The 72089-nt window shown below is 35.6% G+C and overlaps 1 pseudogene; it reads right to left on the minus strand.

Moving 5' to 3' along the window:
• Positions 1–6467: 6467 nt before the first annotated feature.
• LOC149170688 (glucan endo-1,3-beta-glucosidase 5 pseudogene) lies at positions 6468–32299 on the minus strand (annotated as a pseudogene).
• Between the last annotated feature and the right edge of the window lie 39790 nt (positions 32300–72089).

Consider the following 72089-nt stretch of genomic DNA (forward strand, 5'->3'; position numbering starts at 1 on the left):
AGAAGTAAAGAGCATCAAACCATACTAATGTGTAAGAAAGAAAACTAAACTAAATCTGTTTTCACTTTTTTGGTTTTTTTAGGTAAAATCAAGCATGCAATTTAATTGTTCTTGTGGATGTGACAGGTGGATGGAAGGTGGTTGAGGATGGCTAGAAGGTTTATGGAGTGGTTGGATGGTGTGGAAGGGTCCTAGGAGGCTTTTTGTGACTTCCTAGAGGTTCCCCATCAATTTGGCCTCAAAACAGGTCATTTCAGGAAAACCTACAGGATGTACTAGAAACCTACAGGATGATCCTATAGGAATTATAGGAAACCTATAGGATACAACCGAGAGCTAATTGTGAGGTGTTGGAGGTGTTGGGAAGCTTGGAAAAGGTGTGTGATGAGTGGGATGGGGTGTTAGAAGGTCTAGGAACACTCAGGAGTCAATATCCAAGAGAAGAGATGGCTAGATTCGCTCAATGTATCTAGGGGAATTTTAACGAAAAATGAAAAAAAAACTAGTGAGGGTGATCGTAGAACAAGATATGGCTAAGGTGGATGAGGTGGAAGGTGGTTGCTAGTGATGAAGTCTAGGTCTCCTCCTGAAGTACCTACTATGCTTAAAACATGTGTGTCTTCCAAGAACTATGCAACAAGATACATCTTCATAAACTAGAAAAGCATGAATTAATTGCCTATATTATGCATGAAGAAAGTGCTGAAGGAAATGAAAGAATGAGTGAGATATTATTGCAAAAATAGAGTAATGGAAAAATATGACAATGAAATGAACCAAATACTAAATCAAGACAACAAACTCCAAAGCTCATGCAAGAACTAGAAATATGTGTTTTTGGGGTTGCTAAAGGGTCTCTTCCTCAAGTCATGGTCCCAGAGGGAGGAAGTGAGGCCGAGACACCTGCTGACAACCTTATGGTGATCCTTTTTCTCCTTGCTAACTTGCTAATTGAAATAAGGCACAAATGGAAGCAAACTAACATACAACCAATCTAATCTACACTGTTGTAATGGAAATGCAGCTACTTAAGCAAATGAACAATTAAACTATGAATCTATGCTAGCATACATGTACAATAAAGAGGAGCCTTGGCTACTAGGGTTGGGCCCTAACCCAAGAGCTTCAGCCCTCTAATTTAACTCAGTGCTAGCTCAAAACAAAACTCATTCTTATTATCAAAACAATGGGTTACATCAAAAACTGTCACAAGTCTTGCAGCTCGAAAATAGAGTAGATTTTTACAATCAAAAATCTAAATCCTACTGAGGTCCTAGGCCTCTCTACTTATACATCTGAAGTCTCCAATGACTTCCTTAAAATTAGGGAGGCTCGGCTCCCAAACTTGAGATAAACTGGTGCTTTGTCTTTCACTTGCTCAACTGCCTTCTAGTCCTCATGATTTGGCTATTTGCACTCCGAGCTGATGGAGGAATATTTGAATGGAGGGGTAGTAAATGAGGAGTATTTACCTCCTATAATTCCTCTCCCTTGTCCCATTCAATTTTTGACAAAGGTATTTGCCAAAATTCCTTGCTTTTAACCTTTAATCTTGCATTAAATGCACATTAGACCACAAAGCAAAATATCCAACTCTAACTCATCTCATAAACAAAATATAATCAAAAGTATGCAATAAGTTGTGATAATAGTTCGTTTGACTAAGCTAGAAGGTGAATTAAGGCCCATATAATTACCCAATGATGAGTCTCATCAACGGATATTTTTTTGAAATGAGGTTATGTCTGCTTAGCTAGTTGTTTAAATTCTAATTATTTTTCAAAAACCTTATTGTTGTTACTCTTGTTCTGTATTTGAATGTACCAGTCATAGTAAATATATTTTTGGGTGGGGTGGAGAGTGAGGTTTGTATAGTTATCAAATATTATGGTCACAAGAGGGGCTTTCTATCAGTCCAAGAGATTCAATATCTTGAATGTGTGCAAAATTACAACTGCCAATTTCTGCTTGTTAAACTATGGGCTCCTGTTTACTTTTATGGCATAGTTTCAAGTCAAAGAATTGATTTTCCCCCATTCACTTGATTTTTATGAATTGATTCTTGAATTTTTGTTGTTCAAAACACAACCAATTCTTATCCAATTTTTATAAGTTTCCCTCCCAATAATGCCACTTCATAGAGAGATAATGGTGTCTAATGGTGTATTTTCTTTAAAGTAAACTACAAGCAGACTTCAAAATACTATAAGAATGTAAAGAGGGGAATCACAATGAACTGGAACAAGACCTAGATGACTTGCAACCAATCCCTTGTGCTCTGATTATCTTGTTCCAACTCTATTATAGTGCCTTTGCAGCTCTGCTTCACCTTTCTGACTACCCTCCACCAAATCTTCCTTACACAAACAGAGTAATACAAAAAAAGCTAGAAGAAATTTGAATGAATATTGTCTAGGAGTTGGTTTCACTCTCTGAAAGGGGCTTAACACATCCAATAAACCAAATTGGTTTAAGCAAGATGTTAATAAATCCTTAGTAGGGTAAAGAACCCTCTTTGAAATCAATACCCAAACCAAGGTTATTATCCTCAATCAAAACTCGACCTTTAGGCAACACAACTATCTATCCTTGTTATAATTTTTTAAGATAATGGTCAAACATTGATTTTGTAGCTTACTCCAAATACAAATGAATAGAGGTCAAATATATTATATTTTCCTACCTAGAAACTTAATTTATTTAAAAATAGGGCTTCCAAGACAATATTTTACCATTGTAAGTTCCAAACACTGAAACATCTCATTCCGCCCAATGATATCATTGCGAACAATATTGATAACCAATTGTAAGAAGTCATGATTCTCATTTAATAAGCATGAAGTCACAATGTATCCAACCTATAAAAATGCATATCCATTAAAGTCATGAATAGCTTGTAGAGTACGTGGATGTTAGTTAATCATATATAAATGAACATATTGGCAATATATGAAATTATAGAAGTTCAATAGTTGTAATGCTATCTTCAGTTGCATTTGAAGACATAGCCTACAAAATATCATTGTCACCGAGAAGACAAAAAATCTCATTATTGTGGGTATGCCACATTATCCTTTGTAATGTTGAAATGACTAAAGGAGAAAGAAATTATTAATATTTTTTACAATAGCTTGAAGTGAATAGCTTCTAGGTAGAGGGTACATGAATGGTGTGCCATGAATTAATCCCAAAAAAAATTATAGAAATCAATTATCAAGAATTATCAAGCTGGACACTTAGAAAGAAACTGCCAATAATCTCACAGATTACTTTGGTCTGTTCTGTTATACTGAACTATAAAGTAAGCAAGATACTATGAAGTTTAAATTAAATTTGACATAAATGCCAAGATGACAGATCACTTGTTTCTCAACTCCGTGGACATTTATGAGATGAGCATTAGATTCTTTTCAATGTCAGAATTCATTCTAGGTGACTAGACATGCATAGACCTTTGTCACCAGATATTAAAATGAAGATGCAGTATGCATTCTGCATATGTCCAATATGAAAAATGAATTTTGCACCTTTTGTGGACATTTTTTGGTCTATTGATTTGCCAAAGCCTTTCACATTAAGACTATAACTTCCTTTACACAAGGAAACCAAATTCAAACCACCAATTCTTTCTTCTCTGCTTTTGAGGTCTTTCCCTTTAATGAAAGCATATTTCTATGTTTGGTCTCAAATTAAGAAATATTTCTAGCAACTTTATAGCTTCCATATTTGTATTTCCTATCCACAAAAATCTATTATTTTCAAGCCTAGAATATTTGCATTTTGCATGCACTTCTCATTTCCAGTAATATGGATTTAAGTGCAAGCAGTGAAAAGAAAAAAGAAAAAAATCCAAAACACAACGATATCAGTATATAAAATAAGATAAGAGAAGTTGACTGAAACCAACTTGTAGGAGGCCACAGAGGACAAAAAATTCATTAAGAAAAGGGATAGCAATAAGTGTTTCTCTAGATATTTAGGAGCAAATATAAGTGAAACATTACCCATATGACCAAAGTCTACATCATAGCCAAGCATATAAATGTAAAGCATCTTCTAGACATATTTCTTCTTGTCATATGGCGTCAAACCCTACCAGAAAGCATACACATTAAGATTAATAACATGCATTTAATGACTATTGCAAATTTACAAACAAATTGAATTGTAACAAGATCTACTTTTCACCTTGTAATCCACATCAACAATATGTTTGTCACAGGATACCATCACTTCTTGAATGATCCATGCAATACCAATGCTTCATGTATGATCCATGCAATTTAGAATAACGAGTTAATTGCAAAAAACAACATGCCTTGACTTCATGTCTAATGTTGCAACTTGCCACCCAGTTGAGGAAAGAAGAACAAAAAAGGGCAACAAAAGTGTATAAAGTTGTACATAAGATTAAAAGGAAAAGTTAAAGGTTTTGTGAAACCACACCTTTTGCAATGTCCTTAGGAGAACAAAAATATGAAAGAAAAATTGGTTGGCATTTAGGAAAGTATAATGAGGTAAGAAACTACACAGGACCTTTGAAGAGGAGAAAGTCGTTTTTTTCTAGCATAGATCAAGTCTTCACTAGAGAGGAAATATATTGGAGACAAAAATCCAAGGTTTACTGACTAAAGCAACATCAAAACACCATTTTTTTCTCATAAGATAGCAGTTTAGGAAAAAAACATAGAATAATAAACTTATAGGGATAGACAAGAAACATGAAAATAAAGATGGGAAAAGAAAAGAGTAATTTGAAAATTTCCTAATGGAGCTAATTCCATAAACAAGGTTAGAATCAACTAGACATTGCACAAAAATTACCAAATTATTTCAGACAGTCATAACAAGAGACTGATGAGAGAAGTGACGATTTAGGCAGTTAGGCAGGTAGTATTGAATAGGGAAGAAAAAAAATTCTTCGGGGCTAAATTGATTTTCTACATCCTAATTAGAAGTTGCACAAGTGCAGCATCTAGTAGAAAAGCACAAGATAGTTAATGATGTGCCCCTTCTAGCAAGTTCAAATGCTTGAAATAAATTTTATAGTCAAAATGATGGGAAACCCCTCAGATCGAGTACTTGTGGAGCATCCAGTAGAAAATCACAAGTGCAACATCCAATAGAAAAGCAAAAACTGGTTAATGATGTGCCCCTTTTAGCAAGTTCAAATATATAGTGGTGATCATACCATTTTGGATTCACCCCTTCATACCTCGGAAGAGGAAGGACATTACTATTTACAAAAAAAAACAAGAAAACTAGTGAACAAAGAAACAAACAAACACAAATCACCATTCTCCACATACTAAATTCCACCAATATGTTCATCAGTACTTTTAAAATTCATAAAATTCACCTCAACAGTAACACCAACTACCTGCATTGGTTCACCATCCTTATCACTAAATTTTGGACCCTTTCCAAAGCACATGACTCCATTAGCAGATACAAATGTATTACCATCATCACCAGATAATGTTTCAACTATACTTGTATTATGTGTTTCTTTTTTTCCTTTCGTTTTAGCCCTTGCTGATGTTGACAAAATGGTTTTTGGTAACTTTGTAGTTGAGGTGGTTGTTGGAGGTGCCATTGGGCGAGGATACTTGAACAATGAAGATTTTTCATCAAATATAAATTCAAACTTTGGGGTCTTCAAGTCATAGTTAAGCCCAATAAAAGTAGTTGGTGCAAAAGACATGTTCAAAAAGTAGATGAGTCGATACCAATACCAAAACTATGTGAATAATGTCATTCCAATAACAACAACCACTATATCATGCTTATACATGGAAATCACTTTAATAGTTACATTCCTACCACCTGCATCTAAAATACCAGAAGCCAAAATTGCACCCATCTTACTCATGGTATCCTCATGCTTATCGAGAATTATTTTCTCTAGTTGACACCTGAAACAATATCAAGAAATCATTTTAGTTTGGTGAAAATTGAAATAAATGTATATACCAACATTTTGAAAACAATTTGGTAAGCGATGGAAATATTTTCTTTTAAAATTTGAACTTCCATGAAGTACTCCTAAGCCATTGTAAAGTCCAAGGGACAACATACCTAAAGTTACCTACACGTGATTCACGTGATTCATTTGTCTGAACAAGAACCATAGCCATTGCTATTAGAGCTCCTTGATAAACAAAATCAACTACATCTAATGTCAGAGGCTTTAATAGTGAAATGGCTTCACTCAATCCTGTACCAGCACAAGAAACACCCACTACTATAGTTGCTCCATACCTAACATTTGGATTGTAAGACTCAGAAAGCAAAGCTACAACCTGTGGTGTCTGTAACAATGTGTAATAGGGGTCATCTTCAACAAGGATGTTCTTTGATGGTTGCTTATCTTCCTTACAATAGTGATAGTGGAGGTGGAAGTCCCTTTTCTAAGGGTGGAGCCCCATATGCCTTGGGAATTGTACATGCAAATCATGGAGAAGGGATCAAGAAGTTTCTTTGTGAAAGCTTATGCAATGACTTGAAGTAAGTATTTCATTCCTTTGTAAGAAATGAAATAGGGTCAGGTCTGGAGCTTTTGAATTAAGGACACACCACCTTTCAGGTAGGTATTTCACACCACTTTCACCAATCAATGCTATATTCTATTGACCTAGACCTGAAATATCGAGTGGATATTTGGGTTGTCCATCATACTAGAAAATGCCCCAATGTCTTTCAAATTTACCGGGTTCTATGCTCTTAGCACCTTCATCAAGAAGGCTAAACAAATATACTTTGATAGCTCCACTCTGCATTAGAGCTCCTTTTCCACTCATCACTTGTTTTAGAAGGATCTGATTGAACCTCTGTGCATACATGAGATTCACATTTTTATCACCATCAATGGACCAACCCACTTCTCCCACAATAATGGGCATATTAGGGAAGCTTGCTTTCTTCAAGGCCCAAATCAAAGTATCAAGATTTGCATCAAACACATTGCAATATTGTGTTGTCCCATCAATTACTGGTTGGTTGGTACCATCAAAGAAGGAAAATTCTAAAGGGAAATATTGGTTATCATATAAACTCATCAATGACTAGATATTGACACTAAAAGGTGCTTCATTTCCATTTAAAAACTGAATAATATGTATCATGAGATCACGGACTTTTGTCCTAAAATCCCTAGTTGATGACACTGAGTTGGTTTCTAAGGATTTGTACACATCTGCATTGAGGGGCACAATCAATTTGATCTGGTATCCTAAACCTACCTTGTTGAGAGCTTGCAAAATATTTCGAAGCACGAGAAGAGTAAAATTTAGATGTGCCATTACATGTCTTTAGGAAAGGCTCATTTCCAACTGCAACATACCTGCAGAGTGCAAGAATTTTTGCAACCAATCTTAGTACTCTGGCAATATTAAAGCAAATAAATGTTATCTTCTAAACCAATTAGATTCTCCTACCCGGTAAGAGTACCTCTAAGGATCTTATTTTTCCAATTTCCCAAATCTACATTACAATATTATTGTAATCTTATGACAACGAAAGAAACATAATTGACCATTAAAGTAATTTCACAGGAAGCAATGTGCATCAATGAAGAGAGCAAATTGTATATTTTAAATACTCTTTAAAATTATTAAGTTGTTTGGTGCAGTTCTAAGATCCAAGATAGCATTTTTCATAGCTATGAGTCTTGTGTTGAGGATATATGTGAAAATATACAGCTCTGTTATAAGTTTAGATTTAGTGAAGGTACAAATACTCTCTTTGGAGTGTTTTTTGATAGAATATAATGAAGATTGTTTGTAATCCATGGATCTATGATAAAGCATATAGGAAGCATTGGATTTATGCCTTAGGGTTGTTTTGTTTTTATCTTTTGAAATGTTGAAACATGCATTTGTAGAATGTGCTCTTCACTTCTATATCTAGTAAAAGGTTACGACTTTTTCCCATAGAAAAGAGCTCCATGGATACAATACTTAGTGTTCCCTGTTACTGTGGAAAATTGAGAAACATGTGCAAAATATTCATAGATGTAACCTAAAATAACTAATTTGAAAAAACCCTAGTCATTAGGGTTTAGAGACAATTCATTCCACCTTATTAAGTAGGTTGTATTTCCTTAAGGTTGTAGATGTTCAACATACTCTTTATGTTTTTGACAAATACTGGCAATATCTTCTATGAGGGGGATATCCCAATGGTAAATGTTTAAACGTACAACAGGTAGATAATGGTGTAAATCTTGTTGGGAATTATTTATTTGGACTAGAAAAGAACCTCGCTAATTTAAGAGATACAAAATTTTGAGAGACAATGTGCACCTCTAGCCCGTATGTCATGAAACTCATGCATCCTCCAACAAACATATGCTATAAGGGTATCAACATGTAAACTGGTCACAAGGGATCATGTTTGTGGCAATGGAAAAAAGTTTTATTCACATTGGAAGAATAATACACACACAAGGATACATGTCAATAATATCCTGTTTGAAGGATCTTCCACTCCAATGAGGGCTCCTCCTAGCAAAATCTAAGATCTTCTAGCTGCAATCACTCTCTGGAAACCAAAGCTAGACACATTGATACCAAAGAGGAGGATTAAAAATTCTCCCCACTTATCAACCTGTAATTACAACATGGCTCCTAGTCCTACTAAAGGCCTATCAAGAAGTGTGTTTTGATACTAAGTTCATAGCTTAAAAATAAGAGATATCTTACAAGAGACAAAAGGATCCAGTCTCAGAAATGTGAGGCCTATTTATGCCTCTTCATCATTTTGACATAAAGAACTCCATTCAGAGGTCTTCAGCAATGGCTAAATATGTCTTATGCAGAAACACCATCTGCATTACCTCAAGGATTATAAGATATTCCTCACTTACCTAAACTCTACATATGGCCAGTTCCTAGATTGGCGTGATCTATTTTTTCTCATATAAAGTCTTGGTCAACCTTTTCACACCTCACAAAAGTTATTCATTAACGTCTTACCTAACCCTGCAATATTTTCCATCAGCTTCATCTTGCAATGGGATTGTGGAGAGTTTCATCCATGGGTTTTCCCCTTGACTAAAATAATATGTCTATGTCTTGTATGACCTCATTCTGACATGTATAAGCTAATTTTTTATCTACTCTAGCATGTGTTGTTTTGATCAACCTCCCAACTACCTTTGTCTAGTGTAACGTTCGACTCAGGTTTGACATTAAAGACAGATGCATAGGCCTCTTGAGGCACATTCATGAATGTTAACATAATTAATATTTTTGTAATCATATTTTATTCCCCTGCTTAAAATGTGAAACAGTCGTCTACTTCCACGTGCTGTAGTAATACACTATGTGTTGGGGTAACACATTATTGGACTACAACAGGTGTCTATGGAAACCACTTTAACATAGAAATTGGTATACCACCATTAACCTGCGTTCCAATAGAACTCTTTTTTTTACTACCAGCAAGTTTTTATGTGTAGTGAGGACATACATCAACTCTGGTACAAGAAACGCTAGAACAATTATACAAAAAATGACATAGAAATCAATTAAGTGGCTCACAAACCATGCCAAACCGATGATGCTCCAACTCTATGCCAAATCAGAAATGCTCTAACACAATGATAATTCTTTCACAGAACTAAGTTACGTCACCACAATGTCATAATTCACATGCATCATTAAACATATAATAGTTGCTCAAATGTATAGGATGTGAACCATTAATATTTCAGGAGCAGCGAGCACCATGTTATCCGATTTGAAGTAGGGAGATCATGTAAAGACTATACATGAAGCCTTTTGAGACATCAATTCAATTTCTTAATAATAAATACCTAGTGGCCCAAATTTATACATCTTGTTCCATGTCGATGTCAAGGAGGTCTAGTTTTTTCTACACTTATTTTCTTTCAATCAATAATAAACACTAAAGGAAATAAGAAACCAAAGTTGATTGTTCATAGAACTTACTTGAGATCTGTTTCAGAGTAGTTTGAATGGATTTTAAGTACATTACTCGAAAGGGGATTCTTTTCCAAAGTGCATCAAGCAGAGTAGACTGTAGCAACAACAAACATTGATGGGGGGGCTTTATCATCACGTATTGCATCAAGCTCAGTTTGATGAGGAAGTATACAAAATTTTCCATCTGACTATTAGACCAAACATGGAAGCATGCAAAAAAAAATTAATAATCTGAATTTAAAGACAAAAATAATGGTCAGAATCTAGATAAGGTCTTGCCTCTTCATCAGAGCTTGTAGTTTTGAGGATCCAGAAAAGAAATGCATGCTATCGCATTGTGCTACGAATCTGCATACTTATGATCTCTAAAGCAAGATTGGCATCCTATAAATCAATTAATTTTTATCAAACTTATAGAAATAGAAATTCATTTTCATTTTTGAAAGTCAATTTTAAAATCATTTAAGCCCACAGGTGTGAGGTCTACCCACAAATAGGAAGGTGAATAGGCTTGTATTAATACAAAGAACCATGTTCAAAACCCCCAAAGTGGGTGTAGATGTAGGCTAGATACTCCTGAGTGATTTGATGGCCTAAAAACACCCTGATAGCATAGTCACTTAGTCAAAGTGTAGTTGTAAGTTACTATAAGTAGCATTTATCAAAAGATATTCAATTCACTATACACACAGAGAATAGTTTGGTTTGATCCTATATAAATATATCATAGAGCTTAACAAGGAATTATGCATTCGAAATTTCTCCTCTGATAGCCTAGGAGAAAACCCAAAACTTCTCTCTTATATAATTCTCAAGGAATACTTCCATACCTTGACCAAGACAACTCACCAAGTGAGGGCCAGACACTCAATCAATACTCCTTTTTGTAACTCGCAATGCTTCTCTTCCCAGGGCTAAAAATTTGAACATAAGATAATATCCCTTTACATGTGTGATCTTGCTAGCACAAAGAAAAGATGCCAAAGATAAACCAAAAGGTTCTTCTTTACTTCCTTGCCGAGCTTACCACAATATCATACCTTTAGAGCTAGTACTATCATTTAGAGTTGTGTCTTCTCTTGAAATGTCAAATCAAAAGGGGCACTTAGTACCTCTCATGAAGTACGAGTCAGACTTGAATGTGCAGATATAGGACAAAAAATAAAGAAGCAGTAGATGAAACAGGAAGCAACCCCATCCTGAGTTAGTTCTTTATGTTTTTTAGGAAAGTAAGGATTTTAGGGATTTTTTGTAGAATTTACACCATTGAGTTCTTCCTTGAAATTTTGTATGTAAATTTTCTTGAATTGGACACTTTTTGGTAGGGTTCAAGCCCTATTTTATCTACAGCTATAGGCAATCAGACCTCCTTATGCAACTCTGCTGCGAGTAGTTGTTGCAACATTTTTTCTTAATATAAAGTTTAAATTTTAAACATATCTACCAGTTCTTGTTAGAGAAAAAAAATGCCAACTTAGATGTTGTCTTATGAGTTGTTCCCTTTGTAGGAAACAATGCTAGGGCATCTAGTGGAAGTATGAAGAATCCTCTAGCCAAAGGGGATATGTGACCACAATAACAACTCTTTTCTATACCAAATTTGGAATTGAAGCACATACACACTAATTCTTTAATGAGCTCATTGAAAAATAAAATGGTTGATGGCTGAATAATGAGAGGATATGGGAGAGAAAATATGGAGGACTAAACTCAATGGATTGGTGGGAAAACCATTGGGTTATGGAGTCAAGTTACTCATGATCATGGGTCTAGGAAGGAGTTGAAATAATCAATAGGGAAATGGAATTTTTTGAAGGAATCTACCGATTAAATCAGAGACAGTAAGTAGAGAGCATAAACACACAAAATCCCCTACACATCAAGCACCTTTCTCCCAAACTAAAAGACATGAAATATCAAGTATGAAGGTATAAAATATGTTGAAGAAGATACACTGACATAGAAAATTATGAGAGGGTGGAAGTCCCATTCACTTATAGGTTACAGAAATGAAAATTTTTTGGCATTGCAAGAATAGAATCCAACAATTTAATCATATTACACAGAGGAAAAACCACACATGAAACTGGGTAAGGAATAATATCTTCATTATATTGACAGTAGCATGAATTTATCAAAATCTTGTACACAATAAAATCCATTACTCTCCAACCTATATTTTTAAATAACACAAATATGAAATGGCAAGGGGGCAAAGCCATAAAATGCCAAGCATGTGCATGTGCATAAGGCATACTGTAATTATAGCTGACTAGAATCTAAAGAAGAAAAATAGTTTAGAAGATGAATAATAGGAGTACCAAAAGGACTAAGAAAAATAGACAAATAGCTTTAGTGGTGAATCTTCATCTCAAGTCTTATGTGAATGTTTCTCTGTATCTCTCCTCCTAAAGTATTTCCCTCTAGGAAACAGAAGCAGCATGCCATACGAGTCTTGAATACCCCCTGTAATCCAACATGTGTTTCCTCTATGACTATTGCATAAGTAGTTCTCTATTGGAGGCAATTCCCATTTGAATCTAGTATCTATCCCTTTCATTTGTTGGCCTCACTTCAATTCCAGCCAAAATTTCTTGTATTGATTGCTCAAAATTTTCTTCAACTACTCTTCCTTTCTCTGAAACAAATTTGGCCTCTAGATGGTCCCTCCAAACATTTTTAGAAATATGCCTCTACCTAGTTGTTGGTTCACTCAACCATGATTTCTAAAAGTGGGAGACTATTAGATTTTCTAGATGATGGTAAACAGACTCTACATTAAAATAATTCCTAAAAAAGACTAGATAGCTGAAAATTGAAAGCCACTCAAAATTGCATCTCTAATGATGCTATAATCTATAAACACATATTGTAGAAAATATATAACAAAAACTTAGTAGATGGACTATAAAAACCTATTATTGCTTTCTCATTAATTATGAACTCAAATATGCTACAGAAAGAAGTGACAAACTAATTCACTGCTCACTGTTGAATTGAATGAATTATAAAATCAATATGCATGCCTCCTTATATAACAGAAAGGTGGTCTTGCTAGGGTTTACAAGGCTATATCTAAATCCTAGATCTGCTACAGTCTTGAGATTTGTACTCTTGTCTCTGCATGAGTGATAGTATTTAATTAGTGTGTTCTAGCAAGAGAAAGATATCCTCGGTATTTGTGCCCTATCACTGGACTGCATATGCCTTACCTAACTAAACTTAGACTTAAGTAAAAAATAGAAAACTGCTAGAATAAAATTGAACTAAGATATGAAAATTATCTAGCACATGCAAGTTGTTGAGGATAGATTGTTGGAAATAAAACAATAGTTACTTCTACATATTCTAATGTACCATACTATTGAATCTAGAAGAGAAGAACTCCTCTCTCAATGTACAGTTTGAATTTTTGTAACTGAAGTGTCTTGATGTGTTCACAAGTGTGCCTAAGAATGCTACACATGTGCCTACGCTATAGAATACTATTCAAGATACACTCTAACACTATCTCTTTCCAAGGAAAGTGTTCTTCACCAATTGAAGTCTCTCCCTAAATGATTTGAACTTTCCCTTTGCCAAGGGTCTAGTTAAGAAATTTGCAACTTGTTGATCTGTCCAAATATACTCTAGAGAAATTTCTCCCTTCTGAACCCAGTCATTGAGAAAATGGTATCTGATGTCAATATGCTTGGAGCAGTCATGGAATACTAGATTCTTAGAGTTTGATGCTACTCTAGTTGACATAGTAGACCACAATAGGCTCCAACATCTTGCATGTTAATTATGCAATCAACTTGCAAAGTTAGATGGCTTCACAACTAGTAGTGCTAGCTGCGATGAATGTGTGTTGTACACAATGCCACTAAATCATACTTCCTGCTAAACTAGGAAATCACTCTTAAACCCAAAATGAAGCAACACCTTGAAGAACTCTTCTTGTCACATGCATCTCTTGCCCTATCATAATTAATGAATCCATGCAGCATTAACTCACTATCTCTTACATATCTTAGACTACAATGTATTGTGCCTTTCAAATATTGGAGCACATGTTTTGTAGCTATTTGGTAAATCTATCTCGGCCCAACCATTAACTATCTCAAGGTATTCACTACAAAACATATATAAAGTCTGGTCTTGACTAGATACGTCAAGGATCCAATGAATTGTCTATACACTAAAAACTCTGCAAAATTTGAATCCAAGTCAACATGAAACTTCAAATTCAGTATGATAGTAGTGGTCATGGGTTTACAATCTATCATTTGGAAACTTTTAAGGGTCTCAACTGTGTATTTTCCCAACCCAAGGAAAACCTCACCAATACTCTACCACACATCTAGACTTGAGAAATGTTACATCAACTCAATATCCATTTCAAATTCTTGTGTCACCTTAGCTTTGCACCTTGCAATTATCTTCTCTAAATAACTTATAAGTATTGGGTCATCTACATAAACAACCAAAATAAGTAGATCAAATCTACCAAATAAACCATTTTGCATGAGGACGTGTCTTTATAATGTCCCCTATGGATTAATTTCCCAAGGGACAAAGTAGCCTATCAATCCCCGTAGACTATAGTATTTGATAAAGGGGAAAACCTCAATTACCCAATGTTTGGGAAGCATGGGGTAAAGTATTGGAGCAGCTGAGAAGGAAGCCCAAAATTGGGGTTGACATGAACCCCTCTCAAATAATTAAGGAGGAGAAAACCCCCACAAGGAAATTTATAAATACAAAAGAGTAAAATCATTTTTATCATTGATTTGGATTATTTTGGCTCTTTTTTTCTTTGAGCCTGAGCTCTAAGGGTTTTAAGACCCCTTTCTCTTCTTTGACTAGTTTTGGTGGAGGTGATCCCACCCCACCTAGTCACCATTTCTCTTATTCTGGCACAAATCATTCGAGTAGTCTAGTTTGGCTTAAGAATTAAAGATCTTACTTTATTCTGGCACAACAACTCTTGGAGAATACTGATTTATTTGGCTCATTGAGATGCTTCCTATTCAACTAAGGGAATCTGACCTAGATCTTGTTGAAGGACATCCTTAGGCAATTTAGTGGAAATCCTAAGCAATCTCACTCGAATTTCTGAGGAAAATTCAGAGGAATTCCTGAGCAAAATTCAATGGTCTCTAAGACAATGATTTGGATTTGGCATTATTAGGAGATTCAGCCTCCTAGGACTACAACTTATCTCAAAAGAACATCGTTCCAGGCAGCTAAGGAAAAAAGTGAAAATCAGACTGTTACAAGAATGGGAACACTAGCTATAGATAGAGGGAATGCATTCTAAGGCTATGGAATGGAGGGTCGTTGAGTTGTAGAAGCCATAGGGTTTAGGGTCTCACGGTTAAGGGTCACAAGGCTATAGGGCCTTAGGGCTGAAATTATACTCTAGATAGTGAGTTGACTATCCTCTTTTCCCAACAAGTTAATAGATATAGTCCAAGTTTTGTAGGAAAGTAGGGTAAATTAATTGTTACAACACTTAGTTAAATTGCACAAGTAGTCAGATCTGGTTTGATTGAGCGATAATATTATTGGACTATGTATAATTTGGTTATTGGATAGTCAGTCCAACTAATGTGGATTTGTGGAAGCTCCTACTATTGATTGCTATCTTAATGGTACCTTTCTACTATGGTTAATTTATATGAAGAAAATAATTGTTAATGTATGAAGGAATAAATTTTGTGGTATTTCTATTAGAAACCATAGTCTAAAAAGGAAACCCTGCGATGGAAAAATTACCCTAGGTCACTACAGTGGTATTAGAGTTGGTTCTCCTACCATCCTGGAGGGTGTTTAAAGATGGAACAACTGGAAGTAGTTTTTGGCAAGAACAAATTATTTGCATAAGTTGGAAGAGCAGCAAGCGAGAACTATTAAAATATTGCAAGAATGGAATAGAAGTGATCTTACAGAATTAGATTTGGATAGAAGAGTTGCAACATCTAAGGAAAATGAAGAGGCTTAAAAACACAACCAATCTGAGAAAAGTATAGGCAGTGTTCCAAGGGGAAATAGAAACAAACAAGGTAATCATAATCTAACAACACAATATTCACCAGAGTTTTGTAAAGTGGTGTCTGATGCTAAAGAGGAATTGTATACTCAAAAGGATCAAACATTTATTGGTAAGGGTAAAGATATTGAAAATCGAATGCAAGGGATAAAAGAATTACAAAAATTTTCCAAAGTTGGCACAGATAGAACAACTAGTAATGATTGAACTATGAAATATCTTCTGTAGATAATTTTGTAAAGAAACAAGGAGGGTCACTAAGAGAGAATCATGATCTCCCAAGGAGAATGCCTAAGCCTTATATGTTTCACAATAGAAAGCATAATGTTATTTGTACGTAGACAACAAAAGTTAAGTAGGATATTGAGGAAAAAAGAGTTGTCAAAAAGTCGACCGATGATAAGAACCTTTTTTGAAGTGATGAAGATGAGGGTGTTATCATCTCTCTAGGGCAAGACAAGAAGGCTTTCAGACTTCCAGTTAAAACTTCTGATATAGATATAAATAAGAGTAAAGTGGAGGTTCAAGATAAGATTCCTAGTGAAGGGGGTGTCCAGCAACTAAGGAAACTATTGAAAGCAAATGATCCATTTGAAGCATCAAAGTCTTTAGGTGATTGGTGAGATGGAAACTATAAGAATCTCTACCAACCAGAATGTAACCTTAGAAAATGAAGGTGTTGAACATAGATATGTCCACAATAAATACACTAGTGCAAACTACTTGAGTGCCTCACAAAAACCTTAAAGATGAAATCCAGACATCCATGGTATCCATGAACATTGAGACTAGTCAAAGTTCCATATGCAGGGAGATCATGTATTGGTTGGGGTGATTAGTGCTTTCCCACCACAACCCCGTAGAGAAACACATATCAGCATAATTACAACTAATGTTAGGAATCCTGAATCTTCTAACAGAATTGGGTGTCGACACTGAAATCCCCTACTTGTACCTTGAATGAACTTCTCTGCTACGGGGCTTTCGTTAGATCCCATTATTATTATTTTCACACAATACATGTTGGGGAACCCTTAGGTTTTCCTCTAAATCATTATGCTCTTATAGTTCAATTAATTAGGGAACTTGTTTTTGTTGCACCATGATATCACTCTTATTGGACATTGGCTTAGCCTAGAAACATCACAAAATTTGCAAACCTTCCAGGTTTATAATAAATAAATGTTTCTTCAAAAAAGAATTTTTTTTTATAAAATCATTTACAGTTGCTGGTGTATAAAATAGAGACTACAAAGGCGAAGCCAATTGCATCACATTTTGTCCAATTTCTGATCTAGATCTGCCAGATGCAAATAAAGATCCAGCATCGCCTTTCAATGAGAATGAAGCTTTCAACAAACCTTCTACAAACTCAGCCAAAAAATTCCCTTGTAGTGTAGGCCTCTTCCATCAATTAACGCAAACCCTTGCCTTCCCCGCATTACACTATTTTTAAAAAGTTATGAAAAGGATGTGTGATATCTTTGATTTTCTTTTCTAGATAAACGAGGAAAAAACTTTGTATATAGAAGAAAATAAAATCCCAAAAAAACACCTAGTCCTGCCATTGTGAAGAACTTGGCTTAAAATCCTTGTAAACATGAATCGCAGGAAAACAAAAATAAAGCTTTATAGACATGACTTTCTGACCAAGATAGAAAGTTCAAAGTTGCAAGGTGTTTATGGATGAACAAGAGAATGAGTTTCAAATTTACAAGGTGTTTATGGATAATATATATATATATATATATATATATATATATATATATATATATATATATATATATATATATATATATATATATATATATATATATATATATATATGTACATATATATTTTTTATTTATACATATATACACATATATGTCCTCCACATTTCATTGAATTTGGGTAATTAAGATAAGTGAAGAGTATTGGATTTGAATTTGTTCTACTATTTGGTATTTTGATCTTGTGATAAAGTATTTTAATATTATTTATGGCTACTTCTTCATTTAAGGTTAGATTTGTTGATCTATTTGTTGTTAAAGGTGAGTGAAATCTCAATGTATGGTTATAGTTTTTATAATTCTTTAGAATTTTCTCATTACTAAAGTAAATGTGTCCTCTACTAATTAACCAACACTTCTCCTTCTAGTTATTTTTCATAATGTATTTTACCCAGCTATAAGCTCACTCCCATTTTGGATAATCTATCAGCCTTTAAATATAATTCCCTGTGAATGCGATAAAAGGATATAACTCTGAAGATTATAATAAACTCCATAAATCTAATTATCCACTAATCCAATAAAGAAGTGTTTAAGCAAGTATAACCTTTCAGCCAATCTATAATAACCTTTGAATCCCCTATCATTTGTAAGTTTAGATTGTTGAAGTGACATAATTAAAATGACTAACATAAATGATTGATTTATATTATTGTAGTTCTTATTAGGTAGTCATATTTTTTTCCTAGACTAAATTAGTCATTCACATTAGTCATTTTTAGTTGTATTACTTATTATCTAGTCATATATTTTAACCTGGGACTAAATTAGTCATTTATGTTAGTCGTTTTTAGTTGGGTCACTTAAGATTTCTCATTTTTGGTAGTATTTCACTTGGAAAAGCTATAGTGACTTACGTTTTTAGTCACCTAGTCATTAATTTCATCATTTTTTACTACTAGTGGTTGAAGATCAATTTGATGAGCCAGATGAAATTGAATACGAAGCTTTGGCAGAAGAAGACAAATATGAAAAGCACTCAAATTATGATTTTGTAAATCTCACTAATGTTTATGAGTGTGTAGGTAATGGTAGCATCTAGGAAGAAGCAACATAAAAAGAAGAATATATCTCAATTGTAATGTCTATCTACAATCAAGACTTGGACTCTGTTGAAAACAACATGAATGAGTTAATTGAACAATACTAAAATTCTCTCAGTGATGGAAGTGAACATGTTGAAAAGGAGTTGAAATGAATTGGCATCATCCTAATTTTAATAAGGAGAAGTATCTGATGTTCATGATCTAGAGTAAGAAGAAGAAGAAATAAGTTTGGAGAAACAAGTTCAAGAAAATGTTTCATCAATATATTGTAGCAAACAAAGTCAAATTGCAATATTTGAGTCATGTTTGTAAGCCTAGCTGAGACATAGACCAACAAGCAAGTTAACATGTAGGTGGTGATTAAGGGGAGGTGTTAGAAATAATCATGACAATGCAAGCACATTATAGATTGTTGGTGATAGTAGGTAGAAAGTCAATAGGAGTTGGTGAATGTAGGTAAGAAATAAATGGCAGTCGACAGAGGTCACTATAGAATATACGACTACCTTGTGTTTAAATTACAATCATTAGAATGCAATCTACAATATTTCTACGTAAGCTTTTAACTCTGATAGGTCATATGATGTGTTGCAAAGATCTTGTCCAATGAACACAGGTGTCATGGGGTAACATCTAGGTTGAAGTGTTATTCTAGGAAATCGGAGGATTAAGCATTTTCCTATAACCTACCTGTCCATAGTACTCTTCTATTTTGGGATGGTTAATAACAGGGTTCAAAAATATTCTATGCTCATTACGGATGGGCATTTCCTGTGAGTTTTGCACCAATACCATAGAATCACAATGTAACCCAATCAATTTTACATAGAGAGGAAGCATTTTGGGGATGGGATTCTTCAAAACATGAAGGCTTAAATCCCAATAGCTCAAATAGAATATATTTATGCTTGGAACTCAAAGCCCTCAATTTCCTAAAGTCGAAAATGAAGGTTTCCCGACACTTTGTAATCCATAATTCTCTACATACACAAAACCTGGTATCATAATGTAGTTTGCGATATCAACTGGAACATTTTGGAAGTTCAAAAGATTCCCCAAAAGAATCCAATTTACATGAATGAAAACAACACCCCAAAATCCAATTTACTCGAATGAGAATAGCCGTAAATGACCAGCGATGGCTTGCAAGGTCAATGAATACAGGAAAGTAATATGACAATGGTGGAGGTGAGTAGCTAATAAAGTACCACCACATTTTAGTCGACCAAATGGCATTCTATTACTTATGATGTGTGCCAGTCTAAGCAATATTGATTGGGGTCATGGGAAAATCTTGGACAACATTAACATCATAGATATTTATGTTCCCACTAGCGACTAATTAGTAAAAGACATTCAAATTAAATAGTAATAATGGTTATAGGTAATGTTAAACCCCGACGTGTTAGCTTTATCTTGATAAAAGAAAACCATTTCAGAAAAAACTAACATAATTTCTTGAATTAGGGGAGAATGTCAATCGAAGCTAGAAACCTAAAGAGAATGTCAATTTCCCCAGCTCCGTTAAACCATAAAACAATGTCAATTAAAGCATCCTTCAACATGAGAATGAAGATAATGAGAAAAATCCTAAATGTCAATCCCAAGACCTTCATAGTAGCAGGGAGAGACATAATCCCTACTCCCACCACTGTAGTCGACAAATTGAACATGACGCCAGAGAAGGAGGCACCTTTGAATATTTCATGCACACCATGTTTTCCATCCCAGTGCTTCTTGGGCAGCAAGATACTGGTTTCACTCACCAAAGGCTTCTTCTTTCAGGATCTCCTCTCTGGTGAGGCGATAATCGTCATTGTTAAGACAAACTAGGGCCCAAAAAATTATAGTTTCAAGGACTCGAGCTGAGCATTAAATTGTTCCATAAATGAGAATAAATTGCACCAGACATTGTTAGTCCAAAAAATATGTCGTTCATCACGCCACAAATAGTTTCAGAAATGATAAAACACCATGAACAGTCCAAACAAAATCACAATGGACTCATTATATATCTAAAAACAACAAAATTAGAAAATTATTTCATTAATAATTTAATTTCTAGAATTAATGTCAAGTGTAGGAATTTGATGAAGATTCAAAATATTTCCCAATTTGGAGAGCACTTTGGAGACCCTGTCGCGACACTGTAAGAAGCATGTATTAGCATTCAGAATAATCGCCTGAAAATGTGATGTAATGTATTGTTTATTATAACATTAACATGATCAGAGTTCTGCATGAGAATGACACAAAGGAAATCAACAATATGCAATAAATATATTAATGAAAGAAATGGGCTTACTCCAAGCATTGTTAAGGATTCCACAGAGCGAAGGAGATGAATATTTGGAACCATTTGTGAGCATTAATGACAAAATATCAAGAACATTGAGCAACTGCAAAGATGAGGTTGTGAGGAATAAGTGGGTACAATCCGCTTTTAATTGTTTCATAAATGAGAATAAATCACACCAACTACCAATGTAGAGCTTAGTGGGAATGTGTGGGCGAAAATTCTGTATCGGCTGAACTAATACTAATGCATAGATCATATATGTCACTACTATGCAGTGACATAACAATGAAAAAGTTTTAGATGGAAAATTCACAAATGTGAAATTATGTATTCAATGTATTCACACATTCTACAATTTTTAAATGTAAATGGAATTTGAGGTTGTCAACCAACATAATAAAGAGTTTTTGAAGGCTATTTTGAGAATATTGTTTAAGGGAACTTTAATGGACACCAAACTCCCCTAAGACACTAAATTAAAAATTTCATTGCTAGGAACCTTGTATGTTCACAAGTTTACAAATATGAAGCTCACTCATTTATAAGCTTGCACACTTTATTATTATGTCACTGTCATGCAAGTGACATATATATAGTGATCATGATGGAGCAATATTTTCAATGTACAACAAAATTCAGAAGAAAAATAAATGAATAAATAAATAAAATAAAATAATATGAAAAAATGTTCACTTTATGTTTAAATGCGTTCATACCAAATTTTTTGGCTAACATATTTTCATCGCCACTATCAGGGCTACATAGCTCGAGGCAATGTGCCAACTATCCTTGTGTGCCTATTTTTCCCTTAGTGATTGGTGTTACTCAAGGTTGCCATGTCATGTTTCATCCTGTAAATTCTAGTGCCTTGCAGTTCCACATGTCTAATCAATCCATCTGAGCTAGTCATATCATAACAAATTTTATTGTTGCATTATATTGTCACTTTTTCACATATTGGGTGTCAATGTTGATATCTTTCCATATCTCCGTGGATAAGGAAATACGAAATAACCACTCACAAATTTGGATACCTTGCAATTAGTAATCATATACACAAGTAAGAAAATTATGAACCTGTACTTATACATTTAAAAATTTAATTGGAAGCATTTATCTTGTTATACCTATCAAAAGTAGAGTATATTCTAATCAGTTTGGGTCAAAATGCTTTGACTCTTCATTAATTTGCAAATTTTTAGAAACTATTTCCAAAGTTTATTAAAGTTTCGGTAAAATTAAATATTAAACCTTTTTTCTTTTTTCTTTTTTCTTCTTTTTTTCTCTTCTTTTGTTTCTTCTTCTTCTTCTTCTTCTTTTTTTTTTTTTCTCAGAAATTGAAAATTATTTTTTTAATTTTTAAAATTTGAATTTCTAATTTTTTATTGGTGGATAACTAATTTTATGTGGTTTAAAATCAATTTTCATAATTAAAAATTGTTTAAAAAAAACCTCTAATGACCAAGTGTCCTCATAAATTAATTATCTAAAAAAAATTCAAATATATGGAATTTTCCATAATTAATATTTTCTTTTGCAAAAAGTTTTTTTTTGTAAGCTTGGTAGGACTACATCTTCATCATGTCCAATATATCACCCTGATCGGAAAGTAATTAAACTTGTGACTTCACATCAAAAAGTGTCTTTACAGAGCACCCGACACCGTGTATCCAAGACCCTGTCGACTTTCCAAAAAGAAAAATTAAATATATGGATTTTTCCATAATTAATATTTTCTTTCTATTCATTATCATACTTTTTTTTAACAATAAATATGTATTAACCAATAATCATTCCTTGCTTGCTTTCTATTAATTGTTTATTCTTTCTAATAATAATACTTTTTTTCACTTTTTCTATTAACATATTTTATTAATCATAATATTATTTTATTGTTAATTCTTTCCAACCCTTTTTTCATAAAACTATATTATCATGTACCAATATATTTTTAACAAGTTGATTCTCCATCACCAAAGTTGTGGTGCTTAAATCATGCATTTAATATAACTAAGTTATATGATTACATTCACCCCATAAAAGTTCTCTACCTTTTGCATAAAAGACAGACACTAAAGGGCTGCTAAGAAGAAACACTTCATATTACACTTGTTTATATAAAACACATGCAAATCCGGATAAGTATCGTTGTCTTTGACCTAACATTTGTTTGATTTATTGACATCAAAAATTGTGTTGTAGTGATTCCTCATTCATCTTGTGAATGTCATATTGCTTTTATGATTGGAAAAAACAAATTCATGAATTCTTTACAAAATAAAGATAAAAGTCCTCCCAAATTGCATTTTTCAAAAAAATATTTATGTAAATCTGCAAAATCAAGTATGATTTAGAAATAAAGAGAAGTGCCTCACACTAACACAAACGAACAAGTTTAGAGAGCTCTTAATAATTAATAATAAGCAATTTTACAAATAAAAAGTTATACATTTTATTCAAACATGCTTTAAGCTTTAAAAATAAAGATTAGTGCCTTAACAAGCATAAGGTTTAATAAAACAGGCAAGGACTAATAATTTTACTAAGAAATTGAGCAACATCATTACTCTTCGGACCTAACACTATTATCGGCTTTCCACCTGAAACCAATTTGACAATATTGTACCAACATCTTACGTGGAGAAGTTATTATGTCTAATCCATATTAGACAACGAGATTAATAAATCCCTAGGTAGAGTGCATATGTTAATAGTTGAATCGAATCAACATTACATGTCACTGATAGTGACATATAAGAACCATGTTGGGGAATTAATTTCATCGTACAAAAAAAGTTTAGAAAAAATTTATGCAGTTTATAATGTTTTACTTTAGTTTTAAATGGTTCGTACCAAAAATTTGGGCTGATATATTGTTGCCGCCACCACTATCGCTACATAGCCCAATGCAATACATCAACCTTTGTCATTGTAAGTCTAGTGTTCGGTGCACATATTAAAATTAATATTGCAAAAGTTCGAATGTCAACGGTTATTTAGCTGGAGTGGTAGAGATGGCAGTTTGCCCTCTCATTTTTTATATTATTTTAATTAAAAATAGTGTAGTCATATAAAATAAATAATTAGTAAATGTTGATAGGTATCAATTTATGATAAACATTGAAAAACTTATTTTATTATACATTTCATGTTGCTAAAATTTAAAAAAAAAAATTAATTTATAATTTTATTTTAAATTATGAGATGATTTTGGGGAGATTGTTTTCACTATACTTGTGTTTCTGGTGGGTCATCAATTGTTCTTCTTATGGTGAATGCTAGTAGAGAGAGCATATCTCCTTCCTATAATATGATTGTAGAAGGATTCAAAAGTTTGGGGAAAGCTTTGCTACCAACCTCAATTTGGTCAAAACTCTAATGGGGATAAGCATAATCCCCAATATCTCATCACCTAATATCGGAAACAAAGGTTAGGAAGTTGTCTTCTTAAAGCTACAATAGACCCTAAAATTGAAGTTCAATACAAATGCATTGGGAAATGTATCCAATATATGCAGGATCACAAACTAATCATGAAAATTCTCAACATATGGCCTTAAAAAAAAAACCTCTCTCACTAGATTCAGCTGAAATGGAAACCCAAGGAAAAAAATAAGCTAGAATTGGGGGCCAAAGTTTTCTTTAGCATAGTATTTTCCAACATTGAAGGCAAAACTTGATTATTTGAAAATGGTTCATATTTTTTTAACTCAACGGGATTGTATCTCCTCTTTTGGATAGAGAGCTTTGTGCTTGATAAGGAATATTTTACTGCAACATTAGTCTGGATCAGGATGTATACACTACTACGAGAATTATAGGATGAGGAAACTCTAGTTGGCATCAATAATTTCGTTTGCGATTTCACCAAAGCTACAGAAGAAACAAAGCAAGATAAGTACATTTCTTATGCCCATATTTATGTATACATGAATATTTCCATGTCGCTTCTAGAATGCATTGATATTTATTATTAGTATGAGATATAGAAGCAAACCCTGGATTATGAGCACATCCCTTTCTAATGCCAATGATACCATGAATATGGTCATCTCTACCATAATTTCCCTATGTTGGTTATAAATTACAACCCTGAGTGTTCTCCTAATGATAAGGGTTTCCAAAAATTGGAAAAAAAAATGTAAAAACTGTGAAAAATGATAATATACCCTTAATATATATATATATATATATATATATATATATATATATATATATATATATAGTCAGTCACTTCGTACCCCCCACTTAGTGATTATAGCGGTTAATTTCATGTCTTGGTTTCACCCATGCACACATTATGTCTTCAAAATTTTTCTATAATAGGTTTTTCCTTTCTCTTTTTGTTATAGGTTGTATATCTTCTCTTATTAGGACAAGGTGATTCTTCAGTTCAACCCGTGATGTTTAACCAACTCTCTATAATATATGTATGTGAGACATTGCAGATTTGATAATTGATTCATACTATATGACTTTATCCATCACATATAATTTATTTGATATAATTCATGTAGATATATTCCCGTTACCATCGACTAAATATAAATAATTGTAATGTTCGTCCACCCATCTATCATAAGACTTGGGCTCTTACACACCCAATATAACAAAGGCTATGGTTAACAACCTCATGTCATTGATTAAGTCACATTTTATGTATATATTATATTACTCTTGTTTGGTTTATTTATGTCGATGTCCACGAATTTGTTACATTTTATAAGTGTCTTTCTTCCATTGTCTTCATTCCACATTACACTCTCACCTAGCACCACATGCCCCCATCACATGTTTGTCAGGTGTAACTGATAGGATTGTTTTATGAGATCCAACATAGGTGTGCATTCGAGGGTTTTTTACTATGCTTTCTTTGTCTTTTTTCCTCCCATTTGTTATAATTTCTTCCTTCCACTAAGCTTTGCTTATGTGGAAAGTGAGCGGATTCAATCCTATTCTCATTGAGTTTCAATGAACATATAATTGTTTCCTTTGTGTTCTTACACACCAGGGATCTCTTTCATCAGGGGATTTAGTTTTCTTGTGGCTGGTTTTGGTGAGTATAGGTTTTCATATCATTTATTCTTTCTATATCATTTTCATTTCCATTTATGGATTCCAATACTTTGGTTGGTTAACTAGTTACTATGGATTTGTTTGTTTATAGGCTACAAGTATGGTTAAGATTAGCATTATAGAGCTGAGACCCCTTTTGCATCTTTGCTTCCTTATCATTTTCTAAAATTTATGACAAAGTTACATTGGTTTGATTTTGGGCTTTCACAAAGTTATATGTGTACTTATGTAACATAAAAACTTTTTTTCCTTACACCCCCTTTTATTCCTATATTTGATATTAATAATTGAGATGTAATCTAAATATATCCTCTGCATTTAGGTTCTCTGCAAGAGCAATAAAGGGATTAAAGGAAATATTAGTTATGCATAGGGATTAAAGGAAATATTAGTTATGCATATTGGTTGTTACAAGTAATTCATAGTCTCTATTCACACCCTTACTAAAGGCTCCATTTTAGCCATTATGGCATTGGTTTATGGATCTAGATTGTGCCTTCAATTTTGTACCACGTTCCCATTCAGTTTTATTGTGGATTACACTATCAATCTGGTTAAGGGTTTATTAATTTATGGCTTCAACCTATGTGTCTAGCCAAGAGTGAAATTTGTTTTGATGACCATAATGACAGGGTGTAACATTTATCATAGTTTTCAAGGCATTACCCTAATCATATTTTTTATTTATGGTTTAATCATTTTTGTCACAGTTCCATATATTGTGGTGTCTCATATGTTACATTTCAATTTAACTTCTAAATGAAATGATGTTTTTCCCTACTCCTTAGGGAATCCAATTGAATTCTGTGGCACCCCTTTTTCAGGTGACCACCTTATTGTACTTTTGTTTCTACTAATATCTATTATTTAGGTATTAAATGCAATCATTCATATGTAAATCAAACCTCGTGATGTTGACTGTGTTGCAGGTGTAGAGTGACCAATGTCATCCACAGACCCCTAAAAGGTATTTACTTTTCCTTTTCTATATTTTAATATGTAATCAATGTATTAACACCTTACTTATATCCAATAAGGTTTATTTTATTCATTTTTTATAGGTCCTATACGAGATCTCTTAGACTCCTCATGTGACCTACCTTTCAAATTTTTCCAGCATGAAATCATGGCTACATCCTAGATTTTCTTCTTGTTATAGGCGATATATCCCATAAATGTTTGTGGTTTGATAGATGGCCTAAATGTTCATCCTAGGTATCTTTGAATTTATGGGTAAACTGAGGAATGTGTTGGAATTATGGCACAAGTGTGGCATTATGGTACAGGTGTTGTCCTTGATGGCAACTCACTTTGGTGACAGATCTCAGTTCAGGCTCTCAGGATGAAGGAAATCTTGTATACGCAGGTTCACCTTGCCGAAGACGCATATACACGCGGGTTAGACATTCAAAAGTCACGTATGCGTATACATGCACTTTCACTCACATAAAAGCGCGTACATGTATTTTTTGGTCCGTGGTTGTTAGTCCTTGGAATTTGAATCTATGGTTTTGGACCATGGTATCTCGTCAGAAGTGTTGACCCCAGGTATTGGGCCCTTGGTATTGTTTATTATGGTTTTGGACCGTGGTATTGTGGAAGGCCTAAAACTATAAAAGAGGAAGGAGATCATGTGGCAACAAACCATCTGATTTATTGAATATCTGATATTGTTCTAGATCTGGAATACTGTTGATTAGGTTATGGTGCAGATCTAGATCTGAATGAAGGAGGAACCTGAGCACAAGAAGGATAAGGACTATTGATGGATCAAAATCTCAAGGCTTGAACATTGGTATCTCTGTACGATTTTGATATGTTATATGTGGCACTCTCTTGATCTATAAATCTGATAATCTGGGTTAAATAATGACTGAATGTTTTAAAAGAATGAATTATCCTTTATAGATCTGTACGCAGGTTCAATTAAGTGCAGGTGCGTATACACGCTTTTTTTGTGAATGAAAGAAGAATATACGCAGGTTGGTTGTGGTACAAAAGCGTATACACACAGATTGATGAATAGTGAAGTAGCGTACATATCTTGATTTATATTCTTGCTGCTTCTGTTTATTGCTGCAGTGTTCTGGGTTCAGATTTGGTGTGTGGTACTATAACTGTGATCTGGGTACAGTAGTCAGAGAAGTGTTTATGTTGATTCATTTTTTATTGATGAAAAGGTGATTGGTTGATGCAGAAATTCTTGATTGATGTTATTTGTGGATCCAGTCTGAAAATTTATGAAACGTGGTCCCTGAAAGATAGAGAAGGTTGTAGCCTTCTGTAGGCCAAAACCTACGTACTAGTATCTTGGCTAGTGCAAGAGCTAAGGGGGTGGTAGCTCCCTTCCAGGAGAAGCTGGAAAAAGAGAGAGGGTTGTAGCTCTATGTAGGTTGCAGCTTGCGTACTGGTAAAGGACTGCACCAGTACAATTGTAAAAAGAATATAGAGACGAATTGCAGCAGGTGGTTTTCACCCACATTGGGTTTCCACCTTACATCTTGTGTTCTTGTGTGCGATTGTCTTTTTTCTCTATTTTATTGGTTCTAGTTACTGGTTATTTGCTTCTGAATCACATATTAACAATCAACATCAAAAAGATAAAGTAAATTAAAAAGTTTGCATTATATACGTGGGTTTTCTTCTGCATAGTTGCGTATATACGTGGGTTCAATTAACTGAAGTAGCATATATCATTTTGAAAAAGGAACATTTGTCTTAATAATACTGATTCACCCCCCCCTCTCAGTATTATTTCCAACAAATACCCATTTGTAATTATATTTTTAAACAATTATATACTTTTGACTTAGTTGAGAAATATCTCACCATAGTCTCTATTTTTGTTATAACAACATTTACACACACACATATATAAATTTCTTGTAAGTATTGTTTTCTATCCCTAAATTGTTAAGCGTATTTTTCAAAGATTCTCTTGATTAATGAATTGAATACAACCCTTTAAGTTGTTGTCCTGCCACTTGTTTGCCTAGTACTTTTCTTCCTCAAGTATGATGATAAAGAATATAGATATACTGGAACTTTTGTGAATGATGTACATGCTACCTGTTACTTCCATCCGCTCAGTACAACTATGTTCATATGTATAAAAATGATTTATATTCTGTTATATAATCATATTTATCTTGATATGATTGTATGCACATCTCCTCCTTTAGGAGTATTATATTTTATTTTACATATTAGCTAAAATGAGTCCTTTGAACCGACATCACTAATCCTTCCACTTAACAAAAGGTAATATTAAGGTTTTACCCTATAATATTTATTATAAATTTTCGTCCCTTGTATGGCTTTGTTGAGCAAGTTCAAACCTTGAACAAGATTTATATTTTTCCTATAGGATTTCATTTACATTGAGACGGGTCACTACCAAATCCATGGAGATTATCCTTTGACCTGGTTTTTTTTTGGCATACAAATTTCCCTATAATTGGTTCTTATATATATGGATCATTCTCTTTATGGCTTTATAGCTTTGGTATAACCAGTTCCCACCTATAGAACCTATTACTCCTTAGTTTTCTTTCATCTTCAAACTATATCTATACTTGGTCTAATGCACCAAGTCCTTTGTGACCTTAAACTGTCTGGTAAAACATAACCATTTACACTTCAATTAAAATATTCTAGCACTCATATGCTTCCTACTTTTGGATTCGTAAAGTGTTTGTTTCGATAATCGAAGTGAGTTACAGGAAACAAGGATTAGAACACTTATCCCAAATTTCAATTACTATAATTCCAACCATAATTATTAGGATTTCATTATAATGTTTCCTGATATAACTCTAGCTTAAACTCTTTATAATTTTGAATAGATTCCTATTCTATTTAGTTGTTGATCATGGTATACTAGTTCCTTCCATGGGTATTCTATTTATCTAACTATTCTATTATTACAGTTTACAATCTGGCCAATCATAGTAGAAAGGTTGTATCCTCATCCATTCCCATTATCCCACTAAATAGTATATGCACATTAAGAGACGAACAAAAAACACTACTTAGTTATATTTGTTGTGCATAACAAGGAAACATACATGGTAATGAAATTCAACAAAATGCATTAGCACTCCTAAACTATCAACATGAATCAACATTTATTAGTTTATCCATACATTCCTCAATTCATATATTACCATGCATTAGATTTTAGTAATCTCCTATCTAACTCATTTATGCATACTTTTCCATCCATGTTGCAACCATTCAGTTGTTAGTACGGGAAATTAATCTTGCTAAATTATATTAAATATATATAGAGAACAATCATCCATACTTCAATAGATTTGATATTATTCTTAAGGACTTTTGGAAATATTATAAAACAACTCACTAGTAAGCACATGCATACTTTCGTAAATATTAAAATATTTGCAGAAGTCAAATAATCCTCTACTAAATAAAAGATTCAACAATTATCAACTTATTTGACCAATAACTATTCCATTGGGAATGATATGGGGAAAGGCACGTTCCTCCCAATCAATGAGTTGCGCTACCGGCAACTCCCCCTAAGCTTAGGCTCCCTGCTTCCCTCTTGGTTTCTCCACAACCAAAGTTGTCTCAAGTGTTTTCACTTAGTCTTTTTTATTAATTCTCTTTCCAACATATTTTTAACAGCATCTTGCTTTTAATTTTTTCTCTCCTTTTTCCCTAGGTTTTTCTTTTTGCAAGATAGGAAAAATATTTTTCTTTTTTTCAATTTAGAATTTCTCTCCAACTAAACATATCTTAATATTTTTCTTTCATAAGAACACATTTCTCTCCCTTTGTGCTTATGCTTATATTTTACCCAACTTAGCATTTCTCTCCAGCTAAGATTATCTTTCTACACAACAAAATCTCTCTCTCCCATTATGATGTTTCGCCTATGGCCATCTTTGTTTAGGAATTTTGGGAGAATTTGAGAAGTTCTACCACTTGGAATTAAAAAATTAACAAAATCTTGGGAAAACAAGGAAGATCACATCACTCACATGTCATTTACCATAATATTCCCAAAAGGGATAAACTATTTATTCATCACAAAATTATTTACATAAATCAGTCCACTCAATTCATGGCACCATGACCAAACAGTGAAACAATATATAAAATAATCATGTTTGTAAAAGTAATTGCACCAAGAGTATCACAAGACCCATACCCTACATCCCAATCCCTCAAGGGAGAAACCCTCTACCAAAAATGATTTTGACCTACTCTCTTGTCCTTGACCTCTTTGTAATAGTCTCTTCGACCCCTTTGTACTAACACAAGATATGGGAGGTTTTACTATATAATTTAACCTGACATAAAAACATCTATTATGAATATGGAGTTACAAAAATCCTCTTCTTCTAACTTCATTGAAAGTAAAAATAATTTTTACCATCGCATTCAACTCATAAATAGATTGTTGGTGACATAAATGTTGTCGGAATCCTGGAATGAATGGTATGCCCCTTTGAAGTTTAACCAATTAAATAATTTCACATCAATAGGGAATTCCCATGTGGAATCCACATGGATTTTCCACATCATTCAAGGCATATCCATGCCATCTTAGCTCCCTGTATGGTATCCATGTGAGCACTACTAGGTCCTCATGACACTTGTCATGTTAATATTGGTACACATGTTCCAACAATCAAAGGTGGTTTCATGAGGGAAAGGGGGTACATACCTGGTTTTCAAACTAGATAACTGACCTTTATGATATATCTCCATTATCCACATACTTTGGCATCCTTGCTCAGGTGAAGGCTCGGGGCGATGGTGCAGGACGAGTTCAGTGCAGGTGGGTATGCAGGGTACTGGAACCTGCAAGCACGCTAGCCGTGGGATTCAAGAGAGAATTGGAATAGTTGTCGTGATGAGAATTACAGTCCTGGGGTTGGAGAGTGTGGGTGGTGGGATTTTTCTTTCCCTACCTCACTCTGGCCTACTTCAGGAACGAGACTGATCCTTTGGAGAGGCAATGTGGTGGAGAATTTGGGTCATGGATTTTCCCCTAGAGCGGCTTGTCCACTTTAGAGACTGGTAGCTCACCCCCCAACTCACCGACAGACAATGGGGAGGGTTACGGGAATTGCACTAGGCATATAGTGAACCATGACGCCAAGGAGTTAAGTAGTGTATTTTTGTGTTTGGTCCATATTAGGCTTGTGTGGTGGGTTGCAAATGGCAGCTAGGTTCGTCCTCGCAGTGGCGCAACTGGCAGAGGAGGAGTCGGATGTATACTGAGACAGAGAGGTCATGCTTGCAAAGGGGGAGCTGATCACCATAGTGCCCAGTTCAGGCTCGGAGTCAACCGAGAGTCGCCACTCTAATGCTATGGCAACCATGTCCCTAGGTCGCTCCTCGAGCTGCATAGAGGCCTCAACCACCTTGCACTCCATTGCGACACAATTAAACAATCTCCATCTAAGCATGGAGACTTTGAGGGAACAACGTTATGATGACCAGAATGAACTAGTGGCCTACATCAATGACCTCCAACACATACATAATGAACTCCTGGATTCCATAGATGGCCTTCGACGACAACTCCGATGATCAAATGACCACCTTCGTGCATTGGAGATGCAAGTGGATCATATTAATTACCACACACATGATCAGGTAGTGTTCTTTGCAGCCTTGCCACCATTTTCCCCCAACCCATCCCCATAATGTGTAATTTTGGAAAATTATCTTCTTGTTCTACTTTTGGTTAAGAAATAACTCATGTCACGAGTTGTCTTGGCTTCTTCACAGGCTCAATATTGTCCAGAGTGGAACTCTTGTTAGCTCTCAAGCCTGTTATTTTTCCTAATGTGGCAGCAATGATGTACTCATATTATCTGTTGATGTATTTTGTTTTTGAAATTATGATAATATAATGCATCCTTTTTTACCGACAGAAAATGTTATATTTATTTTAATTAGTTAAAATGATCAATGTAAAGCAGTTCCATAGTAGTCATTGTTAGTAGAAAAATCCATTAATGGTGGAATTGAACGCTATGCAACGGTTATTTTCCATTTTGCCAGAAATTGGGCAACACACTTTCATATTGGATATAGTGTCAGATATCTAATGCTAAAATAACTCCAGTCAGATATTCGATGACAGGAGGGGTTATAGGAAACCTTCAGATAATCAACGAGATAAGATGATCTGTCGAATATTCAATCATTATATAACTCCCATCAAATATTCGATAGATGTCAGGATTTTAGAAAATAAAAATAAAAAATTCATTTAACTTCCGACACTTTTTTCTAATTTTATTCATTCCGTTGGACTCTGCCATCAGAATTTCCACCCAAATGTATTAGTGATTTGACCCAACATATCACCCTAGGGAGCCCTAATATTATTTGTAAAAAGGAAGGATGTAACATTGTAGTTGTGCATTGATTACTAGTAGTTGAATAAATCTATAGTGAATAACAAGTACCTACTATCTAGAATCGATGAGTTTTTTAATTAGATGAGATGATTTGTGGTGCTCTCTAAACTAGGTTTAAGATTTGGTTAGCATCAGGTCTAAATTAAGGATGAAGACATTGACAAGAAAATATTCTGAATGAGAGATGGACACTATGAGTCCGTGGTGGTGCCATTTGGGCTCACAAATACACCAACCACATTTATGTGCTTGATGGGAAATGTCCTCAACCTGTATTTGGAAACATTTGTATTAGTTTTTGTGGATGGAATCCTAGTTTACTCGAAAACCATATAAGATCATGAAGAGCATCTAAAATTAGTGTTGCAATTACTGAGGGAGAATACGTTGTATGCCAAACTCATCAAATTTGAATTCTTCAAAACATAAGTTTGATACATGAGGAACTTAATTTGAAAAGAAGGAATGGTTATAGATCTCAAAAAGATAAAGGCCATATAGAGTGGCCCACTCCCTGAAATGTCAGAGAGTTAAGATCCTTCATGGGATTGGTTGGATATTATCAGTGATTCATTTAGAATTTTTCAAAGAGCGAGAATCCAATCAAAGCCTTACAAAGGAAAGGATTCAAATTTTAATGGACATCAGAATGTGCAACTAGTTTTTAATTGCTTAAGAAATTACTCACATGTACAACTATTTTGAGAATAATAGATCTAAAAAAGGATTTTCTGATTTGTACAAATGCTTACAAGGAAGTACTAGGTGGAGTCCTAACGCAATAAGGACGTGTGATTTTTTATGAGTCAAGGAAATTTAATGAACATGAGAATAACTACATCACTCGTGACTTGGAGCTTGTAGCAATAGTGAATGCATTAAAAATGTGAAGGAACTTAGGATAAATTTTATGCTGATGTTATACCATGGAGGGTTGAGATACTTGTTTTTCCAATCCAAGCAAAATTCTAGACAAGATAGATGGTTGGATTTAATCAGGAAGTTCAACTTTGAGATAAAGTACTTTAAAGGCAAGGAAAACAAGTTAGTAGATGGACTTAGTCGAAGTTTTCAAGTGGCCCACTTGGAGGCCATGAGAACTCGTGAGATTGATGTGAAGGAAAGGATCAAAGAGGCAATGCTACATGATGATCATTACCAACATGTGAAGGAATGTTTGTAAAAGGAGCCAAAGGGGTAAATGAGAAAGAGCTACCAACTCACATATGATAGTATGTTGTTGTTCAAATACAAATGGTATGTACCTTGTGAAGTTGACTTAAGGAAACTAATCATGGATGAGTTTCTTAAAATGTCTTACTCAAGTCATTTTGGCTATGAGGAAAGCACACTAATCATAAAGAAATTGTATTATTAGCTAGGCTTGAAAAACGAAGTTGAATACATTGCTAGGTGGCTATAATGCCAAAAATTTAAAGTAGAATGTAGGCACCCAACAGAATTGGTATATCCAATCGCAATTCCTAAGTGGAAGTGGGAATTCATTACGAGATGACCAAAAAAAACCAAACAACATGATGGCATTATAGTGGTAGTGGAAAAGTTGAGTAAGAAACCTCACTTCATAGCTGTTCAATCCACCCATAACACAAAACAATTGATGTAACTCAGATATTCATTAAGAAATATTCATATTACATGGTGTACCTAAGAAAATAATCTCATATCAGGATGCAAAGTTCACTTTGAAATTTTGGAAGGAATTTTTTGTTGCTTTTGGAACCCATCTAGTTTTTAGTATCACATATCATCTTCAGACATATGGTAAACTAGAAAGAGTGAACATAATTTTATATAACATGTTGAGAATGTATGTCATGCATCAACCAAAGAAGTGCGAATAATTCCTACCATTAGTGGAGTTTGCATACAATAATGGGTATTATGAGTCATTGAAGATGAGTCCTTTTAAGGCATTTTATGGATGAAAATCTAACACTCCTACTAGCTGGGATGACCCAATGAACAAAGTGATTCCCAAACTTGACATGATAAAATAAATTGAGAAAAAAGTAATCAATATCAGGTAGAAACTAAAAGTAGTGGAGGACAGAAAAAAGAATTATGAAATCATCAAATAATGCACAAATAATTCCAAGTGAGAGAGCATGTATATATTTGTCTTAGACCAAGGAAGAGCTCATTGAATGTGGGGTCATGTGCTAAGTTGGCACCCAAATTTTGCAGACCATTTCATATTCGGGAAATATTAGGGCTAGAGGTTTATAGATTGGCCCTACCACCCACAATGAATGAACATGACCCTTTTCACATTTATTTTCTCAAGAATTATGTATATGACATTAATGATATTTTTGATTGGTTTTTGATATAGGCGGAACCTGAGGGAGAGTTCCAACCATAATTAGTGTGTATCCTGAACTTAACGTAGACAACACTCTGGAATCAAGTAATAGAGAAACTCAAGGTGCAATGGAAGCACTTTGGACTTGATGAAGCAACCTAGGAGATGAAAAAATAAATAAGGGTAATATACCCATTTTTGTTTAATGATAAAGAGAATGTGAGAGATATGATTATAAAGCTCAGTTTTGTTCTTTTTTATTTACTATTACAGAAACACCAAGGATATTGTTCCTTTATAAGGGTGGGTTTGTAACAATCCCACCTTTATACCCCCTTATCTATGTAGATGTGATCATAATTGTAAAGGTCAACATGGAAACCATGACTATATGATACATCCTATAAAGAATTCAAGTATTAAACTATTTTCTTGAAAATAAGAAAATCATGAAATGTTTTCCTGAAGAGAGGGACACAAAGATCCAAGTCGTAGGGATAGAAGAGAAGTGGGAGAGTAGTATGTGGTGGCATACCAAATCGAACCACCACCTAAAAGATGGAAAATAAGTGCTTATACATGGGAAAAGTTCCCAGGTTTCTTGAATTTGCAACATGAGGGAAGGAAAAGTTATACAATATCATAGGATATGAAAGAACTTAAGGAAAATAAAGAGGTGAGAAGGAAAAAGATAGAAAGGAAAAAAAGAGAGGAGGAAACAACATAGAAATAATGGTGGACATTGGACATGAGTGCAAGATAAATGTTGGAGTTGCAACTGAAGCCTATAATATCAAATTGGGGTGTTTTTCCCTTGTATTTATGTGTTGAGACTGTTGGACTCTATGCGTACAACTCTAAATGGCTAGTGGGAGGCTTAGAGGAGGATTGAACCGTGAGTGCTTTCTGAGTAAGATGATAAACCACCAAGTGATTGATGAAAATGTTGATAAACCACTTAGTTCTTGTTGAATGGATTGACACACCACTTGGGTGATATTTGTAAAGATGATAAACCATTCAACAAGGTAAATTGGGAAACTATGGTGCTTTCTATGAGGATGATAAACCACCTATATAGTGGGCTACAGGTTCCTATTGTGCTTGGTTTGAAAATATATTTGAGTGGATTCAAATTCCTGGAACTAAGCAATACCTCAATTAGGCCTTGAGTGAATTCCCTGAGCAAGCATTCCCTCATATTGGATCTAGCTTGGGGGTTGTTAGTTACAAGAAATATTGTAGTGTAGTTGTCGTATGGTTGGTTGGAGTGTTGAAGTGATACCTCCTTTAGTTTCCATCCATTTCAATTCATTCTCATAAGGTTGTGATAGCCTTACTTTGATGATGAATGCTATTATATTCATGCACATTCATGTGTGGATGTTTGAATGATGTTGATTACCCTTATTGTCTGTTATTTTTTATATTATGTTTTCAATGACTCGTACCACCTTGGAGTTGCTACTTTGCTTATGAGTTATCACTTATTTGTATTCTTGTAGGTGAATGCCTAAATGGCTATAATGGTAGGTTCATATCTTCTAAAAATGGCTGAAAACTATAAATTTCTACAATATTACCTTGTTACTAAAGCCTGGATGATAAATTTAAATTATTTATTCACAATTCACCATCTTGAGAAAATGCATGATAAAATCCTAAGGCTTGAGTTGCATGCTTGATTCACCTATTCAAGGCCAATTTTAGGCCTTGGGCATCTCTTTTAGGAGATTTGGAGTTCTAGGTAGATTCCTTGGAGTTAAGAAATTTTCATAAAATTTCTTGATTCTCCCTCTCTTCCCTCGCCTTAGTGTTCTATAGAAAATCTAGTGACTCTAGGAATTTGGGAAGAGAAAGAAAAGTTCATTTGTGTATGGGCCATATTTCGTCACTATTAGATTTCGTGAGTAAGTGTAATTCATGATTGGTGATCTGAGATGATTTGATACACCATCCCATTAAGCATCAATATTAATCTCAATATTGAGACATGTGCCATGGTGAGTGAGGCCACTCACACACCATGAAGGGGAAAACTAGGGCTTGTGAGTGAACATAGGTTGATTGATTATTTGAGCACTAAGAAGAGGGAAACTGTGACACAAATGAATAAATATATAAGTAATATAATTGATGATTTATAGATTTTGTGTACATTAATAGACATTTTTTCACAATCATCTTCTATTGCACATATTTCCATCGATAAATAAATTGTTAATCTCAATTTTCATGTCTTATATAGGAATTTGTGTCAAATTGATACATCAAAATCCTTTTTGCAATGAGGTCACTGTCATAAGGATAAGTTCATTTCATTATCATCATGTAGAGACATAGGTGTGCCAAGTCACTAATGTACATATGCATTACTGAATTAAAGACCACAATGCATGCATAAGATTGATTGTTTATGTCACTGCCATGATGACAGTGCATAGACTACTTACTCACTCTCTTGATGATCACTATAATATGTCAAGAACATCATCAACTTCCAACCCTAAGATTAGGGATATAGGTTTTCTCAGGGTCACTGTTCATATGTCCTTTAGAGCTTCCATCATTTCATATGAGTCATAGAAGAGACTTTTCAAGAGATCTATGTCATTTCAATGTTTGAATTAATATTCCAAGCCTCCTTAGGGTTTCAATTTAGGGTTGATGGTAACAAGATCTAAACAAACGTGTATATATATATATATATATATATATATATATATATATATATATATATATATATATATATATATATATATATAAATAATTTGATATTAAGGAAATACAAGGTTTCGATGTCATCAACCAAATCATAAATTAAATACTTCCATACTGTAAGTCGATGCCATGTAAAAAAAAAATCATATTGAGGTCATATGTATTTGGTATACCCTAAGATTAGGGATATAGGTTTTCTCAAGGTCACTGTTCATATGTCCTTTAGAGCTTCTATCATTTCATATGAGTCATAGAAGAGACTTTTCAAGGAGATCTATGTCATTTCAATGTTTGAATTAATATTCCAAGCCTCCTTAGGGTTTCAATTTAGGGTTGATGGTAACAAGATCTAAACAAACGTATATATATATATATATATATATATATATATATAGAAAGAAAGTGTGATATTGAGAAAATACAAGGTTTCGATGTCATCAACCAGATCGTAAATTAAAGACTTCCATACTGTAAGTCGATGGCATGTAAAAAAAAAAATATATTGAGGTCATATGTATTTGGTATATAAGCCATATTTATCAAAGAATACATACCATATTAACTATGTAAATAATCGATGCCAATAATGTATGAAAAAATCCATAACAAAGTTAAAACGAACTTTATATTGAGGTCATATGTATTTGGTATAGAAGCCATAATTCTCAAAAAAGACATACCATACAAACTATATAAATAATTGATGCCAAGTTTATGTACAAACTTCCATCACAAAGCCAAAACAAACTTTATATGAAAGAATAACTTCGGCAAAAATCACATGTAGTCAGACATTTGTCGACGCGTTTCAAACCAACTCTAGTGTGGTTCATCGTCAGAACAAGTTGAAGAAACAGATCGAGCTTAGCATGATAAATAGTCTGAGCAGAGTCTCCAACGGCTAAATTGACTAACGGCTAGTTTTGACCTTAGGACCCAGGTCAACTTATTATTTATTAATTTAATATTATTATTATTTTTTTATGGAAATAAGTTAAATTAGGTAAAAATGGTTGGTTTTTAAAAAAGGAATTTATTTATTTATTTAAATTAAGATTTATATATATATATATATATATATATATATATATATATATATATAATATAATTATAATATTAGGTTATTAAGATAAAAATTAGGATTAATAATTTCAATGGTTAGTTTGAAAAGATAATCTATTTATTTATTCAAATTATTTAATAATTATTATTGATATATTTTAATTGAAATCATAATATTAGGTTGCTAAGTGACGAGTATTTTATTCAATAATAATTTAATGGTTAGTTTATTTTTATTATTATTATTTATGGAAAAAGAGGACAATGGTTGCCTCCCTTTCCTGGATATTCTTATATCTCGGAATAAGGATGGCTTTCTCTCCCACTCTGTGTTCCGTAAGAAAACGCATACTGAGCAGTATCTTCATGTCGATTCCCATCATTTCCCTGCTCAAAAGTTGGGTGTTCTTAACACCCTCGCTACTCGTGCCCTTAGGATCTCCGATTGTGAGAACTTTGATAAGGAGAGATCCCATCTCCTTAATGTCTTTGTGGAGAATGGTTATAGTAGACGCCTGGGTCAGAAGGCTTTCCAGAAAGCCTCAAAAAACGCGTTAATTAAGAAAGAGCCAAAAGAGCCTCGTCCAGGGGTCCATCTTCCCTATGTTCAAGGAACCACGGACAAGATTGCTCGGATCCTTAAAAGGCATGATATTCCCTCAACCTTTAGGCCCCTCAACACCATTCGCAATTCCCTCCGATCAGTGAAAGATCCTGTTAACCCTAAGGACATGAAGGGTGTCTAATTGATCCCTTGTTCTTGTGGGACCCCCTATATTGGGGAAACATGACGCTCCATCCATCAAAGGATCTGCGAACATGCGGCTGACCTAAGACATGGGAGATCCAAGTCTTCAGCATTAGCTGAGCATATGGAAAAGACCAAGCATCAGGTGTGCATTGAGGAGGCCAAGGTTGTTGCCAAAGTTTCTCAGTTCCACCATCATAAATTGAGGGAAGCTATTGAGATTGAGAAGAGGCTGAGCAATCTCAATAGAGATGATGGTTGGAAAATCAGTAGGTGTTGGATTCCAACACTCTCTTCTTAGTCGGTTTTTCTGCCCCCTCCTTGTTTTTTGTGCTCTTTTTATATATATAGAATTTTTATTATTATTATTATTCTCTTTTTTTTTTTTTACATCCTAATATTATAATATATATAATATTAACAATATTTAATAAATAATTTAATTAAATAAATAAATTACCTTTTTAAACTAACCATAGATTAATTTATTTATTTTGTCCTAACCTTAATATATATATATATGATTATTAATAAATAAATTATGAAATTACTTTTTTAAAACTAACCATTAACAATTATTATTCTCAACCTAATATTATAATATATATATATATATATATATATATATATATATTAATAATAATTTAAAAATAATTTAAATAAATAAATAAATGATCTTTTTAATCTAACCATTATACTTATTAATCCTAACTTTTATCTTAATAACCTAATATTATAACTTTAATTTTATATATATATATATATATATATATATATATATATATATATATATATATATATATATATATATATATATATATATAATTTAAATAAATAAATAAATTACTTCTTTAACCTACCACTAAAATTATTTTATTTTTTCCATAAATAATAATAATAAAAATAAACTAACCATTAAATTATTATTGAATAAAATACTCGTCACTTAACAACCTAATATTATGATTTTAATTAAAATATATTAATAATAATTATTAAATAATTTGAATAAATAAATAGATTATCTTTTCAAATTAACCATTGAAATTATTAATCCTAACTTTTATCTTAATAACCTAATATTATAATTATATATCTAGATATATATATATATATATTAATTTTAATTTAAATAAATAAATAAATTCCTTTTTTGAAAACCAACCATTTTTACCTAATTTAACTTATTTCCATAAAAAAAAAATAATAATAAAATTAATAATAATAATAATAATATTAATTAATAAATAATAAGTTGACCTGGGTCCTAAGGTCAAAACTAGCCGTTAGTCAATTTGGCCGTTGGAGACTCTGCTCAGACTATTTATCATGCTAAGCTAGATCTGTTTCTTCAACTTGTCTTGATGATGAACCACACTAGTTGGTTCGAAACACGTCGACAAATGTCTGTCTACATGTGATTTTCGCCGAAGTTATTCTTTCAAATATTATGGATCACAAAAGCCTCAATTCAACAAACTTTATATTGAGGTCATATGTATTTGGTATAGAAGCCATAATTCCCAGAGAAGACATATCATACAAACTATAGAAATAATCGATCCCAACTCTGTATGCAAACTTCCATAACAGATCCAAAAAAAACTTTATATTGAGATCATATGTATTTGGTATTGAAGCCATAATTCTCATAGAATAAATAACATACGAACTGTATAAATAATCGATGCCAAGGCTATATGCAAACTTCCATCGCAAAGTCAAAGCAAACTTTATATTGAGGTCATATGTATTAGGTATAGAAGCCATAATTCTCATAGAAAACATACGATTCAAGCTGTATAAATAATCGATGCCAAGATTGTATGTAGTCCTCCTATTCCCACGGTACTGGGGGGTGATCCTCTCGTTACAATAATGCAAGGGGGTAGTTCTCCCATTCCCATGGCACCCCCTCCAAGTAGTGTGGTCACTTCCTTTGATTAGAATTGACTAGCAGGATATCGTCTTCCTTCTTACGTGCCCTTTCAGATCATAGTATAGGCTTATAATATACCCCTACCTAGCACAATCATAGATGAAGGTGTGTCAGTTAGTATTTTGTCCTCAACTACTTGGAAATATTTAGGTTCTCCATAGGTTGGGCTTGTTACCTAGAATATCTTGGGTTTTAAGAGAGGAACTAGTCAACTATTAGGGATCCTTCCTAAGTTTCCTATTACTTTGGGAGGGAATATCATCTATATCGATGTGATGGTTGTCCAAGGAACTTTGGATTTTAATATTTTCCTCAGTGGTGACTATGTTTATGTCATGGGAGCTCTCGTTTCTTCTCCCTTTCATTCCATATGTTTCCTACATGAAGGAATAATTGTGGCCATTGATCAGCTTTCGTTCATTGGTCCTAATTTGATTCCCAATCAACCATCTTCCATAAATGGTCCTTGTATGCAAGTGGTATCACCCCCACCACAAGTCAATTATGTGGCCACCTGTTCCATGCCTGCGTCTACTGATGATCCAATTAGTGATATAGTGCATCATGTACTAGGGGTATTGGAGCCTAATCTTTCCATTAGATCCCCTGACATGTATACCTTCTAGAGCATTGTTCTCCCATCTGATGAGAACCTCTTGGAATCCATGGCCTCTTATGGTCCATAATCAAGTTTCTTGGAGCACAATTCCTTTCCTTAGGTCAAGCTCCTTAAAAATGAATCAAGGTTCTTGGAGCATAGTTCCTTTTCTTGTGTCAAGCTCCTTTAAAAATGAATCAAGGTTCTTGGAGCACAATTCCTTTTCTTGTGTCAAGATCATTAAAAAATGAATCAATGTTATTGGAGCATAGTTCCTTTTCTTGTGTCAAGCTCCTTAAAAAATTAATCAAGTTTCTTGGAGCGCAGTTCCTTTTTTTGTGTCAAGATCCTTAAAAAATGAATCAAGGTTCTCGGAGCAAAGTTCCTTCTCTGGTGTCAAGGTCCTTAAAAAATGAAACAAGGTGTCGAAGTAGAGTTCCTTGTCTTGTGTCAACCTCCTTAAAAAATGAAGCAAGGTGTCATGATCATAGTTCTTTTCCTGTGTCAAGCTTGTTAAAAAATGAAACAAATCCCCTTGCAATTAGAGTATTTGATTAGATCTCGTAAAATCCCAATCGAGTCTTTCACTTGATCTCATAAATGAACCTTCATTCTATCCACCTATTAGTAACCAGTAGTCTACTTAGGTGAATGAAATGAATCTTGGGGGGTATGTAACTCGAATTGAGTCATTATGTTGGGGGCATGCAAACTTATTTCAAGCATAGTTTTTCTTTGTTTCAAGCTTGTGTAAAAATGAAACCAATCTCAAGCATATATTTTCTTTGTTTCAAGCTTGTGTAAAAATGAAACCAATCTCAAGCATAGTTTTTCATTGTTCAAGCTTGTGTAAAAATGAAACCAATCCAAACATAGTTTTGTCTCTGTTTCAAGCTTGTGTAAAAATGAAACCAATGCGAAGCATAGTTTTTTATCATGTTTCAAGTTTGTGAAAAAATGAAACCACCTTCAAGTATCCTCGAGCATAGTTTCCCATGTTTCAATCTTGAGTAAAAATGAAACCATTCCCACTTTACCTCTCGTGATTGCCATTTTTTTCAACCTATTTTGCCAAATGAGGCTTGGCTTTTTCATTCCATCATCACCATCTCTTTGGCCGATCATACGCTTTCACTTCATTGTTTTACCCTTGCCTAAAGAAAATATGTGATGGGTGGTCTTATTAGCCAGCCTCTTAACCTTTACATGTTTTGAGGAGTTCCATCATCCCCGGAACTAGTTTGTATCTCTTTATACCACTCGTTCCTGTAGGTGGAGTCCTCTTTCAACTCTTTTCAAACTCCTAAAACATGAAAAGATTGTCAAGCACTTGTCTTTTAAAACTCGAAAAACTAAATGAAAATACGTCTACTCAGTATAAGTTTAACCCTTTTCTAGAATGAGATAGACTAGCTAAGAAAAAGGAATACCTTAGTCAAATATGGCTAAGAGGTTATCTTAAGTATTGTTTTCTACCTTTTCAGATTCAAGAGACTATTTACAAAAAGGGACATCTGGATTTTTCTTTTCCACCTCTTTTTCAAACTCTCTAAACATGAAAAATATATCGAATTACCCCTCCATCAAACTCGTAATACTAAAACAACGAAGTGACTTGTCACCATGACAATACCAAGCTACTCTTTCCTAGGGCTCATTAAAAAAACTATGATGGATTCATCCGAAGGATGAACTTAGATGACAAGCATATGGTATCCTATTCAACCTTGAGATTAAAACTAATGAGGTACTTGGTAGAAATAGTGGGGGGGAATGGAAGTAAACATATATCCTATATTTTGTATAAAGGTAGCATGTCGCTCTTGAATATGACACTTGTCTATATCTTGTGTCAGGTTTGGGTTATCCTCACTTCGTCACTTGCCTTATTGGGTTTTGGGAATCGATTTGCCTCCTATCTGATTATATCCTATTGTCATCATGAACTATAATCCTATGTTGAGTCAAATGTTGTCAAATTTCAGAGTCATGTCACTGATATGTTCAAGAAAAGTCCCATCTACAATTAAAACTACTTATACCCTATTTGAATTTTCTGCAACAATCCTGAATCACTCTTGACAACTCTGCAAAATCTTATGTTTTGTGGCGATGATGTGAGAAACATTATGGCCCTCCTTCGATGGATCACTTCCTATTGACTATAACTCATTATCCAAGAAAATTTTCTAAAAACTCCCTTTCAGTACCTTGGATCTTGCATGCCTCAATGGCATTTTCTTCACATTCGACAGTAGGTTCACATCATTAGCCTTTGATCAAATGATTCTGCGAGTGTTCGACTTCAGCATCATTTTTCACACTCATGGATTGTGTTGTTGTACCTTCAAAACCATCATCATTATTGGTGGTTTCTCTCATGCCTGTTAATGGTTCACATCATTGACTGTTAATCAGGTGTTTTCTACCATGTTCGAATTTGACACATCTATTCACATGATGGGATTCGTACTTTGGTTGGATTGAGACAGAGATGAAGAGCCTGGGTTTCATCTGATAAATCTAGGTTGTGTGGAGTTATTAGATTTTCATGATTATACACATGATCCCTTCTATTCGGATGGTTACATCCATTCCGTGGATCCATACACATGATCCTTTCCATTTGGATGGTTGTCTCCATGTCGTGGATCCATATACATGATCCTTTCTATTCGGATGGTTGCATCCATGTCGTGGATTCATATATTGTTAGATTCCTACTTAGATATGTATTATTAGGCATACTTGCATCAGATATGTCAAATATCTTGTATCGTGTTTGATTTGCAGGTCTCCTTAAGGTGTTTATTCGGGTCCTTTCCTTGACTTGTAAAGCATTTCAACAGTCACTTCTTGTTTTGGCTTCATGATTTAGGGGGCATATGTTATATATTATTTTGTCAAACTCCCTGTATCGTATCCTAAAGTGTCAAAATGATAAATTGTCATTGTATTCACCATGAAACACGTTCAGAAGTATCCATGAAAAAAAAAAAAAACTTGCCTTGAAATAATTCTAAAGAAACTTGTCAAAAAACCTTGTTTTCAGGATCAATGCTTTTTTCATCACTAGTGACCCGTGTTGGCATGTTGTTTCACTATACTGTCATAGCACTTGCAGCATGGATTTTATCAGGAAAACCTATGATAAACCTCTTAAGGAAGTTTTTCCTAAAGTGGAGAAGAAGCTTCTCTTACTAGAATTCTCAAGAACGATGAGCTGGTTACAGGTGAATAAGGATTGGAATGAGATCTCCCATTCTTGGTCCTTGATCATACTTTCATGGATATTTTCCTTAAGATGTGGAACCTCTCCTTCTTGTTATGGATCCTTAACTCCCTCTCCTTCCCTATAAATGATATCCCTACTATCCACAATTGGTTGGCTATTGCTTGGTTGCCTTCCTAGTGTTGAACTATGCCCAAATGTTGCCCATTTTGCTAAGGAGAAAGGAGTGCTTGAAGGTTAAGGCTAGGACTTGGAAACTCACCTAAAGGAGGCTTCCAACATCAAGGATTAAGTGGTTGTAATGCTCCCTTTATCATCTATTAATAATACATTATGTGTTTTCTTTCCATAAATGTGTTAATCATTGTTCATTTAGTATAATACTCCTTGATCTTTTATATGGTTTATATCGGAATGGTTTTTTCTACATATGCATTTGTTGTATCCACGTGATTTTCCTTGCAAGTATTCATCATATTGACGAAGAGGAAATTGATCTTGGAAGTGGAAGAATCAAGGACGACATCAAGGGATGTTAGCATCAAAGTGAGGTAGATCATCTATCCTCCTCTGTGTTTTCTGGTACAAACTAAGAAAGTTTGAACATATTTATATTTGTTTGCTACTAGATCCTACCATAGGACTAGAGGGATCATTTCTTTCCAAAGAAAGCATTTCCTGCACAACAAGGCCATGAGGGAATTTAAGCTAAGGGCATGAGGGCATTCAAGTAGGGTAGCATTCTTCAATATGGTGGTAAAAGGATCCTTTACTTGCTATTTTTTTAAAGAACCACCTCTCAGACCTTAGTTTAGGCTCTACTGTGCTCTTAGGCTTTTTACATTCTTCCTAAAGGTGCTCAGTTTCATGAATTCTTGTATTCCCCTTCCATAATTTTTGTATTCCCGAAGCTCCAAATGAAGCCCAAGAAAGAGTACCCAAATTTGTTGCAAATACATTGGTGCCTTCCTCTGTAAGCTCAAACCCATCTCTTCTCATGAAGTTGCCCATCTATTTCCACCCAGGGAATTTATTCGTGGGTCGAGCACTCAATTGCTTAAGAGTGTTTGGTTTATGTGTCTAGCCTATTGATTGAAAGAGGGTTCTCGAATGCAAGGGTTGATCGGCCTAACTTTACAGCTACGTCTCTGGCCTCACCAACAGGTTAGAGGGTGGGTAGATAACAATTTGGTTAGATTTATATATGATGCAAGGTGTTATATCTGTGTCGATGGGTTTCAAATAGCAGGGAATTGGAGACTAATATGTTCTTAAGATCCCAAGCATGTGATGTTGTTCGAAATGTGTCAAGGTCTTTCCAAAGGCCTTAAGTTTGATAATGGTCATTGTATGCTCAATCTCACTTTATTCTCTAAGATACAATATTTCCATAATATGTAACATATATGAGACTACTCTCTTTGTTTTACCTTATATGACTCATTCATACACTGAACCCATGTAATAGCTCGGATCAATCATACTGGTTTGAAACTAGCTTATAACATGCATTGATCATACTTAACTTAACAAGATGTACATTAATGAGGCCATAGGTATAGGTCTCTGGTGCTATCTAAGCATTGATTCCAATCTCTTGATGCTTAAATCATAGTGCCATATTTAGCTATTTGATGTAACTTGTGCTTCCATATGTCTCCACTTTCTGCTACCTGTTTTGTCTAGTCATTTAAATAATCAGTCAAAAACCTACTAACATACCATTTTGCAAGTTTATGATAAAAGTATTTTTTCTTTAAAGTTTGCATACAATGTTGGAATCAATTATTTCTACAGTTCATATGGTATGTCTTCTCTTAGAATTATGGCTTCTATACCAAATACATATGACCTCAATATAAATTTTGTTTTAGCCCTGTGATGGAAGTTTGCATACAGTCTTGGCATTGATTATTTATACAGTTTGTATGGCATGTCTTTTCTAGGAATTATGGCTTCTATACCAAATACATATGACATCAATATAAAGTTTGTTTTGGCTCTATCGTGGAAGTTTGCATGCAATCTTGGCATCAATTATTTATACAGCTTGAATTGTATGTCTTCTATGAGAATTATGGCTTCTATACCAAATACATATGACCTTAATATAAAGTTTGTTTTGGTTCTGTGATGTAATTTTGCATATAGTATGGCATCGATTATTTATATAGTTTGTATGGTACTTCTTCTATGAGAATTATGGCTTATATACCAAATACATATGATCTCAATATAAAGTTTTTTTTGGATCTATTATGGAAGTTTGCATAAAGACTTGGCATTGATTATTTATACAGTTCGTATGATATGTCTTCTCTGAGAATTATGGCTTCTATACCAAATACATATGACCTCAATATAAAGTTTGTTTTGGCTCTGTTATGGAATTTTTCATACATTCTTGGCATCGATTATTTACAAAGTTCATATGGTATGTATTCTCTGAGAAATATGGCTTATATACCAAATACATATGACCTCAAAATAAATTTTGTTTGGCATGGCATTGAAACCTTGTATTTTCTCAATATCAAATTCTCTCTCTCTCTCTCTCTCTCTATATATATATATATCTATATATATATATATATATATGTTTGTTTAGATCTTGTTACCATCAGCCCTAAATTGAAACCCTAAGGAGGCTTGGAATATTAATTCAAATATTGAACTGACATAAATCTCCTTGAAAAGTCTCTTCTATGACTCATATGAAATGATTGAAGCTCTAAAGGACATATGAAAATTGACCCTAAGAAAACCTATATCCCTAATCTTAGGGTTGGAAGTTGATGATATTCTTGACATATTATAGTGATCATCAAGAGAGTGAGAAAGTAGTGTATGTCACTGTCATCATGGCAGGGACATAAGCAGTCAATCTTATGCATGCATTGTGGTCTTTAATTCATTAATCCATATGTACATCAGTGACTTGGCACACCTATGTCTCTACATGATGATAATAGAAATGAAATTATCCTAATGACAACGACCTCATTGCAACAAGGATTTTGATGTATCAATTTCACACAAATTCCTATATAATACATGAAAGTCAAGATTAACAATTTATTTATTGATAGAAATATGTGCAATAGAAGATGATTCTGAAACAATGTCTATTAATGTACACAAAATCTATAAATCATTGATTTTATTACTTATATATTTATTCATTTGTTTCACAGTTTCCCTCTTCTTGGTGCTCAAATAATCAATCAACCTATGCTCACTCACAAGCCCTAGCTTTCCCCTTCATGGTGTGTGAGTGGCCTCACTCACCATGGCACAAGTCCTGATATTGAGACTAATATTGATGCTTAATGGGATGGTGTATCAACTCATCTCATGATTTATCCCAATAATCATTGAATGCAATAATATTGCTCCGAGGTTAGACTATTCAAATTCTGGCAATTTATAAGATAGGTAGCCTTCCACCATTTGCACGGCTCTATATGTTCAAGTGATACACTAAATCTAGGTCAATTATTATAGGTTTAATGAAGGTATTTTATTGTCCTCAATCCATATTTAGAAGATCTTGCAAACATTTCGTCATAGGTAAGGGCCCCTCTAGGTTATTCATATTCTCTATTTTCTTAACTTGCTCGATATTAGAAGTCTCGTGATCATAACACACACATATACACATATGCCAATATTTATCTAATATTAATCATTAAGATATGTGCATCAAACATAGCTCTCATTCAATACAATTTTATCATTACGTGTTTTATTCATGAGTTAGAATATCGCATTTCACTTTTTAGTGATGTTTTCATTCATGACTCATTGATATGCATACTAATTTATTCCACATTTTATTATTAATTCCATATTAATAATGAATATGTAACCAATATCCATTCTATATTCGGGTGGACGCTGTCACCAAATCTCCTCCTTGCTTGGCCGTCTATAGCTCCTTAGCCATTCGCTCATTCTCAGCTATCAGAAAGTGAAAACTTAAGCTAGTGGCTTCGCCGTATGCTCTAGTGGCATTGGCTAAGGCTACTATATGTTTGTGCACATCAGACACAAACACTCGTTCCTCATACTGTGTAGGAGATGGATGATCTTCTAGAGTTAACACTTTGCGGGATTGCACAACTCTATGTTGAGACTCATTGAATGAGATGTTGTGCATCTATCCTTCGGGCTGATCTCCAAGGATCTCAGTGTCTACTTTGTCACTTGGGACTTTCTCATCGTCTGGATGTGGTGAAGCTGGCAGGTCGACCTCTTGGTGGTGAGGCATGAGGTTGATGTCCTCCTCTAACACCTGCTTCGCCATGTCGATGTCCATCTGTTCAAGCGCTCACTCTATTTCCTCATCAAAGTCCTGCTCCTGCGATGGTTCCATGTTTGCCTGATTCCAATTGTTCTAATGAGTTCACTACTTGTACAGGCATTGTCATATGTCTACACATGTTGCACCCCCTATCGTACTTGTTGTCGCTACACTTCCCTCTCATGTTTATGCAGCTCCTATTCCTTTTGGAGTTGCTCCTTCAACTCATGCACCTCCTTCTCTGTTTCCTCCATTCTCCATTTCTCTCTCTGCCTTTGCATGTTCCACTTGTTGCATTGTTGCCTCTTTACCTCTATGGCCATAACTGCTTTCTCCACAAGTGGATATGCTCGGAACTTGTAGCTTTTCTCTTCCTCCATGTGATCAACAATCTTCCTCTTTCCCTTGTCACGCGCTAGTATGTTCACCTCTACTGCTTCTGGTACTCTCTGGGATGTTTCTTCATGTTGCTTTGCTAACCATTCCACAACAAAGCCGACAAGTTCATTGAGTCTAGAGGAGTTGTAACAATATCTCCATGGGTCCTCCTTCGCCCAATGACATGCCCCATGGATCCAATTGAATTGTACTCTCGTGCATTGATCTTTCACAAGACAATGCAGGTCATACATATTGTAACTTTGAAGGTTGAATGGATACTTCTTCATCTACTCTGCATCGACATCTACATGCTTGAAACTTCGTATCTCATATAACCCGATATGCAATGGAAGAGTGGGCCAAGCTGCCTTCTTCTTCCGGTGCATCCTAGCTGTTAATCCTGTCGAGATGTGATATGCTACTTCCTGCATCACAAGTATGTCCAAGGAAAACTTTGGTAGAACATGTGGAGGCTTCTCTGTGTTGTACATCAGTATGAAGGTGTCGAACAGTGAGGCATACCAATTAGTTATGTCTATCAGTGCCTCCATTGTTGCCTTTGACGTGCAGGGTGGCTCTTGTTTGAATATCATCTTGTAAATCGGGGTGACAAAATGATCAGATAGTCATGTGATAAATCCTTTGAAGCTACATTCAAACAACATCTTACAATAAGTGTTCACAACAGTCTCCACCAGTGACCATGCCCAATTCAAGCCTGGAAACTCCTATCGAGCATAAACTGCATCCAAGATGTAGGTGGACATGTAGATTTTTTCCTGCATACCTTTGGGCGGTTGTCGAGCCCTCGTTACCTATTCCTTCAGCTAATGAGCCAACATGCCAAACTAGTTGCATACTTTGTCTTCTTTGGCCCGTTGGTCCAGCGCAACCACCCAACTCTGTGGGAAGGTTTCTGTGCTTTCTTATCCATACAGTTGACATACAAATATGACCAATTATTCATACGCCTTCCATAGTATCTTTGTCTTGTAGATCTGGTTGGGATTCATCCTGAATCTAGTGGCTTCTTTACGCAATTCTTCAGAATGTATCTAGAGTTGGCATTGCTGCTAGTTAGGATGAAGGGAGTCTCCATGATAGTCATAGGCTCCAACATCTGATACATCTCATCATAATCCTATGCCCTGAATGTTATGAAACCAGCTCAAGAAAAGATAGAAAAGATAGATCAACGCCTTAGAATTCAGCCTCTTCAAGGGGGCAACCTCCTTTACATTACATAAATGAACAATTCTTGGATGATTCAAATGACAAAACCTCCTTTCTATATATAGGAGTCTAAGGAGTCACAATATAATCTAGCCGACTTAACAATAATAATATAAAGCCACAAAAATAACAATAAAGGGATTCTATGGGGCACAGTAATAACAATATGGGGGCAATAGGGGCACAACAATATTAATAAGGGGTATAACTACAATAGTAATGGGGTAATCACTAGTATTATAGGGACCCAACATGCCCATCTCCTTCAAAAAAGTGTTGTCCTCAACGCTTGAGTAGTTCTGGATACTTCTGCATAAAATTTTCATCCTCCCATGTGGAATCTTCAGCGAATAAGTTCTTCCACTTGATAAGATACTCTGAAATTGATCGATAGCTGTCGAGTTCTTGTTTCTGTGAATGCTTCCGGTTCCAATATAATTTTTCCTTCCTCGTCAAGTTCTGGCAATATTGTTTGAACTGGGAGCTTGTCACCTATAACCTTCTTTAAACATAAAACATGGAAAACTAGGTGCAATCGAGAAGCTGCAGGAAGCTCCAATTTGTATGCCATAGTACCAATCTTTTGCAACACCTTGTACGGACCATAATACTTTGGTGATAATTTATTATCCTTCTTAGCTTGCTTGAGGGACATTTATTTATATGGTTGTAGCCGTAGGAATACCCAATCACCTACATCAAAACTTCTTTCACTGCGATGTTGATCTGCCTATTGTTTCATTCTATTCTGTGCCAACACGAGGTTATCCTTTAAGAGTTGGAGGACTTGTTGTTGATGTTCAATGTGATGTTCCACTGCCTGAACCTTAGAATTTTCTCTTAAATATGATGTGATGGATGGTGGTTGATACCCATAAAGTGCCATAAATGGGGTCATTTTTGTTGCTGTATGGAAGGAAGTGTTATACCACCATTCAGCTAGAGGCAACCATTTGACCCATTGTGTCTGTTTATCAGATACAAAGCAACGAAGATATCCTTCCAAACATTTGTTTACTATCTCATTTTGCCCATCAGATTCAGGATGATAAGATGAGCTATGAGCTAACTGAGTACCAAGACAAGAAAATAATTCTGTCCAAAAATTTCCAGTGAAAATGGGATCTCTGTCACTTACAATAATCTTTGGGTTTCCATGTAGCTTTTGAATTGTTTCCATAAATGCAGTAGAAACTGTACTGTCTTTAAATGGATGTGATAATGCACAAAAGTGTGCATACTTGGTAAGTCTGTCAACTACCACCATGATGACACTCTTTCCCTCAGACTTGGGTAAACCTGTGATAAAATCCATTGAAACCTCCTCCCAACGTTGGCTTGGAATGGATAAAGGTTGTAATAGACCTGGTGTCTTAATTGTTTCAACTTTATTTTGTTGGCAAACCAAACATTCCGCCACAAACTTTTGAATATCTGATTTAAGGCCATCCCAAAAAAATTCCTTCTTAACCCTGTGGTAAGTTTTTAGAAATCCTGAGTGCCCTCCTAAGGGAGAAGTGTGCAATTCCATAAGAATCTTTTGTTTTAGCTGGGAATTCTTACAGAGGTATAAGTGATCTTTGTACCATAACGAATCATTTTGCCAGCTAAATGTATCAGACGTACTGGAATCTTGTTGTAACTTTAGAATAAGTGCCCACACTTCTTCGTCATTCTTCCATTCCTCCCTTGCTTCATTTATCCAATCTGGTTGGATAATAGAAATGGCGCACAACAATGCTTCCACATCCTCATCCTTTCTTGAGAGTGCATCTGCCACCACATTTTGCTTCCCTTTTTTGTAGATGATTTCAAAGTCATAACCCAACATCTTTGTGACCCACTTTTTTTGCTCTTCAGAGGATAATCTTTGTTCTAAAAAGTATTTAAGGCTATCATGATCCTTTTTTACCTTGAAGTGTCTTCCCATTAGGTAGGGTCGCCATTTCTTAAGTGCATGGAGTATTGCGAACATTTCCTTCTCATAAATAGCTTTGCCTAAAAACTTTCCCTTGATTGGACGACTTTCAAAAGCAATGGGTCTTTCATCTTGCATTAGAACAACACCAATTCCATTTCCTGAAGCATCACATTCCACAATAAAGGTTTTTGTGAAGTCCGTGTAGCTAAGACCGGTGCTTGGCACATTGCCTCTTTAAGATGTTCAAAGGCCTTTGTTGCTTCCGGAGTCCATGAAAATGCATCTTTCTTCAATAATGTTGTTAGAGGTGCTGCTATTCTCCCATAATTCTTAACAAACTTGCGATAATACCCTGTCAACCTGAGAAATCCTCATAGATGCTTTATGGATGTGGGGATTTTCCATTCCTTAATGGCTTTAATTTTGCTAGGGTCTACCTTAACTCCTTCATGAGATACAATATGACCCAGATATTCCACCTCCTGGACTCCAAAGAAACATTTGGATCTTTTTGCATATAATTGTTTCTCCTCCAATAGTTGTAACACCCTGTCAACATGTTCAACATGATCCTTCCAAGACTTGCTGTAGATTAGTATATCATCAAAAAATACTAACACAAATTTTCTAAGGAATGGTTTGAAAATTGAATTCATCAAACCTTGAAATGTTGAAGGTGCATTGGTAAGGCCAAAAGGCATGACCAAAAATTCATAATGACCCTCATGAGTTCTAAATGTTGTTTTCGGAATGTCTTCAGTCTTCATTCTGATTTGATGATATCCTGAACGAAGATCCAACTTGGTGAAGTAAATTGATCCATGCAATTCATCCAGTAATTCATCAATGACAGGAATGGGGAACTTATCTTTAATAGTGAGCTTGTTGAGCTCCCTATAATCCGGACACATGCGCCATGATCCATCCTTCTTGTGCACCAATACTACTGGAGCAGAGAAAGAACTTTGACTCGGTTGAATTATACCAGCCTCTAGCATTTCTGCAACCATACGTTCAATTTCACTCTTTTGGACATAGGGATATCTGTACGACCTGATGTTTGGAGGAACACTTCCTGGAATCAGATGAATAGAATGATCATGATCACGCATAGGTGGGAGACCTTTGGGAGTCTCAAATACCTTGGAATGATTGTCCAAGACTTTTTGGAGATCTGGAGACATAGATGATTCCGATGTGGAAACATCTAGCGAACATAATTTTGCTTTCCATTTTTCTTGCTAACCTGAATGCCTTCTCTAATGAATCAAGTTCCCAAAGGCGAACATCATGTTGGATATTATCCTTTAAAGACCTTATGAACACATCAATCCTATGCTCCTCTGGAATATCTTTTACCCTTATGTTCAATTTTTGGAACTCCTCAATGTGCTCCATTATTGAACCCTTTTGTTTGAGACTTATCAGTTGGCTAAAAAAAGTGTTGCTTTTTGTATCCTCATAATGTGCTATCAATTCTTCTGTAAAAATTGCCCAAGTGATAAATTGTTTACGAGAGTAAAGCCATTGATACCATACAAACTGATTTCGCTCCAAATATAAAGTTGCCATACGTACCTTTTGTGTGTTTTGCACATTATTGAGATTGAAGAATTGCTCCATCTGTAATATCCATGTTGCGGGATCCTTGCCATCAAACTTCCTCATATCGATTTTTGGAATAGGGTGGACCTTCGATCCAACATTAGAGTCTATGGAATCATGATTAACATTTCTTTTGTTCTCATCATGAGTTTCCTTTACTACCCTTTCACCATTAGTGACCCTTTCTTGTAGCAACTTCTTCAATTCTTCCATGTCTGTCTTCAAATCTATCTTCAAATCGTCCATCTTAGCTTCTACGCCTTTCTTTAAACAATCCATAATAGCTTCTATGCCTTTCTTTAAACCATCCATCTTAGCTTCTACATCTTTCTTTAAACCATCCATCTTAGATTCTGTTCCTTTTTGTGCAAGTGACACTTGTTGCACTTGGTCTCGTAACTTTGCTATATCATGTTGCATTTCTTCCTCTTCTTCATAAGTCATGCTAGAGCTTTCAGGTTGCTTACTAGGTGTTTGCATTTTCTTTCCTCGAGGCATCAATTACTGATAATAATGCTTTACTATGCCCTTTGAATTCCTTCAAACCAAGCTTACGCAAAAATTAAAAAGAAAAAAACTACACACCTTTTTTCACTTTGTAGAAGCCTGATATTGAATCTGATGTATCTCTATAATTTCGAATCATCCATTTTTGAAATTGTGACTTGTAGTAGCCTTCTGTGTCCTCTTTCCAATTCCACTAGTTTGATCCAAATTGGATTCTCCAAGAAAGAGTTATGCACAATCTCCCGCAGTGACCTGATTATAGACTAGTTCAGTAGAGCGAACTTGTATGAAGTGCCACGTGTCACTGTTTCAACCTTTGACTCTGAAAAATATATAAAAGAAAACTACAGTCTGTCCTATTTCTGTACCTTCTTACGGAATTTCAATCTGATGCTCAGAAAGAAAGTTATGACAATTTTCCCCAGGTCACCTGTTTGGAATGTAATTCAGGAGTCTGCAAAAAGACCAACCTCCTCAGATCATATCTCCGCAAATATAGCGCGAAAAGCTCTGAAATTTGGACCCGAGGTTCAGCGCGATTTCTTATCAAATGGGTTTTTTTTTCAACTTCTGAAACATCGTAGAAAAAAAGTTATAGCAAAAATTCCACGATGACCTGTTTGGAGCAGCGAAACCCTAGAATCCAAAGCTCTGATACCAAATGTTATGAAACCAGCTCAAGAAAAGATAGAAAAGATAGATCAATGCCTTAAAATTCAGCCTCTTCGAGGGGAAACCTCCTTTACATTACATAAATGAACAATTCTTTGATGATTCAAATGACAAAACCTCCTTTCTATATATATGAGTCTAAGGAGTCACAATATAATCCAGCCGACCTAACAATAATAATATAAAGCCACAAAAATAACAATAGAGGGATTCGATGGGGCACAGTAATAACAATATGGGGGCAATAGAGGCACAACAATATTAATAAGGGGTATAACTACAATAGTAATGGGGTAATCACTAGTATTATGGGGACCCAACACTGAAGGTTGAAATCTTCATCCCGCTGATATTGGTCAAGGTCATCATCTCGGGTTCAGTGTGTGAGATGATCTAGTGTATCATGCTCGCGCATGGGAATGTGGGGTATATGCATGCAATCCGATACAAGATGGACTTGTGGATGTTCACGTATACCTGGAGGTCTTTGAGTTCTTCCCCAAATGTGCATCTAAAAGCATCATTGACCTCTTTCCATTTTAACTTGATGTCCTTGTCCAGAATCAACTTGGTATCTTCATAGATCGGTAGACTTGCAGACACTCGCTCAACTGCTGCTCCACTTGCACTTCCATCAATGTCCTTTGATCCCGCTCTCTTGGAGGCCAATGATCCTGAACTGTTAAGAGGTGGACAAACACCTGCTAGATATGGAGACAAAGCGATGTGCATGGCAAGAAATCTGTCAGCGAAAACCAAAGCAAATTTGGGAGTGACATAACACATACCTCGAGATTGACTAGCAAGGATTATGCAATTTCTTTTGGGAGGCTGGGAGACTGGCTACCAGACTTGCGCAAAAGAAGTCTAGGCTATCTGGGAGGCATGGATGGCTATTGGAATTGTGCAATGCGCAATATAGGCTAACTACTGGAATTGCGCAATGCGCAATTTTAGTTGACAATGGTTATAGGCTCAATGACTGCATTGTGCAATTTTCTGCACCAGCATTCACTGTCCCTCAGAATTGCACAAATCAGGCTTGGAGGATAGTTACTGGGTAGAAATGTGCATTTCCTGAGGGGAAGATAGAACCTTCCTCTCAGGATTGTGCAATGTTGTCTTGGTGAGGCAGAGTCCGGGCCAAGGCTACCTAGACCCACCGATGGGCAACTGAAACCAAATGTGAAAGTGAATGCATGGCAATACTAAGTGTAAGAAGAAGCAAATGATATTGCATGGAAACAGTGGATGAAATATTCATAAAATAGAATAGCCTGCATGTGGGTGAAGCGAGCCGCTGAATCAGCGACCATTCGAGCAAAAAAATTTCATGCATGCGACAACAGTGAGATACTAATGAAAAATGAAATGTTGCTAATACAATCTAATATGCATGTAAACAACAGCGAGTGTTCAAAGAAATCAAGAAAACAACACTCACACAAGCGAAAACACAAAAAGTGACAAAAATGTTGCAAAAGACAAGTTGAGACCACTTACCCATGAATAGTTGAGCTGGATGTGTCGAAGAGTCCTAGATGTGCTGTGGGATGTCAGAGCTCCAAGATCAATGTGAAGAAATGAGCTCTAAAGCGTAGAATAAATAAGTTTAAAGCTCATGATGTGCATGCCACCAATCTAGGAAAGAGCGACACTTGGAGGGAAGATTCTAAAATGATCTTTGCATGTAACTTTCAGCTGCTAAAAATAGCTCCCTGAATCAAGGGATGATTTTTGCATGTTACTTTTTCTATTCCGGGAAAAAGCAGCCCATGCATGTAAGTCAAGTTTCCTTGGTCCCTGGTGGAACTGGTCAACCCAACTACACATGCAAGAGCCTGCTCACCTGCTGGGAAGATATGCGCATTTCTGGAAGGGAGCTAGGTTGGCTTCCCAGGATATTTACGCAATTTTTGGGTAGAGCAGTAGACTACTGCTGGGGATTGTGTAATTCCTAGGCTGAGCAGCCCTACCGGGAGGACTTGTGCAATCTTCTGGATGAAGCTTAACTGGCAAATTTGCACAATTCTGGAGCCCAGCAGGCTACTAAACAAAATTGCGCAATTTCTGGAGGGAAGGTTGGTTGCCCTCTAGAATTTTGCAATTTCTTGAGGGATCTGCCTAGCTTGCAACTTGACCAAGTCCGAAGAAACATCCTATGAAGGGAATGCAAGAAGCTTTGATAGACAGGCTGTCTTTCTGCAAGAAAATCACTGAATCTTGTGTACTTGACGAAGCAAGAGATACTGTTGTGAAAGGTTAGTAGGGAGGCTCCAAAATGAAGCTAAGGAAAAATTTTGGAGGGTGGTTGTAGTCACTACAACACTTGGCAACACATTGGTAGAACTCCAGTTCTCTGAATGGACCTTTTTCATGAAAAACAAGTTTAACACCTCTGAAATTATTGTTCAGTTCTTAGTTCATCTTGGTTTCACACTAGCCTGATTGTAAGATGTAGCATCTTCCAAGCTCTTGGTCGATTAACACACATTCCAAGACAAGGAAACACAGTTGTTTTGATTAGGGTTGAGGGTTATATTGGTGCACAAGAAGTATAATCGTCAAAGTCTTAGTTTCATCTCTGGTGTTGCTCCACTGCTAGTAGGCCTGGACAGTACCCCGACGGAGTCACGCAGGAACACAAGCATTGCTCCACTGCCAGCGAGCCTAGTTAGTACCCTAGCGGAGTTACTTGCTACACCTCTCTGCGTAGGAAGCCTTTCTCTTCTTTCACCTTATTCATTTTTCATTTTTCAATTTTTCACTTTTCATTTTTTTCATAACTATTCATAACACTTATTCATTACAGAGGCAGAAGAGGGATCCTGACTTATTGAGAGTAGAAGAGGCTGTTCCTTCAGAGAAGTAGTTTATTATATACCATTGATGTGCTTGTTAAGGTATTCCCCCTCACCTTACTCTACTTGACTGAGATGACAAGGGTTAACCCAAAAACAACTAAATAGAGTAGGTGACATTAGTTAGTGTGCAAGCATTGTGTTTTCACCAAAGTTCACTTCGAATAGCACATATTTTCCTTCGGCGTATCATGGACTAAGAGTAGCAAGTTTTTCACACAGAGGCAAGATGATAGATAACCAAGTAGTGATAGCAATACAAGATCTCTCGTACTTTACCCAACTTGTTTCAAGAGTCATACATGGTTTCATGCGAAACTAACCTATGAGAAAAACAAGCAAACAAACAACAAAGCAAAGTAGAAGCAAAAGCAAATGTGAAAGCAAAGTAAGAAAACAAGAAAGCAATCAAACAAGCGAAGCAGGTAAGCAAACAAGCAAGCTGGAAGCAAAAAATACTCCTAATCCTAAGCTAATGGTGCATGGGCTTGATCACATGAAGTGATATTTCTAATGCAACCACCGGCGCGTTGGTTGACCCATGTTGGTGAAGGCTTGGTCCGCGAGAAACCTAGTTGTGTGAACCAGCAAACAAGAAAGATATAACAATGAAAACAAACACACTTCATGTTTAAAAGTGTCCACTAGACATAAGTGAATGTAAGTACATGACAAGCAGTCTGTGGACTTATCATGGTGTTGTACGACACTACGTATAGCTTTGAAGCATACACATACTCTTGACTGTGACATGCAAGCAAACGAAAGAAACAAAGACAACGTATGTCGTGCACGTGTGCTTGCAATGTAAGATTCCTCCAATGCATGAGTGACGAGATCATGAAGTTTGAGTGGAGGAAGCATGATCTATGTGTGAGATTGATCTTCAATGCATACAAATGAGTGATGAGGTGCCTCAGGTGATTGAACAATTTCCTAATCGGAAGTGAAACCAACCTCAGGACAGCGAGGGCCTGACATAACCATCAGCTCGGGTTGAAGTGCCTCGACAGTCTAGGGGGTTTCAACTTCATCATCAGATAGATCATCATAAACCAGTGGCTTCGAAAAATCAACTGCAATAGAATCATGACTGTGATCGAATATGGGAGTAAATGGATCACAACAACCATGATCAGAAAAATCAATGATTTCATCGGCATCCTCATGATATGATGAATCAAATAGAGGGGTGAGAAGTGAACAAATTCATCATCTGTGTTTTCGAAAAAGGCATATGAAAGGTTGAGTGGATATTCAATGAATAAATTATCCTCTCCGTTGTCAAATGATGGACTGACATCCAGTGTTTCTTGCGAGTGATAAATAATGGGTGCATCTGTAGATGAAGATACACATACGAAATCATGAATGGCAGGTTCACTAAAGATGTCAAGAAAGAACAAGGAGGCTAAGACGGAAGGGAATCATCCTTCGTCGAGTGTTGATGCTCAAGCTCCCAGTCATACTCTTCATGAATGATAGTGCATGTTGGTTGTGCAACATCAAGTACGTCGATGGCTTGATCCTCGTTCACAACAAGTGTAGAGTTTAGAATGGGAGAACACAAGATAGTATCATCTGGAGGAATAGCTGAGTGTGAAGATGGAGGTTGTGATACAAAATTCATATGAAAACACGATGGAATCACAACCAAATATGCGCGAAATTTGGGTGGAGTGATGTTCGGAGGATGTGACAATTGAACAGATGTGTGAGCATGGTCTCCTGCATCACTCTGTAGTGGTGGAACTGTTTGATGAAGGGACAACGAACAGTCACTTGTGATAGTGACCGCATCCGTCTATGATTGCGTAGCTCCATCACTGAAGAATACTGAGCGAGGCTTGATTTCAAACTTCTTCTTGGGATGAGTAGATTTCTTAATGCAATACTCGAATCGGTCCCAAAGATAGAAAATTTTCATCTGGCTCTTCAGAGCTTGAAATTGCAAATCACGGAAGCGCTGCCAAAACTCCATGGTGATTCATGCAAAGCCTTTCATTGTTGTAATAGTTTTTGGTCAAGATAGTTTGGATCAAAATGATAGAAAGTGTCTTTGATGAGATCACAGAAGTTCTCAAGTGAGTGCATGCTATCAGCCGGCAGGCTGCACAACCATCGATGTGGATATTCACGAAGTGTGTATGCAAGCAGCAAACTAGCATGTTAGTCATAACATTCATCTTCCTCATGAAGCATGGAAATAAAGTCATGTAAGGACTTAGGCCAGGTCACTTCACCTTCACCATCATACGTGTATGTGGATAAGAGATCGAAAAACTCCCTCATGATGGTAACAGATTCAGCATGTGAAAAACATCATGGAGGGAGCAGAGTGCAAGACTCCATGACAGAGATGCAAAGGTTCAAAATAGGATGAGAGGACACAGCTTGTCATCTGGCCCTTCTTCTATCGTCAGAAATATTGATGATGCTGAACCTGCCAACATGTCAGGGATCACCCCTGTAAGAAGTCCCAATTAGACCTCAGACCGTTTGGTGTAGGAGTCCCAGTAGTGGGTCGTACGATAATGCCTTGACCGTGATTTCACACAGAGGCAAGTAAGATAACTTTGTTGGTATCAAGGGTGTGACATATGCAGTAAGCCAAGGAAGGTGCGTGAGAGGTTCTAACACATGGGGGTTGAGATGAGTGTGCCCCTTGGAAACCTGTGATAGCGTGGAGTTAAGAAAGGAACACGCGAGCAAGGATGCATCACAACATGGAAGGAAAGTTAGCTAGCAATTCAAAGTGATGGTTAAACCAATAGCACATTTCAGAAAGATTCATATATGCATACACAGAAATAGCTATACATGCATCCGTAAGAAAACAAATACATATATCATTTAGAGTAAATAGATAGCTAAAATACAATACAACATATGCATGAAACGTGTTGGCTCTTATTATATTAAGAAATGTAAGTTCCTATCATACAATACATCCATGTCCAACCATTAGTTCCAACAGTGGAACGTTACAGCCACAACTACTTTCTCCTCCAAAGAGATGTACTAGCTCTGTGTAGTGGAGAAGCCAAGGCTCGTTACAATACTGTCCAAGCTCTCTCTAAGATAGTCCTATTGGAAGCTTAGCTAAAAAAAAGCCTTTAAAATGAGTTATGAGGGACTATTTATAGCAAAGGGTGGGGTGACCCTTGACATTCCCCTTCGTGACAGTTCATCTACACTCATGACTCTTCATCTACTCTATGACTGTTACATCCAACTATCGACACTTGAACTTACACTTGACAAGATGTTACATTCCAATGCACATGTACCCATGTGAGAGAAAAATGGCTTCAGAAAGCCATGCAAGACATCACTATGACTTGGAAAACCATGGGAAGTCAAACTCTTCAACATCCTAGTGATGATCAACAGTAGCGTACTGATGCCAAGATTAGTAGTCTGCGATGGTGTCCATGTACTCCAAGGTGACATCTTTCTTGAACCTGAATCTTACCTCCATAGCATCCAGGTACACTACTTAGGCTCCGCTGCCCAACTCGTCTGAAAGTATGCATATCATTCTCTTCAATGCGAACGGACTAGCAACATACTTGTGCGTGGTGTCTGCATTGATCGGCAAGTCTGGGTTGGTGGATTTTTGCATCAACTCGTCAAAGTACGATTCAAGCTCTAGTCGGACCTATGCCTTTGTCCTCCCCTAGGTGAGAGTCCTAATAGATGGGATTTCATGTGCGTGCACCAAAACATCCATACCCTTGAATACATGTGCCTGGGAAGCATGTAGACTAGTGATGAGCTGCGGGAGCTCTTCATAGTTCTGGATCTGACTCCAGATGCGTTCTTTCAGCTCGACTGCTCTGGGACTCATCATCTTAGGAAAGTGAAGTGAGGCTCCCCTATATCTCATCATCCACATTTGCATGTAATCAACAACAACATGCACGTTTGATAGGATACATGCTCTTCTAGCACATCATTGCTGCCATCCATTGAGATGGACGACTGCCTTATGCACGGTACCAAACTTGGAATATAACACCCGCATAACTGTGTCAAGGGACAATACTTCATCTAGTATTACCTTCTTCAGTTCTTCTCGGGTGGACATTTTCACCAACTCTCCTCCTTGCTTGGCTGTCTGTAGCTCCTTATCCATTCGCTCATTCTCAGCTATCCGAAAGTGAACACTTGAGCTAGTGGCTTCGACATATGCTCTAGTGGCATCATCCAAGGCTGTTGGATGTTTGTGCATGTCAAACACGATCACTCATTCCTCATACTGTGTAGGAGATGTATGATCTTTCGGAGTTGGCTCTCTGAGGGATTGCACAACTTTATGTTGAGACTCGTCGAATGACATGTTGTGCATCTCTCCTTCTGGTTCATCTCCAAGGATCACAATCTCTACTTGGTAAGTTGGGACTTTCTCATATTCTGGATGCGGTGAAGTTGGTGGGTCGACCTCTTGGTGGTGAGGCATGAGGTCGATGTCCTACTCTAACTCCTGTTGCTCCATGTCGGTATCCATCTATTCAAGCACTCACTCTATTTCCTGAGCAAAGTCCTACTCCTGCGATGGTTCACCCTGTTTGCCTGATGCCAGCTGTTCTGATGAGTAAACTACCTGTAATGGTGTTATTTCATCCATCTTCACATGTTTCACCCCCTGTTGTACCTGTTATTGATGTTCTTCCCTCTCTTGTTTTCACAACTCCTTTTCCTTTCGGAGTTTCTCCTTCAACTCATGCAACTCCTTCTTATTTCCTCCATTCTCCATTTCTCTCTCTGCCTTTGTGCGCTCCACTTGTTGTGTTGTTGCCTCTATGCCTCTATGGCCATAGTTTCTTTCTCCACAAGTGGATCTGCTCGGAACTTGCAGCTTTTCTCTTCCTCCATGCGATTGACAACCTTCCTCTTTACCTTGTCACGCACTGGTATTTTCACCTCTACTACTACTGCTGCTTCTTGTGCTCTCTAGGATGTTGCTTCATATTGCTTCATTAACCATTCCACAACGAAGCTGACTGGTTCATTGAGTCTGGAGGAGTTGTAAAAATATCTCCATGGGTCCTCCTCTACCCAATGACATGCCCCGTGGATCTAGTTGAACTGCACTCTCGTGCAGTGATCTTTCACAAGAAAATGTAGGTCATATGGATTGTAACTTTGGAGGTCGAATGGACACTTCTTCATCTGCTCTACTTCGGTATCTGCATGCTTAAAACTTTGGATCTCATATAACTCGATGCGTAGCGGAAGAGCAAGCCAAGGTGCCTTCTTCTTTTGGTGCATCCTGGCTGTCAATCCTGGAGAGATGTGATATGCTACTTCTTGCACGATAAGTATTTCCAAGGAAAACTTCTATAGAACATGCAGAGGCTTCTCCACTTTGTACATCCGTATGAAGGTGTCGAATGATGAGGCATACCAATTAGCTATGTTTATCAGTGCCTCGATTATTACCTTTGACATGCAGGGTGGATCCTGTTCAAATAACATCTTGTAAACCAGGGTGACAAAATGATCAGACAACCATGTGATAACTCCTCTGAAGCTGCATCCGGAAAACATCTTACAATAAGTGTCCCCAGCAGTCTCTATCGGCGAACATGCCCACTTCAAGCCCGAAAAATCCTGTCGGGCACAGACTGCATCCAAGATGTAGGTGAACATGTAGATTTATGCTTGCATACCTTTGGGCGGCTGTCGAGCCCTTGTTACCTATTCCTTCAGCTGATGAGCCAACATGTCAGACCAGTTGCATATTTTGCCTTCTCTAGCCAGTTGGTCTAACGTGACCACCCAGCTCTATGGGAAGTTTTTCGTGCTTTCTTGGCCATATAGTCAACATGCAAAGATGACCAAGTATTGATAAACCTTCCGCAGTATCTTCGTTTTGTAGATCTAGTTGGGTGTCATCCTGAATCTAGTCGGCTCCTTTACCGAGTTCTTCAGAATGTCTCTAGACTTGGCATTACTGATGGGTAAGCCATAGGGAGTCTCCATGATAGTCACGGGCTTCGACATCTGATACATCTCATCATAATCGTGTGCCCTAAAGGTTTCAATTTTCGTCCCGCTGACACTGCTCAAGGTCATCGTCTCGAGGTCAGTGTGTGATACAATCCAATGTATCATGTCTATGCATGGGAACACTAGGTATCTGCATGCAATCCGGTACAAGTCGGACTTATGGATGTTCACGTATACCTAGTTGTCTTCGAGGTCTTCCCCAAATGTCCCTGCAAATGCATCATTGACTCTTGCCATTTCATCTTGATGTCCTTGTCTAAAATCGGCTTGGTATCTTCATAGATCGGTAGACTTGCGGACACTAGCTCAAATGTTGCTCTAATTGCACTTCTGTCAGTGTTCTTTGATCTTGCTCTCTTGGAGGCCATTAATCCTGAATTTTTAAGAGGAAAACGAACACCTGCTAGATCTAGAGACAAAGTGACATGCACGGCAAGAAATCCATCGAAAACCAAAGAAAATTTGGGAGCGACTTAACACTTACCGGGGGATTGACTGGCAAGGATTACGCAATTTCTTCTGTGAGACTGGGAGACTAGCTGCCAGACTTGCACAAAAGCAGTCTGTGTTGTTTGGGAGGCATAACTGGCTACTATAATTGTGTAATATGCAATCCAGGCTGACTGCAAACTGATGGAATTGCACAATGCGCAATTTCAGCTAGTAATGGTTGCAGGTTCAGTGACTACATTACGCAATTTTCTAGTCCAGCAGTCACTATCCCTCAGAATTGCGCAAAGTAGACCTGGAGGATAGTTACTGGGCAAAAATGTGCATATCCTGAGGGGAAGACAGAGCCTTCCCTCTCAGGATTGTGTTTAGTCAATTTAGTGTCCTAAATTTCTTACATAAATTATCAACCGAGGTTTGTAAACTGATGAAGTGTGGTGCACTATATGTTCTTAGTTAATATTTTTATTACTTCGTTGTTTTGTGTTTTATGTTGTTTTTGGGGGGTTTCTATTCTTTGATGTCTAAGAATGTACAACCTGAAACTATGAGAAAAATTAAGTGAATCTAATTAATTTTAAAGGAACGGAAATGTTCCTAAATTAATCTAATTTCTTGAAAATGGACCAAGCACTGTTGGCTAGTTAGAACCCAATAAAAATAGAGCATCTATCTCATTTTACCATTAGTTCTAATTTATGGATCTAATTCTTAAAACCAAGAATGAAACTTAGTAATTGCATTCATAAACATTCAACCATTCAATTTTAGGAATATGATTAAATCAATCTCTTTGAAATGATTATCGGAATATCAATGATGAAACTAAGTGAGGATCTGAAAGCAAAAAGGTAAAAGCATGTAAAACTAACTATAAACAACTAATGTATCTTTTACGTTCTCCAACATTCAAATGTGAAGCATTACCCTCTTGAAGTGTTGTGCAAGAAATCAATTATACCTTAGTTCCTAAGTTCCTAGGAAAATAACAATTTACTAAGTAAATTCAATCACTGTATGAATTATACATTTAACCATTTAGTTTAAAATCATCATCATCTTGAAATGGCTTTTGAAAACATCCATTAACACAGTTAATTGACAATTCTATTCTAAGAAAATGAATGACAAAATAGTAAGAAAACTAAACAACTGTGTATTCTTATTACTTCAATCTTAATTCAGTTTGGAAACAGAGCCGTTTTTCTCCACAAGATATCTTAGAAGAACAAGGCTGCACAGTTGTAATCTACCATTATGCTACTGATTAAAAACTGAAATGAAATATCAACCTAATTTTAAAAAACAGATTTGCTGAAAAACAGAGTAATAGAAACTGAACTAAAAACAACAATGAAAAACCTCCTTCAGTGTAGGGACCCTCTTCAACTGACGTGGCTGGAATGCTAGTTAGTTAAGGATGCACTTTAAACGATCATTGTCAACACGAAGTTTGTATTATGAAAAAAAAAGTCTGAATACAGAGTATCAACAAAAGCCTGAACTAAACGTAATTCCTTCTAACTTCTAACTACTTCTCGGTTCCATGCAACCAATATTTATAGGAAAATAACATAACTGTTTATGAGATAAACTTGCTACAGGTGGCTAATTCGAATTAAATTTAACATGACTGTTTATGAGAAAAACTTGCTACAGGTGGCTAATTTGAATTAAGTTTAACATGACTGTTTATGAGAAAAACTTGCTACAGATGGCTAATTCGAATTGCAACAAGACTGTTTAAGCTACAAGTGGCTAATTCGAATTAAACTTGCAACATAACTATTAGACTCTTGATTAGCTACGAAAGAGAAAATTAAGAGTCCTACTACTTCCGGATAACGTACTTTGACTCCATCTTTGACCATGACTGTAGGCTTGCTTTTCCATCGATCCGGATCGAGTGAATAGGATAGAATCCATGTAGAGATGATTCTGGAAGTGCCCATGTGGCCCAATTCTTCATTTGACACCTGAAACCTGCCAAACCATGAGAGTAGCTATAGAATCCACAGTTAGCTACAGAATAGGCTGCATTCTGTAGCTGATTTTCAAAAATCTATTCAAATAGCAAGAACATGAAAATATAATATGGTTATCATTTTAATGTTTTCCTTAAGATAAAACCTAGCATTTATCATTGATTGGGTCTGTAAACTTATGAGAAAGTGAGGGAAAATGTGAGAAAAAAATGTCAAGGAGAGGGTAATTCTGAGGTTCAACATACCCCCACTGCAAAATCATTGCATGTCCTCATGCAATTTTCCAAAAATGTGAGTTCTTCCTCCTTAATGCATTTGCTCAGACACCTCTGCTAGTACATCCAATTTCCTTATTTTGTTCTTCTTTGAAGTGACTGTCATTCTGGGCTTTCTCATAAGAATCTTGTACTTAAGGTTAATGACTTCTCTATTCAAAATCTTATTCTTTCTTTTCAATTTCCTATTTTTCTTATACCACAGTCCTAGATGCAGAATGTTATTATCGTGAATTGCCTTGTCCAATTTGTTTTGTTCCTTCAAGGTCTCATTCTCATGTTTGATATGTCTATTCAATATCTCTAATTCATAAATTTCCTGTTTGAGAGCATCAATTAAAGTTTCTTGTGGATTGACAGAAGGTTCTGGGTTCACTGGGGCACTTCTCTTCTCCAGTGATTCTATGTAGTCATATACTTGTTGCTACATTGGGTCTATGCTTGGAGATCTTCTGCTTGGGCTACCTTCAAAATGATGAACAGGAGAATTTTAAGGACTGTGTGCAGAAGAGATGTTAACAGGAGGTGGTTCTGGGGTTTCCTTGTCTAAATTTATGAACTTTGTCCCTTTTGATGATGTTTTCTTTACCAAACCTCGGAGTCTAGAGCTTCTTCTAAATTGTGGAGGACTTACATTCTCCTCATTTGTGACCTTTTTCTCCTTTCTTATCTTCCCTCTTACCTTGATTTTCTTCCTGATTTCTATCAGTTCTTCAGAGATTAACTTTTCATCATATTTCTGCATTGAAGACTCAAGTTTGTTTTCAATATCCATAATAGTTTTCTTTCTTCTACTTTTTCTGACATTATCTTCTTTAGGTGAATCTGGTGCTTCTTGGAAATGGTTTCTAATAAGGAAATTCTCCCAGGTTTCTCCTATGCTTTTTAAGTGAAACTCAACCAATATTTTTATCATCCCATGATGATACATGGTTGTATCTATGAACTGTATTTTCTTTTGCACATTTGAGGCCATCCTTCTTAAACTATTTAGCAGGAAGAAAGGAAGATTGATTTCTCCATTTTCTAGGAAATTCATCAATAAATGAATATGGTAGATGTACATGCAACCAAACCTCCCCTCACAAGTGATAAATTTCTGTAATACCAAGAGCATGTTCCTCCACTTACTTTTAAGAGATGAAATGAGAATACCTTTCCTAAAAACAGAGACATCCATGCCTGGGTTTTTTAGTATTACTTTCCATGATTCATTGTGGAACTCCCTGTTCTTGAACCATATTTCACCAAGCCTTGAAAGTTTTGTAGCCTCAGTCATGAATGACTTAGTTATTGGAAACTTGATATCTCCAATTTCTACCTCTGTGCCATCAAAAGATCGAGCAAAGGATTTTGTAATCTCCTTATGAAAACCATCAAATTTCTCAATGAATTTAAGCCATCCAGCTTTCTGCAACATTTCTTTGAGCTGTGGATATCCTTCCATGTACTTTGCTCCTACCGGTTTTGTTCTGACAATTAACCCCATGCCTTCTACTACATAGAGTTCTTCAACCTTCATAATTACCCTTCCCGATTTTACAAAATGAATTGGCTGCGAATATGGTGAAAGGAACTGCGGGTTTGTATGAAATAAGTAGATGGTAGGGGTTTTGGAGAAACATGGAAAAGTGTGTCACATCATAGTCATGACCATTAATAACAATGAGGGAGTTAATTATGGACTATTATGTGACAAAATATGGAGGATGTGGAGGATATGTAGTATGATGGAGATTGCAATCAAATCAAATGATGATTCATCAAGGAAACATATGAATATCCATATTATATATACTTTATGTTTTAACCTTGTTATTTAAAATAAACTTTTGCATTTTACCTTTTAGAACTTAACCTTTTCGTTTGTTTTTTTCCTTGATGTTGATCCGTAGGTACCCTTTTAAGATATTGGTCTTCGGAACAAGTTTCTTCAATTTCATGCAATCATCATTTGTTTGGAAGCTGTACAATTATACCAAAGTCGCTGAATGAGATATGGTTGTAGGATCAAATTAGCTGCAAAATGGAATCAGCTGCGAAACATGATAAAAATGAAGTATGGCTATGGAACATGAATATGAAATGAAATGGAAATGGAATATGACAGTGAAATGGAATGAAAGTGGAGTGAGATGGAATGAGACTATAAAATGAAATGAATTTGTAGATTATGAACTGCAAATGAATGTAGCTTTATGTTACTACTTATTACAGAAAGGAAATGGAAAATATAGGATGTCAGAAATCTCTGATATTCACCCTATATTTTCTATATAAGTATGCCAATTAATGATTGGTTTTCATACTTATACATTTTATTTTTATTTTTTTATGATTATATATATATATATATAGGAAAAATAGAAATAAAAGTTAAGTTAGTGGAGAAAAATAATTCTTCACCAACTTCAGTTCAATGTTATCTTGGAAAATCTTGATAAAATCCTCTCTTGAAATTGGCTTATGATATATCTTCAACTGATGACCATTCACAAGAAGAGGTACCTTTCTTTCATCTATTATCCTTATTCTAAATGCTCCATTATTAAAGACTTCTTCAATTTCATATGGCCCAAGCCAATGAGTCTGAAACTTTCCTTGAAAATATTTGAATTTTGAATCAAACAAAAGTACCCAATCCCCTGCATGAAACTTCTTCTCCTTGATATACTTATCATGCCATTTATCCCTTTGTTGCTGGACTAAACTGGTTCTTTGAGCTGCATCTTGCTTGATTTCATCAAGCTCATTGAGTTGCTCCAATCTATGTTTCTGTGCTTCTGATAAATACAGTCCCAACTGGACTGCCATCTTGAAGGTTCTGATTTGAAACTCTATAAGGAACAGGACTTGCTTCCCATAAACAAGCTCATAAGGAGTATGTCTTGTTGTGTTCCTCCATGTAGTTCTGTAGGCCCATAAAGCTTCAAGAAGCCTTTCTGCCCAATATCTTCTATGTAGATGTATAGTATTAGTGAGAATTCCTTCAATCACCTTATTGGTAGAATCAACTTGACCATTTGCTTGTGGATTATAAGGAGTAGACTTTCTGTGTTTGATCTTGTAATCTTCCACAAGCCTTTCCACCATTTTAGATGTAAATTGAGATCCTTGATCTGTCACAATTTCTCTTGGAACACCAAAGCGAGTGAAGATATCCTCAAAAAGAAAATTAACTACAGATTTTTCATTAGAAAAAGGTAATGTTTTAGCCTCTACCCATTTAGTGACATAATCGGTGCATACCAAAATATACTTCTTTTGTTTAGATGGAGGATTAATTGTTCCAACAAAATCCAAGGCCCATTTTTCAAAAGGTTCAATGAGTACCTGAGTTTGTAGTGGCATTTCATCTGAAGGAGCAGGTTTTCCTACCCTTGGTAGCTATCACACCTTTTGACATATTCTTTGGCATCTCTGAAGATGGAGGCCAATAATATCCTAAATGAAGGATTTTATAGGTTGTCCTCTTATCATCAAAGTGTCCACCACAAGGTTCATCATGACATACCTTAATAATTTCAAGCATTTCATCTTCTCGAACACATCTTTTGATCATGAGACATGGACCTGTTTTATACAATTCATTAGTAATCCATGAGTAACTTGCACTTGTTTGAATGATTTTTCTTTTCTCCTTAGGAAACAAATGTGAAGGTAATTTTCCCGTGA

Source organism: Pinus tabuliformis, chromosome 4_2, assembly GCF_031772625.1.
Source record: "Pinus tabuliformis cultivar Carrire ecotype Pingquan chromosome 4_2, CPIR1, whole genome shotgun sequence".
Lineage (NCBI taxonomy): Eukaryota > Viridiplantae > Streptophyta > Pinopsida > Pinales > Pinaceae > Pinus > Pinus tabuliformis.